At 32.8% G+C, this 72089-nt stretch overlaps 2 protein-coding genes across 9 annotated transcripts; one reads left to right on the top strand and one right to left on the bottom strand.

The window, feature by feature from the left end:
* The first annotated feature begins 14959 nt into the window (after nucleotides 1-14959).
* Nucleotides 14960-25435, top strand: LOC127245460 (uncharacterized). Of its 7 annotated transcripts, none has more exons than XM_051266356.1 (16): nucleotides 14960-15123; nucleotides 15383-15600; nucleotides 16100-16330; nucleotides 16948-17262; nucleotides 17862-17969; nucleotides 18741-18930; nucleotides 19487-19749; nucleotides 20069-20198; nucleotides 20896-20975; nucleotides 21164-21403; nucleotides 21481-21557; nucleotides 22519-22610; nucleotides 24037-24119; nucleotides 24318-24389; nucleotides 24707-24832; nucleotides 24915-25435. In XM_051266356.1, the coding sequence occupies exons 2-16, from the start codon at nucleotides 15460-15462 to the stop codon at nucleotides 24960-24962; spliced, it is 2196 nt and encodes a 731-aa protein (XP_051122313.1). In that variant the 5' UTR covers nucleotides 14960-15123; nucleotides 15383-15459; the 3' UTR covers nucleotides 24963-25435. The 7 variants fall into 7 exon arrangements, with proteins under 7 accessions (XP_051122313.1, XP_051122312.1, XP_051122308.1 ...); XM_051266355.1 differs by having other exon boundaries at nucleotides 14961-15119; nucleotides 15389-15600; nucleotides 21155-21403; XM_051266351.1 differs by having other exon boundaries at nucleotides 14961-15119; nucleotides 21155-21403.
* Nucleotides 25436-53747: 28312 nt separating this feature from the next.
* Nucleotides 53748-57185, bottom strand: LOC127245648 (uncharacterized). Of its 2 annotated transcripts, XM_051266648.1 has the most exons (13): nucleotides 56430-57185; nucleotides 56115-56252; nucleotides 55895-55976; nucleotides 55708-55784; nucleotides 55525-55631; nucleotides 55318-55432; nucleotides 55107-55223; nucleotides 54936-55027; nucleotides 54762-54828; nucleotides 54598-54676; nucleotides 54426-54517; nucleotides 54184-54327; nucleotides 53748-54083 (listed from the first exon to the last, which is right to left on the bottom strand). In XM_051266648.1, the coding sequence occupies exons 1-13, from the start codon at nucleotides 56685-56687 to the stop codon at nucleotides 54048-54050; spliced, it is 1404 nt and encodes a 467-aa protein (XP_051122605.1). In that variant the 5' UTR covers nucleotides 56688-57185; the 3' UTR covers nucleotides 53748-54047. The 2 variants fall into 2 exon arrangements, with proteins under 2 accessions (XP_051122605.1, XP_051122606.1); XM_051266649.1 differs by lacking the exon at nucleotides 56430-57185 and having other exon boundaries at nucleotides 55895-55962; nucleotides 56115-56251.
* Between the last annotated feature and the right edge of the window lie 14904 nt (nucleotides 57186-72089).

The following is a 72089-nucleotide window of genomic DNA, read 5'->3' as shown; positions in this document are numbered from 1 at the left end:
TTTCATATATTACTTTCCATAGGGACCCAGGTCGGCACCTCAGCGACCATTCGCAGCAGCCGACGAGTCGGCTGCTATTATACCAGCTGTCTGCCTTACTCGACCGACCTCATTGCTGCCCCCCTCACTGACAGCAGTCCGCCCAGAGGTAACACATGTCTGAATAAATTTGCACCTCCCTTAGAATACTTATTGACATTGTAAGACTTGCAGGGGCCTTCGGACTTAGCTGTCCTATCGACTGTTCCGGTTCCGGCGGAGGCCCAAACTATATTCACTGAGGCCATTAACCATCCCCTGTCAGAATTGAGATCCGACTTATTGAACAAACTCATTCAGACGGTTGGTGGCCTTCTCTTCTACACTCCGACGGAATCGCCAGCCGTCCCCATTCTGCATCGGCTGATGGAAAGACTTACAGAGCTCAAGACTGAAGTGTTAGTCATTGGACTCCTGTCAGCCGAAACCCCCCAGCCCGACTTCGATCAAACAACGCTGGAGAATTCTTTGGCTAAGACCCGAGAATCTCTTCAGCAGACTACTGGAAGGCTGGGTGGTCTCCTTAGCACGAAAGCTCAAGTCGATGAAGCTATTCAGAAAAAGGAGGCAGAATTGCGGGAGCTGAGGAAAGAACAGTCTACCCTGGATAAGCAAATTATCAATGAGCAGCGTCTGCTTGAGAAATATACCAAGAATGAGGCTGAATTGGATCAAGACCTGAAAACCCAAGCCCGATCCCAATTCATCATAAGATATCAAACGGCTGCCAACACCAGAAGGCTATCCAGGGATGAAATCAAGTGGACAAATATAAAAACTGCTCTAGGGGCACTTTTGTAATAGCTTCCCCTTTGTAACAATACTTGACTTAGTAATCCATTTTTTTTTTCCCTCAAAACAAGGATCATCTTTCAATTTCCAATTTTGTAGGCATCGAAACAAACTCCTTCTTTAAAAGAATATTGTTTCTCACATTTTAACAAACACATTCCAAGGCATATTTTGAAAATCAAAACACTTGAAGTGTTAACAAACATGGCGAATGACCGACCTTATGTTCCATCAAACAACTGGCAGGGTGTTCTTCAACCCTTCTTTGTGGGTAATCACCCTATTGGAGGCCATGCAGAAGACTTGTTACATATACTCAAGCAACTAGACTTCAAATTCCGATTCTCCCAACGAGGAAGAAGAACCATTCATCGCGTCATCCGCCTGATGGAAAAAGTTATTGAGGGGTATGAACCTCTTCGTGACATCCTTAGCCGCATTCCTGATCTTCATCACCACATGGAAATGATAGAAAATCACGCAGCAACTATACTTCCAGATCTTGGTTGGGATAACATCTTTTCCAATCAACGAAAAGTCTTCTCAAGATTACGGACCATTGTTGATCGTGAACATCAAGCCATAACAGACATGCAAGCACGTACCCATCAAGATTTAGATGAAATGCAAAGCCAATGGGAAAGGTACCGACCAGATTTGGAAGATCTTATTGAAGAAGAACCAGAGCTAATATCCACTCACTGGGATGAAAAGTCTGATTCAGAGGCAGAAAATTTCTCACCAATACATGATGACACTGAAATGAACCTTTAAATAGGTTCGAACCCTACAAATGGGTTCTGAATAATATTTTGTTTCAGGCAGTTTTGTTATCTGAAAAGGCAAGATAATACCTCTTCAGATATTTAGCATTAATACAATCATGTACTCTTCTACCTTCATGATTTACAATAATGAAAGCACCATTCCCAATATCTTTTTGAACAATGTATGGTCCTTCCCAATTCGGTGACCATTTTCCCAATTGATCAGTTTTCTTATATGTAGGAAGAATGGTCTTCCAGACTAGGTCTCCTTTTTGGAATGTCCTGTGAAGAACTTTCTTTCCATAACTCCTTGCTCTGATTTCACTCTGTTTCACACTTCGATCTATTGCATGGAGACGGTTGACATCCAAATCCTCCAACTGTTGCAACATAAGTTGTTGGTATTCTTCTGTAAGACCACCATCAGTAAATTCTGTTCGGCCAGATGATACTCGGATTTCGGCTGGTAAAACAGCATCTTGGCCAAACGTGAGTTGGTAAGGTGAGAACCCTGTTGCCGTATTTCTGGTATTTCTATGTGCCCATAAAGCCTGAGACAATAACAAATGCCACTTTCTTGGGTTTCCTTCAACCATCTTCTTTATAATCCCAATAATAATCTTATTTGCTGCTTCCGCTTGTCCATTGGCTTGGGGATAATAAGGTGAAGAATGATGTAATCGAACACCGAATTCTGCCAAGAAACTAGAGAACTTTTCCCCTGTGAAAACCAGGCCTTGGTCGGTCGTTATAGACTGAGGAATACCATATCTGTAAATAATTTGGTTCAAAACGAAGTCTATCACTTCCTTCTGATCCACATTTTTCAAAGCAACTGCTTCTACCCATTTGGTAAAGTAGTCAGTCGCGACCAATATGAAACAATGATGTTTCGATGAAGCAGGATATATTTTACCAATAATATCCATAGCCCATGATTTAAAAGGCCATGGCTTTGCCAGGAATTGCAATTCGGTTACCGGCAAATGGTTTAAGTTTCCATGTTTCTGACATTCCTGGCAGCTTTTGGCAAATTGTATGCAATCTTGAAAAATCTTTGGCCAGAAAAAACCCAAACGATGAATGGCCCATCTCATATTCAGACCTGCCCGATGAGCTCCACATATCCCACCATGTACTTCTGTCATTACCTCTAGAGCTTCTTTAGACCCCAAACATTTCAAAAGTAAACCTTCAAATGATCTCTTGTACAAAATTCCATTTATCAATTGAAAACGTAAAGCTTTCAATCGTGTCGCAATCGAAACACTCGCACCTGGATTCTGTAAATACATGATAAGCTCTGTTCTCCAATCGGGCACTGTTTCGCCGTCGGACTCCTGCCTGATATCAACTACGCAGTCGGGCTCCTGTCCGACAGTCTCCTGCTCGACCATAATTTCGCAGTCGGGCTCCTGTCCGACAGTCTCCTGTCCGACCATAACTTCGCAATCGGGCTCCTGTACGACTATCTCCTGCCCGACCGTAACTTCGCAGTCGGGCTCCTTTCCTTCTATGCCCGACTTGACCTCCGACCACATATCTTCCAGAATTCCTTTACAGGCCCTTTGAGCCAACCCATCAGCACGTTGGTTTTCTTTCCTCGGAATGAACTCGATTATTACTTCTGAGATTTTTGTCAGCAAACGACTCACAATATCCCTGTATCTGCGAAGATGAGGATAATTGCAAACATATTGATTGTTTACCTGGTTGATCACTAATTGAGAATCCCCCCTTATGATCACAGACTGGACCTTCCTGGCTATTAAAGCCTCCAAACCCAAAATTAAAGCTTCATACTCTGCCGAATTATGGGTCATGGCTTCCAATCGTAGTTGTAAGTTTATCTTTTGACCATCAGGTCCTTGCAAAAAGACCCCTGCTCCTGATTTGTTTCCAGAGGTAGAACCATCAAAGAACATCAACCATGTTCTGGTACTTATATAAGGCACACATCCGACCTGTAGATTATCCAGATATGATGAACAACTAAATGGTCGGACACTATCACAAAGAGAATACCCGACTTGTGAAAATTCTGCTAAGAAGTCGGCTACTGCTTGTCCCTTGACTGCCTTCAGCGGGGAATGTTGAAGATCAAAAGGAGCCAATTTGATTGCCCATTTCATGAGTCTGCCCTTCATAGTAGGTCTCTGTAAAATCAATTTGATGAGATCCACCTTTGATATGACCTCAACTCTTCTGGGCAGCAAATAATGCTCGAGTTTAGTGCAAGCGAAGACCAATGAATAACACATTTTTTCTGGCATAGTGTAATTCAGTTCTGGTCCTGTAAGGGTTTTACTGAGATAGTAAATTGCCCTTTCCTTCCCGTCATCACCATCCTGCGCCAATAAACAGCTAACCACTTCATATGTATTTGCCAAATAAAGTTTGAGTGGCCGACCTTGTTTAGGAGGCATCAAGACGGGAGGGTGAACCAATGCCTGCTTGATAGCATCCAAAGCCGTCTGTTGATCGGGACCCCATTCAAAAGCATTTTTTCCAGCTTTCAACAATTTAGTAATGGGTCTGACCTTGCCAGTAGCATTAGAAATGAAACGCCTCAAATAGTTCACCTTACCCAAAAGACTTTGGATTTCTTTGACCGTCTTGGGTGGCCGACTGTCAAGAATGGCTTTAGCCTTATTCGCATCAATTTCAATTCCTCTCTCATGGACTAAGAATCCTAAAAAGCTCCCGGCTGATATTCCAAAAGCACATTTGGTTGGATTCATCTTCAACTTGTACTTCTTCATTCTTTCGAATGCCTCTTCAAGATTTCTTAAATGTTCGTCAAAACTAGCAGATTTAACAATAACATCATCAATATAAACTTCCATAGATCTGCCAATTAAATCATGAAAGATTGAATTCATGGCTCTTTGGTAAGTTGCCCCTGCATTCTTTAACCCGAATGGCATGACTGTCCATTCATAAATACCTAAAGCCCCTGGGCATCTGAATGCTGTCTTAGGAATGTCTTCCTCTGCCAGAAATATTTGGTTATAGCCTGCATAACCATCCATCAGACTAAGGATTTTATGCCCTGCTGCTGCATCTATCAACATGTCGGCCATAGGCATCACATATTCATCCTTAGGGGTAGCTAGATTCAAATCCCTGAAATCGATGCATATCCTAATCTTACCATTTTTCTTGACCACTGGCACAATATTAGCCAGCCACTCCGCATAACGGCAAGGTTGAATGAAACCCACTTTGAGAAGTTTTTGGATTTCTTCATTGATTTGAGGCATCAGATCCGGACTCATTCGCCTTGGAGGTTGTTTGTAAGGTTTACAACCTTCTTTGATAGGCAATCGATGCTCTATTAGACTTCTTGTCAAACCAGGCATCTCTGAATAATCCCATGCTAAACAATCAATGTTGTTTCTAATAACTTCGAGCATCATTGTTTGTTGCTCTTTAGACAAATAACCACTTAACCTGATCACTTTTGGAACCAATTCGGTTCCTAAATTAAACTCCAATAATGGGTCTTGTGATGAAGCTGTTGGTTCTGTTTTTTCTAATAAGTCGGGCCAACGAAATTGTTCATCTTCTTGGAGGTGAACATCCAGAATTTCTTTACTATTTTCTGCTTTATGTAATAACTGCTTTAAATAGAACTTATTAATAAGAGAACTACATACTTCTAAGCTTGTATCTTCCATTACAAACAAATTATATGGAAATGGGTGTGGCTTTATCATGAGCCATACAATAAAGGTGTTCTTTTAATAGAACATCGAGTTCTGGCCAGTGACTTTATAACCCTTGTTTGGGTATTCCCTGGCCATATACAATTGAGACATCGGAGCCAAAGGACTGGAATAAAACACTGACTCTTCAACTGGTTCTGATACATCGAATGGGTTGTCATTCGCTTCCATTTTGAAGACCTGATTTCCTTCCCAGAACATTAATTGTTGGTGCAAGGTTGATGGCACACATTGAGAGGCATGAATCCAGTCTCTTCCCAGCAAGAGAGAGTATGTAGTATCTGCGTCCACAATGAAGAAAACAGTGGAGATCTTCTTTGGCCCGACCTCGATCGTGGCAACCATCATGCCTTCAGGCTTAGTCGGCTGCCCTGTAAAACTTGTCATTTCGAATTCCACAGGAGATAGATCATGTATTCCTTTTCCTAACTTCTTGAGAGTCTTCAATGGCATAACATTAAAAACTGCTCCATTATCCACAAAAACCTTTGTGATTGGTTTCCCACAAATGTGAGCATTAACATACAGAGGTTTCAAATGGGAAATCGCACCCTCTGGAATAGGAGGAAACACAATCGAAGGTGTTTCCGACTGAGGATCGGAATCTGTGGTCTTTGCCCACTCTGTTTCCTCTAATTCGCCATCTGCCAAGAATGCCCATAAAGGTTCGTCCATAGTATCATCTACCAGACTCGCCCACATCGGTTCATCACTCATCTGATTAATCTCTGTCATTCGACAAGGGATTCGTGGTCCCAGACGAGATTTAACAGATCTTGAACTTTCCTCTGTAATTACTACTTCTTCCTTTGTCATATCCCGAGACTGAACCGTCAAAGATTCAATACGGAATTCTTCAAGAGATGGATTGATGTTGATTCGTTCACAATGTTGGCATCTAAAACCTTTAATTATTTCATCTGCCATTCCTTTACCTTTCCCCTGTCCCGACGAACTTCTCTTGGTATAGTCAGAAGCGCCTAATCCATCGTTCGGTTGCTTTCCTGAACAGACCCGACTGGACCGACTTTTTGGAGATTGCATGACTGCTCCTTGCTCATTGGTCGTCTGTTCTGTATAGACCCGAATAGACTGATCTCCTACCAAGCAGTCGGCTGCGTTTTGCTCGTCGGTTAGTTGTTTTGTAAAAACTCTAATGGACCGACCTCCTGCCAAGTGGTCGGCTGCTTTTTGTTCGTCGGTTCGTTGTTTTGGTGAAGGAACTCGTTTCCCATACTTTGCAGCATACCTGCGTTTGGCATTGCGAATCTGTGTACGATTCATACCTGGGAAACGAGGATCTATATCAACGGGTAAAGGCTTTTTATTTCGAGCCCAATTGTGCCCGACTGATCCTGTTTTTCTGGTCGGGTGGTCTCGTACTACAACCCTTTCTTTCACCTCCACATTAAACGAACCGTCTGGTCGGTCCCATTTTTCAGCGACTGGTCTTTCAACAACTTTGAGTCGTTCTTCCGGTCGGCCACTGTTTGGCTGACTTCCCTTTTTAGTTCCAGGGTTTGCCTGAGTTCGTTCCCCTGTATGTCCATCATTGGCCGAACTTTTCCCTGTTTCCGAACTTGGTTGGATGTCAACCATTGCCGTTGTTACTTTCGGAAATGGTTGCTGGTCTACACCTAGAGTGATGTATTTGAGCCGACCTGTCTTAATGGCTTTTTGAATTTCCTTCCTGAAATGAGTACACTGACTTGTATTGTGTGTGAAAGAATTATGCCACTTACAATATGGTCTCCCTTTGATTTCTTCTTTAGTGGCCAATCTTTGCCCCTTTGGAATACGGATCTGCCCATCAGTCAGTAGGATGTCAAAGATTTCATCAGCTTTCGAACTATCAAAGGTCGGTTGCTCTTTTCCTTCAGATCCTGGTACTGGCTTCAATTTAGGACATACATACGGTTTTCCAGAAAGGATTTCGGCTGCCATCTCTTCTGACTGATTAAAATCAAAGTCACATGTTTCTGTTCCCATACTCGCCATATGTTGGCCTCTATTACGCCTGTTATGCTGATCTTCCTCTCTGAACAAAGACTCTAGACGTCCTGCCTTGGATGCAAGACTTGCCAAATCCTCAACATCCAGGGCGGTGAGTGCCTTTCTTAAACGAGTATGCATATTCCGGACCACTAAATTGGTCATTTCTTTCTCACTGATGACCGTAGGACATCGTCCCTTCATCAATCGCACCCTTTCTATAAACTGTGAAGCAGATTCTTCTGGAAACTGTCTCAATTCTAGAAGATCAGTTAAAGAAACAACTGGTAAAGGATTGAAGAATCTAGCGTGAAATGCCATCTCCAGTCCTTCCCAAGTCTGAATTTGTCCAGGGGGCAGACTTACAAACCACGAAAACGCCGTTCTAGTAAGAGATAACCCAAACAGCTGTAACTTATAAAAAGGGTTATTGCCAACTTCTCCTAATTGTGCTGTGAACCGACCAACATGTTCTATGGTGGAAGATCCGTCCTCCCCTGAGAATGCATGAAAGTCGGGTGGTCGAAAATTCCTTGGGAGAGGGTGTTCATTAATGATCCTTTCTGGGAAAGGTCTCTGATATGCAGGGCGGTTAGCCATCTGAGGAGTTAATCCATACTGATCCCTTAATATATGTGCAATCTCGTCAGGATCTACATGAAAGCGTTGATGATCAGGAACATGGAACGGATCCTGCACAGGAATATGAATAGGATCATGTATATATCCTTCAGGCCTGTCCTCCCTTGTATTGCTCGGCTGCGGATTGGTAACCCTTGGTCCCAGTGGAACATTGTTGGGAAAAGTCAAAGGAGATTTTCCCCTATCCATTCGGTTGGGATTTGTGGCACTTGGGAATGTACTATCCACGAATGATGGCCCTGCGAAATTTGCCTGTGGTCTGGACGGGGACACTCCTGGTGGCGTTTGAGTGGGTTGAAGACTAACCCTTGACAGTGCTTGATCTATCAAATTCTGCATTAGACTCTGTTGCTCACGCAACATGTTCGTTTGTTGCTCACGCAACAGATTCTGCATAACCAAAGTATGCTGGTTGTTCATTTGTTGAACATAAGACCACCAATCAGTTGGTGGTTGTGGGATTTCCCCGGCATTTGGCACAATGGGTGGTGGAACGGATTCTCCCACCGGTGCCGAAGATGATTGCGGTTGTGAACCTGCCATAACCCTTCCGATGATTCGGCCGGATCTAAGACGTATGAAATTATCGCCGGAATTGGAATGAGCAATTTTGTCTTGCTCCCACTGTGGTCGCCAATTTGTTGATGTAATTTTTCAACAAAAATAAAGTAAAATTCAAAGATATAGAAAATATCCTTAAACTTGATTAATTAGTGCCTGAGATTAGGAATCTCTAAACACTGTATGGTACAGAAAATAAACTGGAAAATAAAAGGCTGAAATTTAAAGTGGTGATCCCCAAATCTGACTTTGCTTTGTTGAAGTTGATTGAAGATATCTTGCCAAATGATGATTCAAACCTTTAAATATTCTCTGAGAAACCGTACTGAAAACCGTCACCCGAACGGTTACAACGTCTCCTTCCCAACCGTCTTCCAACCCTTTTCATGCTGACACGTGTCCTCAGCAGACCAAAATTATCCTTATATTTTACTCTTTGAGCCGACCACAGACCTTCCGCTCTTTTGGCCCGACTTCGTCCTTCGCCCGACCTGCTTCTTCGCCCGACCTCACTTGGGCCGACCTCCGCATCGGCCGCCCTCCGTCTTCGACCGAAGACCTCCGCGTCTGTCCGTACCTCTTCCTTGCCCGACCTGCGAACTTCCCGTCCTGATGACTTTCCGTCTTAAGGACCTACCGACCTGAGATCCTTCCGACCTGAGGTCTTTCCATCTTGAGGACCTACCGACTTGAAGACCTTCCGACCTGAGGTCTTTCCGCCCTGAGGACCTACCGACCTGAGATCCTTCCGACCTGAGGTCTTTCCATCTTGAGGACCTTCCGTCTTGAGGACCTTCCGTCTTGAGGACCTTCCGTCTTGAGGACCTACCGACCTGAGGACCTTCCGACCTGAGGACCTACCGACCTGAGGACCTACCGTCTTGTATTTTCCTTAGAAATAAATCTATTTTCCTTGATTTCCTCACGGTGTCCTTCAGCCAGTTCAATCAACCCTATTGCCAGGCCCATTCTTCTTTTTACCTTGGGCTTTTAACCTAATTCTAAATTTCGTACGTAACAGTACTATTTGCAAATATTCGAACTGAATCAAATTCAAACAAATATTGACAAATAAATCTACTTTTGGAATTGAAATACTCATAAACATCAGCACAATATCAGTTCAACTAAAAACAAATTAACATGAAACATAAAGTATATTTCAAGTCAAATTACAATATCCATGAAAATAAATTGCATGTGCATATTTTCACCGCCGAATTCCCGAAGAATAAGATAATAAAATAATTTTTGAGAAAAAATTAATAAAATTAAAATCAATAATAATACAATGCAATTATAGTATAATGAAATTTATTTACCAAAAAAAAAAATGCACGCCTAAATTGAATGGGGATTTAAGCTTTCTTCAAACACTAAATTCCTGAAAAATAAAATAATATAATATATTTTTTTAAAAAATCAATAAAGCTAAAAAATAAGCTACAAGCATAAATAATAAATTTATTTACCACAAAATATTGAAAGCTCGATAATCTAAATTTTCTGGAATCGGTAACAGAAGCAATTGGTAATGGAAGCAACTTGGAAATTAAAATTAAAAATGAATTTTCAAGAGTAATAATTTTTTTTTTTTTTTTTACTACATAGAAAAATTGAAGAAATACAAGACAAAAGAAACAATTTATAATAAAAAAAATATTGATACTACAAAGAAAGTTTACCTCGTATTATTCATCTAAATCCAAAATGTCTTTCCTACGCTGTAAACAAAAAATTAACAAACAATCAAAAACATATATTTTACATTTAAATTGAAAATTTAACTAAGTATTTAAAATTAAATAAACTGCCTGCTTCGATTTTTTCAAAATCTTCACGCTCATTTTCATCCACAATTTTTGGATTACCTCTTCGAATCCAATCTTGTGTATATATGAGTGCTTCAACCAACTTTGGGGTAAGAACTCCGAAAATGATCAATAACACGACCTCCCATGTGGAAAGCTGACTCTGAAGCAACCGTAGATACTGGAATGGCCAATACATCTCTTGCCATACGAGAAATGGTCAGATATTTTGACCCCGTTGTTTTCCACCAATACAAGATATCAAAGTTCGATTGAGTCATCTTTTCACATTTGTCATACAAGTACTTATCCAATTCAGATTTCAACACACCATGGACTTCAATTGCTTCAAATTCCTTCAACTCTTTCTGCAATCTTTTCTCAAAGTCATCAATTTGGGAAAAATTTGGTGTAGCATTACAGCAAGCCATGCTAGAAGGTTCCACTTCAATGTTAGATATTGAAGTGGAATTATATTAATCAAACATTATTCTCAAAACATCTTGAATTGACCGAAGCAATTCTTTTGCTTCACTCTCTGCATACATGCAATTTATCATAAAATTCACCCAACGCATTTTATAGCGCGGATCAAGAATGGTTGCAAGATAAATCATTGGATTAACATTTTTCCAATCTCACCAATATTTAAAAAATTTTCCAGACATTTTGGAAACCATTGACCTAACTAATGAATCCGGATCTTCCACCATTGATTGAATATTATATGCAACGCGAAAAATTTCATTCATATATAAATTCCCAGTTGCATATTTAGAGCCAGAGATTCTAACAGTTGTATCATGAAAACATTTAAAAAATGATAGTAATCCACGTGCATAAGACCAATCATCCTCTGTAGGTGGCACTTTGTCGTTCTTTTTCAACTCATCCTTATATTTGTCATATTTGCATTCCACCAAATCAAACGCATCTTTCACTCTTAAGGTGGAATCCAACATTTTATATGTTGAATTCCATCTTGTATCAACATCCAATGAAGCAATAGCATTCGTATTCAATCTTTTCTTTTCCATCAATTTTTTGAATGCTTGTGTATGATATGAAGAAGACCTCACATAAAGAATAGCAGACCAGATTCGCTCAATTGAACCCTTTATTTAATTCAATCCATCCTTAACAATAAGATTCAAAATATGTGCACCGCATCTCATATGTAAAATCTTTCTATCCAAAGTCACATCTCCCCATTTCTTCAACCTATCTTTTAGATATCTTCAACCAACATCATTTGTGCTCGCATTGTCAACCGTTATAATAAAAAAAAATTTTGATTTTCCAAGCCACCAAATAATCTTCAACTTTGTTTCTAATCGCATAACCCGAATGACCAAGAATTTGTGAGAAGTTTAAATTTTTTTGTGCAAATTCCAATCATCATCAATAAAATGGGCAGTTAATAACATATAACTTAGATTTTGGCAAGATGTCCAAATATCTGTGGTGAGGCAGGAAGATGTCCAAATATCTGTGGTGAGGCAAACACTACCTTTATAATTCTTGATAAAGGTCTCCAACTTTGACTTTTCATATTCAAAAATTTTAATACAATCTCTAACAAGTGTTATTCGGGATGGAATTCCTAATCGATGTTGAATGACACTCATGCAATCACGAAAGCCATCTGATTCTACAGTTCTAAATGATATCTCATCAACAATAATTCATTTAGCAAGAGCTTTACGACATTGTTGTTGATCAAATGACAAAAAAGAATTAACACCAACACATTCATTCTCTTTTTTCGGTTGATAATGCATTGTTGTTTGTTTGAACTTTTTATCCATATGCGCATCATCGTCAACCTCATTCAGAATTGTCTAGCACCTTTCCAAATGACTCAACATAGCACTAGTACTTGTGCCTAACTTAGATTTGCACATAATCAATGTAGAACAATGATTGCATTTTGTCTTATCTCCATATTCAATCTTTCTAAAATTATCCCAAACAACAGATCGAGATTTAGGTATGTTAGGAGTAAGACAATTATCTGTCGCTTGAGTTTGAAAATCCTGTGAGTCTGGTTGAAATTGTGTTTCTGGCATAGAAGATTTCATATGATACCGGTCTGTTTTTTAACCCATTAATTCCATTAAACCTGTATTTACATAATTTTTTTAGTAAGAAATAAAGGAAAAAAATATAAACAATAGATACGCTTCCATAAACACTCATTACCAATTTTGGATTCAAAATAAATAAGTTAGCATTTTAATTGTTAAAAAAAAAACATAAAACTTGCACAATTACATTTATATTTTGGAATTTTTTTTGAACAAAAAAGAAATGGTTATTGCACTAAAAACAATAAAAATGTCTGCACAATGTAAATATAATGAAAAAAATAAAATAAAATGGAAAAGATTTTTTAATCTTGAATCGACGATTTGTAGTTATTGCCCGAAAGATTGTGCAATTGTATTGTGCGCGAAGAGTTGAAAACGATGGTGTTGATAGTTGTACAGAACTGGAGAAGAGGGGGTGAAGCCGTGCTGAAAGATGGGATGAAAAATCGCAGAAACAAGATGAAGCCGTCACTGATGGACAGAAAAATCGCAAGAGGGTAAACTGGTGAAATACCGCAGATGTCTGCGAGGTAGATGAAGAAATTGGGGTTGTGAAATCGCGTTTGAGATTTGGGAGATGAAATTTGGCGGTTTGCACTGGGTCTTAACGGGGTCTTATAAAATTATTCGGTTCAGTTAACCGAACCGAAAAAAAGTTAGAAACCGAAATCGAACTGAACTGAACAAATGCCAAATATGCAATATTTGTATTTGAACCAAATTTGCTCGGTTAACCGAAATTCTATTCGATTCGATTTGGCGATTCGGTTTGGATATTTTGCCAACGCCTAATATAAATAATAATTTATTAAATTATTATTTTATAATAGACAATTAAAATAATAAACTTAATAAATAATTAATTTAAATATTAAATAAATATAAATTATTAAAAGTTTAATGTATTAGTAATAATATGATTTAAATTAAATATAATTATATAATAAAAAGTTATAAAATTTCAAATATATACATCGAAATAGTATTATATTATTATTTTTATAAATATCATTAATAATTACTTACTTCTTCCATCCACTTAATAAATACATATTTACTATTGCATCATTATCATTATACTTAACATTAAAATTATTTCTATATTTATATAATATTTTGTATAAACATCCTTTATTAATATTATAAAATACTAATAAAAATATTTTTCTCATTTTTCCTTAAATTTTGCTATAATAATTAATAAAAGATTAAGTGAATAGATTATTATTTATTGCTTATTAATATTAATAATGTTTATTGAATAGCAATACTATATACAGTAATATTTTTAATTATTAGAAGTATTATTTTTATAAAATATACGACTTTATCCAACAACTTTTACCTTAACTAGAGTGGTTAACGATTTGAGTCGAGTCAAATTTTAAGTGTTCGTTAACGTTCGCGAACAAGACTCATGTTCGTTTGTTAAGCTTTCGAGCTCGTTCGTAGTGTTCGAGCTCAATTCGTTAAAAATTTTTGTTGTTTGAGTTCGTATTCATGTTCGACTCGTTTAGACTTGATTAAGCTCGTTCGAGTTCGTTCGAATTCGTTAATTTCATTTTTTTTTAATTTACATACAAATTAAAAAAAAAAATTTTATTTTATTTATATATTTTAAATTAATATTTTATTTATATATAAGTTATAATTTTATATATATAATATTTATAATAAATATATTATTTAAATGAATCGTTCGTGAACGATCGCAAACAAAGCTCAAATTCATTTAGTAATCAAACGAGCCGCCGCCGCATGCACAGTCTTACTCTCTCTCGTCTTCTTTCATCCCCTTTCTTTCCTTCCTTCTTATTTTCTATTTTTTTTTCTTTTTTTTTTCCGCTCATCCTCCTTCAAAACTTCACCTAGGGGTGGTTACGGTTCGGATATTTGCAAATATGCAGGTATTTGATATCCGAATCAAACCGAACAAATACTCGAAATCGTGAATCGTATTCGAATCGAAATTTTCAGTTAATCGAAAATATTTGCAATATTTGCAAATAATTCGAACCGAATCGAAATTAAAAAATAATTAAAATTATATTTGCAAATATTTCAAATATCCGAACTGAAACCGAACCGTAATCGAACTGGAACCGAATCGAATATAATTATTAATATAAATTTAAAATATAATAACATAAATATATAAATATATTCTGTTCGGTTAACCGAACCGAAAAAATCGAGACTGAACCGAACCGAGCAAATATCAAATATGCAGTATTTGTATTCGAACCAAATTTGCTCGATTAACCGACAATTCGGTTCGATTCAGTTCGGTTTAACCTGTCGGCAGTTGGGTTCGATTTTTTTGCCCAACCCTAACTTCACCCACCTTTCTGCTGCTGCTCCGCCGCCGGTGATTGCTTAGTGCCCGCCGATTCAAACCGCGGTTTATGGTTAGGAGAAAAATCGAACCGATGGCGGTTCCAGTTTGAACCGAACCCACCGGTTCGAAACCGGTTCAGCAAAGTCTACACTAAACCACGTATATCTTTAGCCATGGTTTTGGGCCGAGTTCGATAAACGTAAAAGACCCGTCTGCGCTTACAAGTGACGCAGGGCCTAGCCGTCTTTCGAACCTTCCCACAGGCCTTAACATCACATGTTCAGCCGGCGATTGAAATATGAAAGAATGTGCTGTTTGATGCTGCGATTGAAGAAACCAAGTCGGTGACGATTGAAATTGTTGGTACAATTTTGCTTTCTTCTTCTTTCTGTAATTGAAAGGAATAATGCATCATGATATGACGGACGAATTGAACTTTTTATACCGAGCAGTGCTTTCTATTTGGGCTGTTATTTCTTTTTGCTTGCTTAAGTAATTTTATCGAGATTTGGTGAATTTGCTTAGGTTCAAGTTGGCCCGATTACGGCGAGCCTGGGCTAACCCTTGTGTAAAATTCATTCATGTTCATCATCTTAATCCTTATGAAGTCTTCTCCTTCTAGTCGCAGAGGGCAGTTTCTGTGAATTCTCGATACGATTATCACTGTTTAGGGAGGGGCAGGCAGAGTAGGTAAAAAGGATGGTGGCGAAGAAGGGGAACAAAGGTGCAATAGGGACAGGGGATGCAGAGGAGGAACTGACCCGCGTGCCTCTGCAGGCTATTCTATTGGCTGATAGCTTTGCCACTCTCTTCCGCCCAATTACCCTTGAACGCCCTAAAGTATGTTTTCTAACACTAATTTAGGCTAAAGTTGTTAGCTTTCATTTGGATGCTTTGCAAAACATGAAATTGAATATTGATTACGAGCTTGCATTTGGTATATCAATGTAATTTTGTAAGTTAAATCTTGCAAATGATACTGCGTTGTATGTCCTTTGAATGGTGGTGAAGTGGATGCATTCACGCAGTAAACCCTGCTCTAGCATGCTTTATATTATCAGTGAAATAAATTTGTTTAGTTATGTTTTGAAAGTTCACTTCTATTAATAATGAATATTTCGAAAACAAAGTTGAAAGCATATTCGAGTAATCCATAATTTTCATGAAATTTGCAAGTTTTCATGTGTGTTAATTATAGCTTCTTTGTTGGTGGATTTATTTGCTGATGGTATCTATACTAGTTCCTGTGATATGATTGTGAACTGTTAGCAAATCATAATTATACCTTCTTTATTTTTTGTTTTTTTTTTCCTTTTTCAATTTGCTTCGTGTGTTTAAGGTATTGTTGCCGCTGGTTAATGCGCCCATGATTAGCTACACTCTGGCGTGGCTTGAATCTGCTGGAGTTGAAGAGGTGTTTGTGTTCTGCTGTGCTCATTCTAAGCAAGTGATTGATTATTTGAAAACTTCCAAATGGTTTGACCAACCAAACTTCTCAGTAACGACCATAGAATCCTACAATGCAACCAGTGCTGGAGATGCTCTGCGAGTGATATATGAAAGGAATGTGGTATGTTGTCACTTTTTTTAGCTATTATTTATACATCTTCCTTCATCTAAATAATTAAGAAGTTGCATGAAATTTTTTCTTTTCATATCTATTACTTTATGAAAAATTAGGTTCAACTTATGATGTACTTGTCTTGATATTGATATAAAATATGCAAGAAGTGAGTGTTGTTGATAACCTGCCAAATTGGGAGCACCAAATTGGAGGACAATGGTGCAGGGACTGTCAAGTGTTACTGTTTTCTATCATGCTTTGTTGGAGACATGCTGGACTGGATGCATTTTTTTTTTTCTATTATTATTATTATTATTATTATTATTTTATTTTCAGTTGTGCATAGTAAACTAGTATGTTTTCTGTACATGAGCATTTATTTGTTATTCTGGTTTGAAAATTATATGCCAATACTAGGTGAGAGTTGAAAAAATTATGAAGATCTGATGGTTAGTTTTTCACTATTGCATACTTGTATTTTCCTGGATCGGGCCGATTAGGTGTACCTGAGATTTTATTTCTATGCTTTAGCTTATTTTAAATGACCAGTTATTGCTCTTAAGAAACTTATAATATTACTATTCTGTTTAAAACAAACTAACATTATTATGTTTGATTTACAGATACAAGGTGATTTCATCCTTGTTACTGGCGATACAGTCAGTAATATGACGCTTACACATGCACTTAAAGAACATAAAGAGAGAAAAAGAAAGGACAGCAATGCAATAATGACCATGGTCATCAAACAGTCGAAGCCATCTCCAATAACTCATCAATCACGCCTTGGCACAGAGGAGCTACTTGTGGCTATCGATCCAGATACAAAACAGCTGTTGTATTATGAAGACAAGGCTGATGCTTTGAAAGGGATGGTTTCACTGGACAAGGCATTGCTGAGTGATAATTCTTCTATATCTCTTCACAATGATAAACAGGTCCCACCCCTTTTCTGTTTGAACTTGTTATTTTACTCTCAGTGAACCACAATCCTCGCCATAAAAATGAAATGACAGAGTAGAAGAATGATAACTTCAAAGTTCTCAAACTTCGTGTCAGTACTTAGCTACAATGGTTGGAGTTTCTGAAAACATTGGATTTTGAGAGCTTAATTGTTACATATCATGTAATATGATGTATTGCATTTACTCTGCTTTACTGTTAGTGGTGATGAATCTTCTTTTCTATCAATCACTAGGACTGATGGAAATTTGGATAAGTTGGAGTTAAAAGTAAACCTTTTTGCATTTGATTCAGTAAATGCTTCTTGAAGTGCAGCAGCAAAAGTCAATATCTTTGCCTATGAAGCAAGGCTCGTGCATGTTGAAACTTTTTACATATGCAATGCACTCTGCACTTTGCATGTTATTCCCAACATCTTCTATTCGATGTTTTGTGGCTATGTATACATATATGGTACTCATATAAATTGTTTTGCATTGTTTTGAAAACAGTGTTTTTTTTTTTTTTTTTTTTCTCTCAATGTTTCACAAATAACTCTGTGTCTGATGCTCTCGGTTATTTACTTTCTCTGCAGGATTGCTATATTGACATATGTTCCCCGGAAGTTCTTAGTCTTTTTACAGATAATTTTGATTATCAGCATTTACGCCGTCACTTTGTCAAGGGACTACTTGTTGATGATGTAAGTACAAAAGGAAATCTTCTATATGAATTGGAGAAGCTAATTACTTTTGTCTTAGGACACACTCAGGATGTAGTCTTTGAATAGCATTATAATGCAACCTCTACTCTTCTTACATCTAGTTTTACCAAATTTATATCTGTATGCATTTTACTGTTATATGTGCATATGCAAAGGATCTTAAAAAATGTAGAATATCCAAACTGTTTAACATGCTGTTTCAACTCTCTTGAATATCATTGCTGGTGTACTTAAATGTCTTTTACAAGTAAATGATATATATGTGTGTAACCGTCTTCCGTAGTTGTACTGTTTATCTGTATATGGTGTGCATATGGTATGCTTTCTTTGTCTATCATTATTATTGCTCCTCTTACAATTTTTTGTTTGTTGGTTTTTTTGACAATGCACCTATTATGTCATAGTAACTTTGAAATTGGAGCAAAGATAAGATAAATTGGAAACACAGTTAAATGGGGAAACAATAAAAAGGAAAGGTAAAGAAACTGGGAGCATGGTTGTAATTGATATTGCGTTTTAATGATTGGACTCAATTGGTCCTCTTGATTTCTTGCCTAATTGTTGAGTTCTCTGTTTGTGGTGGTGGATTATTAGGTTTTCTGCAAGTTGTATGAACTTCTCGATCTATATTATCTGTTATCTCAGTTTATTGTTCCCATCATGTCCTTGTGTTGCCCTAACTTTCATGAGGAAGCATGATTTTACTTTTCAGCACATACATCATATTTATCCCTTTTATCTTTTCTTCAGATTATGGGTTATAAAATTTTTGTCCATGAAATTCATTCAAGTTATGCGGCTAGGATTGATAATTATCGGAGCTATGACACCATTAGTAAAGATATCATCCAGAGGTGGACTTATCCTTTGGTGCCTGACATTCAGTTTATTGGAAATTGTGTGGCGAAGCTTGGGAGACAAGGAACATATCGAGCATCAGGTAAAAAAGTTAATCTAATTTGAATAGATTGTAGTGACTAGTTACTATGTATATGTATATTTATACCCGCATTTGCACTAAAGGATTGGTGAAGTATTGAAAGGATTCTTCCTTCATTTTTTGTCCCTTTTTGGGTCATAATGTACACAAATGATTTGTTCATCTGGTGTTTACCATTACAATCTCCTGACAGTGCGTAGATGAATCATTACAGATTGACCAATCATCAATGTTTCAAATAAGAAATGTCTAAAACTTCAACAACTAAGCCAGTATCTCCTTTTTCTACAGATGGAATGTAAATGGACTTTCCATGCATAGTTGTTTACTACTGTCTGTTTTATGTTATCTTCTTTCATATGTGACTATCATAGCTCTTTATCATTGGGTTTGCAAGTGCCAGCTATAAACACAGGTTTGCCTGCAGTCATGTAGCCAATGTATAATGTAACTTTGTAGCTCTGTGGATTTTGTTATAGGCCCAATGCAGGTCTCCACTCCATGTGATTGGGTTACTTTTGTGCATTTTTAATAATGTTTCTAGCTTAAATTCCAGATATAGGGATATCACGGTCGGCGAAGGTGGGCCCTTTTACTGTCATTGGAAGTGGCACCACCGTTGGAAACTACACAGAAATCTCAAATTCTGTCATTGGGGAAAATTGTCAAATTGGGTCAAACGTTTCAATTGATGGTTGTTATATTTGGAATAATGTTACCATTGAGGATAACTGCAAATTGAAGCATGCAATTGTGTGCGATGGTGTAATCATGAGGTCTGGAGCAATACTAGAACCAGGTGTTGTATTGTCTTTCAAGGTATTTTTTCTTGAAGTGTTGAAGTATCTCTCACCTCTTTCTCTAGTTTCTATTCATTTATGTTTTTTTCTCCTCTCAAAAACTATGTTCACAAGTTTGATGGCTGTGTCTACGCCTTTCTCTCACCTTTTTCTCCGCTAAAAGATATTGCATGTATGTTGCGAGGCTAATTTTTGGTTAATTGAGTCTTGCTGAAATTCTTCTATTTTATCTCACAAAACATGTGCTAGGTGAAGGAGTATGTTTGCCATACTGAAGCATGTGATTGGTTTGTTTTCTTAATTTCAATTTGTATCCCTTATGCACTTAATTTATGCAGGTAATAATTGGACAACAATTTGTTGTTCCTGCTTATTCGAAGGTGTCTCTGTATCAACAGCCTGTCAAGCAAGACAGCGATGAAGAGCTAGAATATGCTGATAACACCAGTGGGAACATAGAATTTGCATGTAACTTCTTGAACCCTCTAATGTATATACAATATTTTTTAAAAATGATTCCACAATCATTCTTGACTAGTACTGAGTTTTTTTCGTTTGTTTTTTTTTAACTTTCTTCTAGATGATATAAATTTTCTATGGTTTACTAGTTTCCATTAATTATCAGAAAATGTTTGGATGTTAGATATTAAGACTATCTGTGTAATATTTCAGAGAAATCAATTGCCCGGCAGGCAAATCTTAGAAGGATGTTAGTGTTACAACATTATCTATACTGTTATTCTTTTTGCCACTATTCTGAGACAATTCACCTTTGCTTTTAGATATAATAACTGTGCTTTCCTATGTATTAATGTGTTCTCAAATGCTTTCCCAAGGGTAACATAGTTGTGGTAGAATGATTCATGTGCTTATCCAATAATTTGGCAGCATCAGGCTCTTCCATCATCAATAGAAAAGACTGCTAAGTGATTATTTGTGCTATTCCTATGTTTTGATTCAACTTCTGTTAATAAGTGAAACATCGTAGTGTCTACCTGTGTTCAGCACACATACTCACTTATATGCAACTTTCGAACTATTAACGTCATTAATTGAATGAGGCTGCAAAGACTTTGTATTTGAGTGTTTAGATAATCATAATACTCCTGCATAGTCACTCTTTTTGTTCTTTTTTTTACATTGTTTTTATTTTTTTGACTTGCAGCAATAACTAATACAAGTGAAAAGTTGGAAGAAGAATCAGACACTGAGTTAACTGATGCGCAGATGCCAGCTACGTCTGAGGTACATTTTTCCTCACTCATTGTTCTTGTTTATGTGGTGGTTGATTGATATTTGCCATACATCTCATTCTTTTATATTATGACTGAGCAGACATTATCTTCTTTCTTTTACCTGAGTCGATGAAATAACTAATACAAATGCAAGGGGTTTTGATTTGCAATCTCTCTAACCAATAACAGGCTGACCAGGTTGGTGTAGGTGGGGTTGGTTTTATTTGGTCAGTTGGTGAGGGAGGACTTGAAGAAGAATGGAGGCATTCAGTAGCACCAATTCCTGAAGATCAATTGGTTGAAATATTAAAAAATGCTATGAATGAAATGGAGATCTCACATGAAGACAACACTATACTTCCACCTTCTGGAGAGCTGGAACCTGAATCTGTTGATTCTGATGATGTCAGAGATGATTCTGTTCACTTCGAGAAAGAGGTACTTCCACAATAATGCTTCATACAGTTGAATGTGTTGTTGAGTCCTAAGTTCATTTTTCTCCACTTTGTTTGCAGGTAGAAGCAACTTTTCTAAGGGGTGTGCATGAAAATGTCAAAGAAGACCACATAATATTAGAAGTAAATTCACTTCGGTATGATACAACCATCACTACTTTTTCTTTCTGGTCTTGTCATAGTTGCATCCGTTTTCACATATTATAATTCGGCACTTTGGCTTTATTATGAGGAAACCATGTATTTTCTAGTCCTGAGGCAAGGTGATTGATTCTTGACATAAGAATTAAGACAACTACATCTTGATCAAATTGCAAAGGCTAAGCTTAAATGAAGGCTTACAGATAATAACATAAGTTCTGCAGCATGAGTCTTTTTAGGGTGTGTTTGTTTGGGGGATTGGATTTTAAATACACTATTCATCCTATTTTTTCCCCCAAAAAACATCAAATCAAACACCTATTTTTTATTTTTTATATTATACTAAAAATCAATTTTACATTCAAACATCACATCAACACATATTTATATCACTTCATACAACTATTCAAATTCAAAATTTTTACTATTCAAATCCTAACTCAAAATCCAAACCCCCAAACAAACACACCACTGTATTCTTCATCTCCTTGCCACAAGATCCTTGGATGTTATTGTTAAATACATGACACTTGTCTAGCTGAAACAAAAGTTCCCTTGACGTTCCAGTTGTCCTTTTTTGACATGATGCATATGCTAAAAACAATATTGTTTGTCCAATAGAATCGTGACATGTAACAATTATGGGTATGTTAATTAGATGTGTATTGTGAAATATTAACCAAATTATTTCTAAAATGATTGATATCTGAATATAATTCCTTGGCCCTGTGCCAAAGTCTACAGCAGCCAATTATGTTGTGCCAAGTGCTATATGATAATTATTTCTAAGATACATACATACATACCCGACTTGTGGTCTATCAACACCTTAAATGCATACTTGCTAATAGACTTCTTTAATGTGCTTCCTTGGTTCCTTGGTTATGGATATATAGCCTATAAGTTTGATTTTGTTTTGTGTCTTCTTTTTTATTTTTTGGTCTTTTTATGCCTCAGGTTGTCGTGCAATCTTACTGCCACTGATTGTGCTAGTGCATTATTTTATGCTATGATGAAATTGGCACTGGATACTGCACATAGTTCAACAGGTGTGTTTCGTATTGTTTTTTATGAAATCTTCAATTCTTGTGGAAACTATTAGCTGTAAACCATCATTTTGTATGCTGAAAGTTTTACAAAAGATTAATCAAAAAAAAAAAAAAAAAGTTATACAAAAAATTAAACCACTCTATTATCAGGAACTAAGCTATATTGTGTTACAACAGTGACATTAATTGGCCATGCGGGCCTTTGCATTTTCTGACTCAATCTACTCAAGTCTGTTACCCAATGTCACCAGTGATCTCACATAAATGTTCTGTTTTTTGTATATATTATGAATCTTTACTGGATAGTTTTTGCTATGTTATGTACTAGCTAATGATCTTTTCTTGCCTAACCACCGTCCAAATGTTAAATCTGTAAATTATGACTTTATTTTTTGACTGAAGTTCTGGGCTTGAAACACAATTGATGGAACAAACTATTCTTCGCTCACAGTTTGTTGTCTTCATGAATAAGAAAGAACCCAGAAGCTATTCTGTTTATATAGTACTGTTAAATTAACACCTACAAATATGATCAATGGGTCATTTATTTGTGGATCACCTAACGACCAAATTGCACAGTTGTTTTTATAAATTTCTTTCTACATGTTTTGTAATTAATTAAATTTTAGTAAAAGCCTATGATCATAATTCTGGTGGTACCTGCTTTCACACCATCTTTGATGTGAAACCCCAAAGAATTTGAAAGAATTCATGTCAACAAGGTGGATCTTCCCTTTTTCTTGCATGTGATTCAAGTGCTACTCAATCATTGTTAATCTAGCCTCTGCCTACTTGCACTGCATCGTAGATCTGTTATTCAACTAGGGTCATATGTTATGCTTCAGATTCAATTTCATAGTAAAAAATGACCATGTCTGAGTGGTTGAAGATTTATATGAAATCGATATTTTCTAATCTTGTTTGACATTGATTGGTATGTTGGGTTTTTCTGTATCTGTTTCTTATCTATGTGTGTTCTTTTGTGTTTTTATTTTAGTTTTGTGTTTCTTGTTTTGAAAATTTTGAGGTGAAAATAGTTGGTTGATGTGATGTTTTGTATGAAAAATGAGTGTTGGATGTAATGTTTATGTAGAGAAAATAAAAGATTTGAGTAAAAAAATGAACATGAAAACACAAAAGAACAAACCCTTATAATTTCATTCTTTGTTTAAGTGTGTTGTACTTTTCCATCTATTTATGCACTAGGAATTGGCTTTCATATCATATTCATTGGGTAAATAAGTTCTTTATATCCAAGAAATGTCTTTTGCTCAGTCAGACTAGATAAGTTTGGCATTGTAGTTTTAAGGGATTAGATTATTATAGTGGTAACAAGGTCCATCTGCAAGAACACAACCTCTCAACACAGTCACGCATGTAAATCTTGGTATGAACTCCCTCTAATCATCATTATGTATTCTTACAGGCGAACTTGTCAAAAATGTCATCACTGTTGTTACAAAATGGAAAAAGCTCTTGAAGTACTACCTATCTAGCTTGGATGAAGAGGTTGGTATATGATTGTCTTGACGTTTCCATTTACATTTGTTTCTGAAGTAATTCCGTCATTAACTAACCTTATTTTAAAATTTATTGGAGTTTTAACTGAAATCTTTTTGTAGAAATATATTAGTATATTATTTTGGACCTCAGCATATTGGTGGTTTCTTAATGGGTTATGATTTTCGTATTCCTGAACCATTGCAGATTGAGGTGATCTTGAAATTTGAAGAAATGTGTTTAGAATCCATGAAGGAGTACTCTCCAATCTTTGTGCAGGTAACTTGATTATGCCATAACATTCTAGATCAATTGTAGTTTTAATTCCTCATCAAATATATTTCAGAACTGTAACCTTTTATTTTTTGTGGATCGATTCTATAATTCTTATCATTATCCTGCTTATTTATATGCTTCTGCAATCTCCCCTTGTTCTCCAAACTTTTTGATATCAGTATTTATGTAATAAATGGAAAACACTTGTAGGTTTTCTTAAATTCCATACCTCTATTTAAGTTGTTGCAATATATGGCTTCATTAGAAAAAATTGTCATGCACCTATAAAATTCACTGATAAACCATGAGTTGGTTGTCAGATTTTGCATGTTCTCTACGACAAAGACATTTTACAAGAAGATGCAATACTCAATTGGGCAGCTGAGAAGCAAGAGGCGGACGAATCAGATAAAGTGTTCCTCAAACAAGCAGAGAAATTCATACAGGTTGGCATTGTAATTGTTTAATCGATTTTCTTAATACAAAGCACCATACATTCATACAATTGTGTTAACATTATGTGCTTAGTGGTTGAATGAGGCACCTGAAGAAGACGATGAAGATGAAGATGACTGAACCGAGTTGTTTCAGCCTGCTATCATAGTGTAGTATCTAAATGACAACACACAAGCATATGCACATGAAATGCGAGATGTTTAAGTTAAGTACAGGCAAGTTGTGTGGTTTTTAATTGGATTGCTAGCGCAAGGCAGGCGGAACAACTTGGAAGATGGGGAAATAATCCTTGTCGACCTTCTCTTTTATTTTCTAGGGTGTTTTGTGAAATCAACTTAGCTTCTCAACTAACTTATATCCATAGAGAAGGAAAAGCAGTTGCTGCTGAATTTTCGCTTCTTCTTCTGCTTGTATCTATCTATGTTGTATTTTTTTTGAACCAAATATTTGTTGCCTTCCTTTTTCGGCTGTATTTTTGGGCTGAGGAGTAGATTTGGATGGACATGGAATTATATCATATCATATGTTATGTTGTATAAACTGCAAAACATGGAACGGCTTCCCGAAATTAATTGCTCTTTTGTTCTCTTTCATTTCATAAAATATTGAATTCAGTTGTTCTTTTTTTTTTTTTTGGATGACGTGAGAACCCGAAAGTGCGCAGGTCCAACTTAATACCCTACAAATTAGATCTGACAAGACAAGTTATGCTATAGGAATCATGTGTGGCAGATGACCTGGAAGTGTTGGGGTTAAATCCATGGCCTTATGGTCATATAAGCCTACCTCCGGACAACTGATGAAATTAATTATAGATTATGTTGAAATCAAGTAATTTTATTTAATACATAGTATTTATTATTGTTGGAAGATCATTCTCTAATTTTGATTGAAAACAGAGGTTTTAGTTTGGGTATCATCTCGATCGGAATTATTAATAATAATTAATAAAGGTGATTCATTCATGTGACTTATAATAAAGAGACAGACAACCTTAAACATGAAGACTATTCATTATGTAGTACAGTACAATACAATAAATGGTACAGAATTGATGTAAAGGTAATTAATCAGTAAATTGCCATTGCCAGCTTAATTTATTTGATGCCTTAGATAAACAAGTCACACTAAAGACTAAACACCTCCATTTAAGTGTGCTTGTTTGAGGGTTTAGATTTTGAGTTAATATTTGAATAGTAAAAAATAAGTATTTGATTTGATGTTTTTTGAGAGAAAATATTATATGAATAGTGGAAATCTAACTAAATCCTTCAAACAAACACACTGGCTAAGATTATTACCACATACTTATTGACTCTTTTCAATACATGATAATAGTTCACACATCATAAGTTACAATTAATTTTAATATACAATACAAATTAATATAAAATAAATTATTATCACGTGAAATTTAGAAAAAAAAATATAATTAGAATATAATTAAAAAGTATATTAGTAAAAATAATTATTGTATAATATAAATAACTATAAATTAAAATTAAAATAATTAAATAATTTAATGAAAATTTAATAAAACTATAAATTACAAATATAATTGGAGCTAACATTCTATTTTTCCATATCCAAGTAGTTTTTGAATTTATTACCTAAACAATATATATATATATGGTCTGGTTGCTCATCGGAAAAATCAACGGCATGTTTATTTTTTGTGATGTCCATTTGAAAAAATCCATTGTCTGTTTATATTTATAAAGTGTGTTGTATAAAAACAAATTAATAGTAATATAGGTTGTGTAGACTATTATCATGTGTTATTAGTTGATGCGATATATTTATATTATATTAATATAAATTGTATATTGTTTATCTTTGTATTATATTTTGTCTATCATAATATACTATATAATATCAACATTGTGTTGAATTATGTATAAGATTGTATAATATTATTCTCATCCGATTCAAATCTAAACTCAAATAAAATAGCAGAAATTTCACCTCTACAATCAATAGGTTTAGCCAAGGTATTTAGAACACGGCCCAAATCAATCGAAATAGTAAGTAATAGAAAAGACAAATTGCTTGGGCGTCTATCTACGTTCCTCGAATGGATCTCTTAGTTGTTGATTCAATATTTTAATATTACAGAACATAACGATTTCTTATCGATATAGATTTTCATTTTTTTTCTTTTTGTCATAATTGAAATATTATGTTAACAATACCCAATTACTTATTTATTTTTTATCAACATCTCATTGAGTGCATTATACAGGAGTTGACAAATAAATACATAAACAAAATTCGATTGCATTCTTCCTTCTTCTTTTGGTTAAACTAATGCACGAACACTACTAATATATATATATATATATATATACTAGAGCTCGCAACCGCGCCATGCCACGGAAGAACAAAAATGTATGTGCGGGATTATATTATATGTGAGAAATAGATATTGTTATTGTATAACAATGATTGAAATATTTTGAGATAACACAATATATGTTGTGTTATACTTGAGAGGGCCGATGCTTGCAGGCTGTTTGTTTAGGCGGTTATCGAGTTTGAGCAGCGACGCTAGCTGATTCCTTTTCAGGCAACCACGCATTTTCATCGTACAAAAATGTAACTCAGGACTCTTGGCTAGGGATCTAACATCAATTGGAGTGGGAAAACAAACGATTATGTGTTGTTTTGAAGGAATTCACTCACATTCTTACAAGGGTATTTATATCGGATGCTGAATGACCGTCTCACCTAAAAGTTCGAACTATTAGGGAAACGCAGACATTAATCATATATCCGCAAACGAGAGTCCCCAACAATTAATTTTATAGCAAACTGCCGAAGAACAAGAGTAAGAACAACCCTTTTGTATGTGTGAATGAGACACCAAATGAATATTATGCACTTAAGCTTAGATCTGCTGTTACTGTACTCATCATCCCATGAACAAACAGCTGCAAGAACGATCGCGGTGCTAATTTAGTTATAGTACTGCAATGAAAAGACACAAACTTATTTAGCTTTCATTCACTGCGAAAGGAATCTCTAACACTATGGTTATGACTATGGCTATTTATTCTTCCCTTCATATTCAATAATTCCCACAAACTGCTTCTAGCAAAGCAAACAAAGTTTAACCCATTCTAGAATATTTACAAAATACCCACCAGGACCCAACTCTTTGCGCAATATATATATACTTTTTTTCCTAAGATAAGAAATTGACAGTACTTGTATAATTATCCCTGTTATGAGAAAACGAAAAAAAAGCAAATAAAGAAAACAGAGATTTTACGTGGATCGGTGACGGTGTGTCAACCTACATCCACGGTTAGGAACCGGAGAGATTTTATTATACTGATTCCGACATTTACAATTATGTCATCTGACTAAGAACCATAGCTATCTATTTATAAGCACCCAAAAACACCATAAACTCTAAGCCTATTTGTTATTAATTAGGATAAGCCCAAAATGAACCCTGCCAATTGAAACAATCCTTTCACTTTGGTTTCGGGTCGGGTAAACCGCTAAATCCAAGTCACATTTCAACAATACCCAATGTATCTTTCTTACCCAGTTCAATAGAACCAATGGATTAAGAATATGGATAAAAGAAAAAAGAAGAAGAAAAGATAGTGCACTGAATCTGAATTATTATAGAAGATATTCAATCACGAGAACAAGTTTCGGACTTGAAATTAATCCATAGGCTAAAACACAAACAGTAGGCTAAATCTCACCGCAAGTGATTGAAAATGAACCGATGGAATCACTCCAAAGATCCGATTTAAGACTCTAAATGCGAGGAAATCACTAGAAAATTATAAAAGTGAAATTTGATTCAAGATGTAAAAAATTCTCATTACAATGATAGGCAATGAGAGAAAAATAAAAGACAACAAATAATAAAGGAAATAAACCAAAATGTAAGTCTAACTATAAATAAATAAAAAGAAATATATATTAAGGCAATTCTAGAATATTCATAAGTGATGATTCTCTTTATAATTTTTCATAATTTGTAATTTTCTTGATAATTTTTCATAATTAGCGATTCTCTTAATCTTTCAATTCCGATTCTTGCAGGTCCCATTGAAAAAGTATCAAGTGAGAGCTAAGTGATCTCTAAGCATCATCCTTAAATTGATTCTCCATGAAAAATCGTCGGGTCAACGCAGCGACGGATTCTTGAAAGTGACGAGCTCGGCTTCGAGTAATGGGTTCCACGGGCATTTGAATCCTTGAAGATTGAACGTCCTCGTCAGAAATGAACTACGTGCTTCCGATATCTTTGCAAGAACCTCATTCCTTTGCTTTTCTTTATCCTATTTCGTGAGATTATGTTGCCCTTACTTTATTGTCAACATGCATTTTGTTTTAACTCTAGTTAGTAGTCGTCCACAAAATTTATCATCATCTACTATGGCATATCATTGTCTAAGCTGAATTATGTTCTTCAAAGCTCTTGCAAATGCCTGATGGTAATTCAGATCCCACGTGTTCATCTTTTTCTAGTTCCTGCAGTTTCTACATCACTACCAGATTGGTTTTATCTACCTGGAAATGGGGCTTCGATTATTGCTTTTTTTTTTTACAGTATTGATGGAGATGCAACAGTGGTGCTGAACTACTCATTCCTCTGCTCAAGAGCTTTCCTTGACCTTTCGGTGTCGTTTACTCCAAATTTATACCCAAACTTAACTCACAATTAAACCCCAAATCCAATAAAAAAACACATACTAAAAAAACCTACATGATCTAAGCTTAAACAGTTAAACACCATCTCAAATATATGAATCTGAAACATCAAATGTCTGAATTGATTTTTGTTTTTAATTTACCCAATAACTCAGCCGCTATGCAATTAATTTATAATATAATTAAAATAATAAATTTAGTAGGTAATTAAATTAAATTCTGAATTAAAATAAATTATGAAAATGTTGATGTATTAAGAGCATCTCCAACTCAGCGTCAGCTTATTTGGCATCGGTAACCGACGCCAAATCCAACGCCAATTTTTGGCGTTACTTTATTTTTTTTTTTTTTAATTTTTAATTTTTAAAATTATAAATTTAATTTTTATTTTTTAAAAATTTTTAAAAATTTTATTTAAATTATAAAAATAAAAAATTGTTTAAAATAATAGGAAAAATTGAATATTTGAAAAATAATATTTTCCATTTTCGTTCGTAGGTTACCATTTCCTAATTTAGTAATTGTACTACCTACTTAACATAATAAATACGCTTTCAACTTACAATATATTATACAACTGTACTAATAGGGGTATTTTTGTCTTTTTACTACAATCCAATATAATATTAATATTAAAAAATGCAAAAAACAAACGCCACCCTTCCAACGGGACGAGGGAGTAGTAAAAAATGAAGTTATGGCGGAAGTAAAATTAGTGTAGCAACTGTATATTTAGAGTTAAAATTGAATAAATGAAATTGATCGGTTGAAGATGGCCACTCGTAAAAAAATATTTAGGATCAGTTTCAATCTCAAACCCAAAATTGAGATTAGCCTATGCACCTCACCCTCACCTCACTCTCAAACCCAAAATTGAGAATCATCGACGGACACCTCACCTTTAAACTCAAAATTGGGAATCATCCTCACCCACTCACTCTCAAATTCAAAATCAAATTTGGAAATTACCGACTCACTCTCAAACTCAAAATTGGAATTCACGACTCACTCTCAAATCCAAAATTAGGAATTGTTGTTGTTTGAATATGAAAGAGGAAGAAAAAGAAGGTCATGAGTTTATCTCACATTCGAAAAACAAAAAAGGTTTTACCCTTCATAAATGTAATGTGATACATTTATAAATAAAAAAAATGATTCGGTTGGATTGGGTCCAATTATGAATGGACCTAGTATTGGCTTAAGTCTCTGGGTGTATATATATATATAAATATACATATAGAGTCAAGATTGGGCATTGGGGCTCGTGGGCCGGCCCATTTGCGAGAAAATTAATTAATTCAAAATTTGCATTTTATTCTATTAATTTATTTTGACAGTTGAAATTTAAATTGATGGAAAGTGGTTGTAGCATTAATGTGTGCCAAATAGTGGGGTGGTTGCTACTTTTGTGGGCATTTTAATTTAATCTTCTTCTTTAAATTAAAAAATAACACTCACCATAAATCCGTAACGTGAATCAAAAATTTCAGTTGGCGCTTATACTCTATGTTTTCTTTTCTTCTAATCTCCTCCAAAAACCTTCCAAAAAGTTTTCTTAGTTCGGTTTGTGGCAGGATCGTAGATCCCTAATCGATTCGTTTTATTCAGTGAAGCAATCGGTGACAGGCCGAATTTGCTTCAAGGAGATCGCGTGCAACGCGAAACTCAAATATTCTTAATCAAATATGTTATCTGATTTCGAATTGAAGCATATCGATTTTCAACATTACATATCTATTAACAAGAATCACCTAAATTTATATATGAGTAAAAATCAATATTAGTTCCAATAAAACCCATTTTTTCATTTTTGGTCACATTAAAAAATAATTATCAAAATTAGTCTCGTACAAAAAAAAGAAAAAAAAGATAGTATCATTTTTTGTCCTACCGTTAAAATTTCAACGGAATATGTTGACGTAGACTTAACGGAAGCTGAAGTGACATATAATCTGGAATAAACACAGCCATGTTAACCATAACACGAGTGTGTTCCATTTGAACACGCCTGTGTTCAATATCAAATTGTGATAGAAAAAGATAATGATGATGATGTGACATTGGATTTGATAATATATATCATGTCCTAGTCTTTGATAAGATATATATTTATTCATTGTTATTTATTTTAATTTATTTTACATAATAATATTAATATTTTTATTTTATTTTATACTATTATATATATATATATAAATTTTTATAATATGATACTTCTTCATTCCACATAATTTGTTGTTATTTTTTATTTTCGTTCGTCTCATATAATTTGTTATTTCTATTTTTAAAAATATAATTACACACTCTAATTGCATTTTTAATATTAAATTTTATAATTTTTAAATTTTAATTAAATTATTTAGTTATCTTAATGTTAATTTATCATTATTTTTACTAATATATTTATTAATTATTTAATAATTATACTTTACCTAAATTCTCATATCTAAGGTAATACACCCAAGTTACAATAAAGAATTAATTTTTAAAATACTTTTGACTTATTTTCTAATATTTAATATTCTTTTACTTATTATTTATTTATTTATTACTCTCTCCGTCCCATTTGGGCACGTAGATACAAAAATTTAGATAAAATATAATTAGTAAATAATTCAAAAATTTATTAGTAAAAATAATTTTAAATTAAAATTAAGATAATTAAATAGTTTAATTAAGATTAAGAAAATAATAAAATATAAAATATAATTAAAGTGTATAATCATATTTCCAAAAAATAAAAAATTATGTGGGACAGACAAAGATAGAAAATATGAACAAATTATGTTAGACGGAGGAAGTATATTATTTTCTATTATTTTTTTTAAAATATGTATAAAAAAAACCAGTTAAAAGTATTTTAAAAATTAGGATGTATTAGTTTTGTAGAAGTGTTTGAAAATATAATTTTTTTTAAGTGAGATATAGAGAAATATATAGGTAATATAAAAATAATTAATATATATTAATTATGTAGGACGGACGATAATAAAAAATTACAACAAATTATGTGGAACGGAGGAAATATCATTTTATAAATTTTTTTTATATATAATAGTATAAAATAAAAAAAATATTAATATTATTATGTAAAATAAATTAAAATAAATAACAATGTATAAATATATATCATATCAAATACAATGACTAAGACATGATATATATTATCAAATCCAATGTCACGTTCATTATTATCTTTTTCTATCACAATTTGATATTGAATGCTGGCTTGTTTAAATGAAATACGCCCGTGTTTGTATAAATATGACAATAATTTTTTTTTATTAAAATAACACGCCCGTGTTTGTATAAATATGACAATAATTTTTATATTAAAATAACACGCCATTGTTGTAGTTAACATGGTCATGTTTGTTCCAGATTATATATCACGTCAGCTACCGTTAAGTCCACATCAACATATTCCGTTGAAATTATAATGGTGGGACCAAAAATAATATTTTCTTTTTTTAGAGACTAATTTTGATAATTAATTTTGAATGAGACCAAAAATAAAAAAAATAGGATTGATTGAGACTAATATTAATATTTACTCTTTATATTTTTTTTTTAAAAATAATTAATTTTATCTTAATTTTATTTAAATATATCTTTGTTAATTATATATGGTGTAAAAATTATAAAAATAATAATTAATTAGATTGTTACAATATAAAAACAATAAATTTAGTAAAGAATTAAAATAAATTTTAAATTAAAATAAATTATAAAACTATTGATTTAGATTAGATAATAAAATAATTTAAATTACATAAGATCATAAAAATTAATATCATTAATAATTATTTATTTTTATTAATATTAATATTATTTTTTATATTTAAAAAAATTAATAATATATAGAAAGTTTAACTATTATTATTATTATTATTGTTATTATTATTATTATAATAAGATACACATTTTGTCCTAATAATAGTAATCGCTTTGAAGGATCGGTTCATATATATTCATTTTTTATTTTCATTTTTATGCTTTTCTAAATTAAAATTATACTGAAAAATAATTTATTATGATTTTGATTTTATTTATATAGATTTATTATAGAAAAATTTAATAAATAATAATTAATATAATTGTTACTATATATAAATAACTAAAATAATAAGTTATTAAGTAATTAAATTATATTTTAAATTAAAATTAATTATAAAAATATTAATGTATTACAGTATTAGATAGTATTATCTAATATAATTTCAATTAAAATTATATTAAAAATTTAAATATAAAAATAAAAAAAATAAAAATAGTGTTACATAATAAATATTATAATATAATATAGAGAGAGAAAGTACAAGATGGAGATAGACGGATAAGAGGGTTAGTGCAATAACGGAGATTGAGTGAATTTTTCATGTCATTTCATTTGCAATTCATACATATATATAGCCATATGACCGCATGCGAATTCAACCGTCATATGAGGTGTGTTAATTAATAAATGCATCCACGTCTAATGTATGTAGCGTCAATGTATATGTATATGTAGCTATTTGGTGTTGTTGATGTATTTTTTCAACAAATAAAAAGTAAAATTCAAAGATATGGAAATATCCTTAAATTTGATTTATTAGTGCCTGAGATTAGAAATCTCTAAACACTGTAACGGTACATACGAAAATTAACTGGAAATAAAAATGCTGGAAATTTAAAGTGGTGATCCCCGAATCTGACTTTGCTTTTGTTGAAGTTGATTGAAGATGCCTTCTCAAAAAAAATCCAAATCCTTAAATATTCCTTGAAGAAAACGCTTGGAACCGTTGCCTGGTCGGTTACAGCAACCGCCGTCAACGGCCCAAAAGAAACGTTTTGAAACGTCGCCTGGTCAGTTACAGCAACCGTCTCGCCAACTGCATAACCCAACCGACTAATCCAGCGACTAACTGGTCGCTAGGCCAAAAGACTCCTTGGCCGCCCCCACCAAGCGACCAAACTACTGTTCACTTAAGTGGGCAATTAATTACCAGACCTTACTTCGCCCGACATCCGTAGCAGCCGACTTGCAGACTTTCCGACCTATAGACCATCCGACCCGCTAACCAACCGACCTGACTATCCGACCGCAGACCTTCCGACCTGCCTATCCGACCGAGGACCAGCCGACCTGCCTATCCGACCGCAGACCTTCCGACCTGTCTATCCGACCGAGGACCAACCGACCTGCCTATCCGACTGCGGACCAACCGACCAGACCAACCGACCGAGGACCAACCGACCTGACCAACCGACTTGCGCGGAAATTTTTCTTCTTTTCCACCTGACTTCGTGTCTAACTTCCTTTAAGATCCTGCTATCTTTATTTTTATTATTATTATTATTTTTTGTGCATAACAGGTGTATAACATTCCCCATTGAATGCATTTATATAAAAAATGTGCCTCGTTAAAATTTTACTATGAAAAAACCCTGTAGGAAGAAATCATAGTGAAGGAAAAAGAGTACAACATTCATGTATGAATGCACTCCCATTGTTTTGGACTTTACTTAATGTTTTTCATCCGACACATTCTAATTCCTTACACCAATTTGTGAATGTTGCAGTCGGTAGCGCTTTCGTAAATAAATCTGCAAATCTTTTAGATAATCGAATTTGTTGCACATTAATTTCACCACTTTCCTGAAGATCGTAAGTAAAAAAGAACTTTGGAGATATGTGCTTTGTCCGATCACCTTTAATATATCCTCCTTTTAATTGAGCTATACAAGCTGCATTATCTTCAAATATTATTGTGGGAAGTAATATATCATCAGAAATCAAGCCACAATTTTTCTGAATATGGTGAGTCATAGACCTCAACCAAACGCATTCATGACTGGCTTCCTTGATTGCTAAAACCTCAGCATGGTTTGAAGAAGTAGCTGTTATTGTCTGTTTAGCAGATCTCCAAGAGATTGCGATTCCACCACAAGTAAATAAATAGTCAGTTTAAGATTTTGCTTTGTGTGGATTAGACAGATAACCAGCGTCAGCATAACCCATTAATTCATTTCGAGTTTCACTCGAATAAAATACACCGAGGTCATGAGTTCCCTGAAGATAACGAAAAATGTGTTTGATACCGTTCAAGTGGCGCTTTGTGGGGGATGCGCTAAACCTGGCCAGTAGATTTATTGAAAAAGATATATCTGGTCTGATACAATTTGCAAGGTACATTAATGCGCCAATAGTGCTGAGATATGGTACCTCAGGGCCAAGTATTTTTTTATTTTCTTCTCTTGGCTAAGTAGATCTTTATTGGGATCAATGGATCTGACCATCATTGGTGTACTCAGAGAGTGAGATTTATCCATATAAAATTGTTTTAATACTCTTTAGGTATATGTAGATTGATGAATAAATATCTCATCATTAACATGATCCACTTGTAATCTCAGGCAATATTTTGTCTTTATAAAATCTTTGATCTCAAATTCTTTCTTTAGATATTCAACTGCAATTTGGATCTCTTTTGGAGTTCCAATTAAATTGAGATCATCAACATATATTGCAATAATGACAAAATTTGAGCCATTTTTCTTTATAAAGACGCATGAGCATATTGGATCATTAGTATAACCTTCTTTTATTAAACATTCGCTGAGACGGTTATACCACATTCGCCCTGATTGTTTAAATCCATACAAAGACTTTTTCAATTTGATGGAATATGATTCCCTTGGATTTAATTTGTATATTTCAGGCATATTGAATCCCTCAAGAACTTTCATATAAATATCAGTATCGAATGAGCCATAAAGATATGCAGTAATTACGTCTAAAAGATGCATATCGAGCTTTTCTCGCACTACTAGGCTTACGAGATATCTAAATGTTATTCCATCAACAATCGGAGAGTATGTTTCATCAAAATCTACTCCAGGTCTTTGTGAGAATCCCAGAGCTACAAGACGGGCTTTATATCTCACAATTTCATTATGTTCATTTCTTTTTCGCACAAAGACCCATTTGTATTAAACTTGTTTTATATTATCTGGTGTTAGAACAATTGGTCCGAAAACCTTCCTTTTGTTTAATGAGTCAAGCTCTGATTGAATCGCATTTTTCCATTTTGGCCAGTCATTTCTTTTCCGACATTCATTAACCGATTTTGGCTCTGGATCCTCATTTTCTTTCATTATATCAAGTGCTAAATTGTATGCGAAGGCATTATAAATAATTGTCTCTTTGCGGTTCCAACATTTTCTTGAAGTAACATAGTTAATTGAGTTTTCAATAATCTCATCATGTTCTTCAAGATCGCCCTCTTCTGGAGCAATTATTTCAGGGTTGACTTCCTCATTAGATTGAGATTATTAATGTCATTCATGATATTTTCATGATTATTATCATTAATTCCTCTTTTCTTTCGAGGATGTTTGTCTTTGGAATCGAGTGGTCTACCACGCTTTAAGCATGCCGTTGATTCATTAGCAGTTGCAATTTGTCCATCAGGGACAGATATTTTAGCCGGAGCATTTGCAGCTTGAATGTATGATCGAGTGACTTTACTCGAGTCATTGAATGCATCCAGTAACTGATTTGCAATATTTTGCAAATTTAGAATACGTTGAACTTCTAGTTCACACTGCTTTGTACGAGGATCACAAAAATTCAATGGGATTTTCCAATTAATATCCCTTTTCGGTTCATTTCTGTCTCCCTAATGTCGGAAAATATAATTCGTAAAAATGACAATATGCAAATCTTGCAGTGAATAAATCAACCGTCATAAGTTCAAGATATTTTATAATTGGTGGCGATTCATATCCGACATAAATACCCAATCTACGTTGAGGACCCATTTTTGTACGTTTGGGGGGGTGGAATAGGAACATAAACAGCACACCCAAAAATACGTAGATGAGATATATTTGGTTCGTGACCAAATACTAACTGCATCGGGGCATAGCTATGATAGCTTGTCAGCCTCATTCTTATAAGTGTTCCTGCATGTAAGATTGCATGCCCCCAAGCTAAAACGGGCAACATCGACCTCATTAGTAATGGTCTAGAAATCAATTGCATTTTTTTAATAAGTGATTCTGCTAGACCATTTTGTGTATGAACATGAGAAACTGGGTGCTCTACATTAATCCCAATCGATATGCAATAATCATCAAATGCATTCAATGTATATTCACCAGCATTATCCAGACGTAGTCTTAATAATTTAATAATTTAGGCAAGTAATCTCACAAATGCCATATTGCGAGTAGATAATAAACATACATGTGACAATCTGGTAGATGCATCAATAAGCACCATAAAATATTTAAATGGCCCACATGTGGGTCTATTGGTCCACATATATCGCCGCGTATTTTTTCAATACCTACTTTAGCTGGTGATGGACTGGTTATCAATTTTTCCTGAGTGCAGGCAACACAGGTTAACTCATTTGAGTTTAAAACTTTTTGACATTTTAATGAATGGCCATGCGAATTCTCAATTATTCGCCTGATCATTATACTGATAGAATATCCAAGACAATCATGCCATATTTGAAAATCGGTAATCTTTTGATTTACCGTGAGGTGTGTTTCAACAACACCTAATCTGACATAATATAAGCTAGTAGAGAGTGAGGGTAATCTCTCAATGATGCATTTCTTTTTATCAATGATATTGGTGATCAATAAAATTCACCACCGGTATCACTCATAGTTTCAATGTGATAACTATTTTTCCGAATGTCATGAAAGCTTAGTAAATTTCTTCGAGCTTTAGTGGCCAACGGTGCATACTGTATCACAATTTTCGTCCCCGCGGGGAGAAATATAATGGCTTCTCCAGAGCCTTCAATTAATTTTGCACTGCCACTTATTGTATTGACATTCATTCTTTCCCTTTTCAAATAGGAGAAATATTTTTCGTGTTTCAATATAGTATGTGTCGTTGCACTATCAATGAAACACATATTTGCATCATTTTGACTGACATCCATTTAACCTTCAAATATAAATAAACGCAGTATTAAGAAAGACATATATAAATATTACAAAATGCATTATAGAAAGGTAATATGCGATAATTTAAATATTACAAAATATAATGTAAAATGACATAATATGTCTATCACTGGGGGTTTGCTGGATCTACGATAAAATCTGCTATATCAAGATGCGTTGTGTCGTAATCCAGAAGATCATCATCGGGGTCATCATCGTTATCAACGTGATTAGTCTCGACCCCTATTCCCCTTTTTCTGCAGTGAGGCTTGATAAAGATCGGCTAGGTCTTTGGCTGTTCTACAGGTATTGACCCAATGACCTTCAATGCCACACCAATTACAAATGTCGATTTGCCTCTTTATCTGTTTAGCCTTTTCGGCTATATCCCCATATTGAGGTTTACTCTACATCCTGTTATGTCAAAATTACGGCGATTGTAAAGGGTATATCGACCGCGTTGTCTCTCACGACTGCGACCACGTCCACGGCCTCTACCACGTCCTCGGCCTCGTTCAGAAAATGTCACGTTCGCTTCAGGGAATGGACTGGAACCAGTGGGCCAGTACTGATGATTTTTCATCAGTAACTCATTATTTTTCTCAGCTAATAAGACATGCAATGAGCTATGAGTACTTTTGAAAGTTTTTCTCACGATATTGCTATTGCAGCACAACATTAAAAGCATGGAAGGTAGAGAGAGTCTTTTCCAATTTATCATTCTCAGTAACATTTTCTCCGCAGAGTTTCAACTGAGATGTAATCTGATGGGTAGCAGAGTTGTACTATGTAACCGTTTTAAAATCCTGCAAACGCAGGTTAAGCCAATCATGTCGGGCTTTGGGGAGAGTGATATATTTCAAGTGCCCAAATCTCTCCCTCAATTCATTCCACAAATCAAGTGGATCTTTCACCGTCAAATATTCGGATTGTAAAGGAATGTCAAGATGGTGACGAATGAAAATAATAGCCTTAGCCCGATCTTGGTTTGTAGCCATATTTTCACTGGTAATTGTATGAACAAGGCCCATAGAAACCAAATGCATTTCTATATCTAAGGACCAAGTCAGAAAATTATTGCCGGTGAGAGACAGGGGTTTATAAGAAAATTTTGCATGATTTTTCATAGTGTAGAAAGTAGATAATATAGATAGTATAAAAATAAACCTTACCAAAAATAATATAGGCAAGAGCCTTCGTGCTGATAACGTGTTATATAATAAATATTATAATATTGTTAAGTATGTATATATATGTACTTATATATTAGTATATGATATTTATATATTATAATATAATATAGATAGAGAAAGTACAAGATGGAGAAAGACGGATGAGAGGGTGAGTGCACTAATGGAGATTGAGTGAATTTTTCATGTCATTTCATTTATAATTCATACATATATATAGGCATATGACCGCATGCGAATTCAACCGTCATATGAGGTGTGTTAATTAATAAATGCATCCAATGTATGTAGCGTCAACGTATATGTATACGTAGCTATTTGGTGTATAACAAATAATATTATGTTACTATAATAAAAATAATATTATTGATAACTAAAAATTGATGATGTCTTAGGTGTATAAGCATTCGCAGGGAATTTTCATTCGAAGATTAAAAATGTGGCGTATTATAGAAGATGATCAGATATGGTAAACATTTGTGGTTGTAGACCCTGAGTAGTTATCATAATTATTTATACTCTTTAACTGGTGAGTTTCCAGGTCGAACACAAGGATTTTAAGTCACGAATTTTAAATCAAGTACAGATCTTATGAAAGCATCGGAAAATTCAGTAGGGGGACCCGCTTTGTAGCGGATCAAAATTCTTATTCTATGAAAAGCTGTAAACAAAAGCGGTAAAGTGAGCGGAGGCGAACAGAGCAGAGGAAAGCGGTGGAGGTGCCAGTGATGGTCGAGCGAGCGGGACACGAGCGGATGGCACAATGTATATATATATTAAGTAGTAGAGAGAGTGAAATAGAGGTGTTGTGTTTGAATTGTGCTTTACTTAATGACTAGGTTTTCCTGGATGAGATGAGCGAGTGGTGTTGGTGTTTAAGCGGACATATATGTATAATACGAAAGTGGGGAAAGGAGATGATGTAAATATATAAAACAGATTATAGAGAATCCTTATCACTGGTATTTGACCTTAAGGGATTTACATCAAGACTTCAATGACACCCAGAATCGAAACATTATAAGAAAGAAACCCTACTGTCACTAATAATTTCTGCGACCTAATAGACCACCGCTTATGCCCCATTAATTATCTCAAATTCTGCCTCATTAGTGGTTTTACCCTTCTGTTACCTCTTTTTAATCAAAACTGAATTTGAACCAGTAGTTAAGCAGGTCGACAAGGCTCCCACGAACTCAACTACATTGAACTACCTTGAAAATGTTTGTGACAAAAGACAAGGCTTGGATAATCAATTTTTCTATGCTCTAAACCAGTGAAGTGAAATTCTTTAAAATCAGGGTTTATATAAGTGTGAAAATTTGTGAAAGAAATGAAGATGAAGAATTGAATGATATTTCATTACTTACTAGTAAAATTGAAATTTCTAACTCTACAAAATTGTAAATGATAGCGATAAACTATACTAAGTAAGTAGTAAAGTTTTGGCCAAGGAAGAAGGGGAATCCCCACTCTTTTGGCCATTTCTGTGGAGAACTCCCTTACAGGGTTAGAGCTCTTGGAGAACATGAAGACAGCTAGAATGCACAAAAAGTAATCGCTAGTATACTCCAGTCGAAGTATATCTACATACAGATATCTGGCTCTATTTATATTAGGTAGAAGTAGCGGTTACAAGTAGTTATAAGGTGGTTTCAACCGTTGGGCAGTTGATGACGGTTATTTTGTTGAAGCAGTTGCTGGCCATAACTCCTAGTGTGCTCGCTCCGCTTGCATGGGTTTGTAAGGGTTCAGATCTTCCTCGCTTGCTAGATGGCCGGAGGGCATCAGAACAGCTAGGCGGGCTTGCTTGTGCTGGCTGGTAGTAGAATGGTTGTACCGCTGCAGTTGGGACACTCTGCAGCGGTGGGTGTCTGGGGCATCGCTTGCGAGCGGGAGAGGCTTTCGCTTGTGAGCGATGGAAGCTACCGCTTGCCTCTCTTGCCTTAGTTTTCTGGGCGATGGAATCACCGCTTGCAAGCAGAGATGACTGTCGTTTGTGGCATCTGCCTTAGCTTTTCTGGCTCCAAAACACCACTTTTGGAGGACTTTGGTCTCCATGTGGGCGATTTGATCATCGCCTTTGGATTTGATATCTTCTTTAGACGATCCGAGGCTTTGATATTTGCTTTGGCTTTGCTGCCTTTTGGAGGGCTTTGGTCTCTGTGTGGGTAATTTGATAATTGGCTTTGGATTTGATGTTTTCTTTGAACGATCTGCAACTTTGATCTTTGGTTTGTTTTTGCCGCTTTTGGAGGGCTTTGGTCTCCGTGTGAGCGATTTGATCATCAGCTTTGGATTTGGTGTCTTCTTTGGACAATCCGAGGCTTTGATCTTTAATTTGCCTTTGCCGCCTTTTGGAGAGCTTTGGTCTCCATATTGGCGATTTGATAATTGGCTTTGGATTTAATGTCTTCTTTAGACGATCTGTGGCTTTGATCTTTGCTTTGGCTTTGCTGCTTTTGGAGGGGTTTGGTCTCCGTGTGGATGATTTGATCGTTGGCTTTGGATTTGATGTCTTTTTTGGACAATCCAAGGCCTTGATTTTTGCGGAGGTGGATTTGGTGCTCCATAAATCTTTTGGCGGCGTATTGCTTTGACTTTTGGATCAAAGAGGGCCTGGTTGATGCTTTGGTGAAGAACGCGATGAACACCTCGAAGCTTTGGGATGAACTTTGGATGCTCTTCCTTGGCTTTGATGGATTCTTCAACTGCTTTTGGAGCTTTGATCTTTGAAGAGGTAGATTTGGTGCTCTATAACACTTTTGGCGGCGTGTCCCTTTGACTTTTGGATCGAAGAGGGCCTAGTTGATGCTTTGTTGAAGAACGCGATGAACATCTTAAAGTTTTGAGAGGAACTTTGGAGACATTCCCTTGGCTTTGACGAATTCCTCAAAGGTTTTGAGAGCTTTGATCCTTCCTTCGACTTGGGCATACGACGAAGAACGTTAACTTCATCGATTCGTCGACCAATATTGGATCGTTTGCCCAAATCGGTGACTTTTTTACGAAGAACAATACAGAGAGAGTTTAGAGACTTACCCCTTTGCTTGAATCCTCGATGTAACTTCGGTGCCTCAAATGAACTAGCCATGACTCCTATTTATAGGGGATGGGTGGCCTCAACTTCCTTTTTTTAATGGTACCACGTGGCCCGTTCTGATTGGCCAATATGAAGATTTTATAATCTTTCATTTTCTATCAGATGTTGTTTTCCATTCTTGACGGATTTGATTGCACGTCTTCCTTTCTCGCCAAGATCTTTATGTCATTGCCTTTTTTAGAAGATATTAATTTATATCCTTCATTTATTGACAAGATTAATTTATTTTGCTATCAAATTTATTATGGTTTTATTTATGCACGTAATATTTGTACGATATCGTCCATTTTAAACAGATTTTAGAATTAATGGTTGATATTTATTGGACAAAAATTAACATATGTGCATAATTAAATACCATATATTTATTTTATTGGAATTGTATTTTCTTCTAAAGTACATGATATTTAATTTAATTTAGACATATATTTTTAGTGTCTACACGTATGATTATGGAAAAAATAAAAATAAAAATCTCTTTTTCATTGAGTATTCCCCATCGGTGATCCTAATGTTTTTTAATGGCGGTCTCAAATACTCACCTCTTTCGTGATTCTAATGTCTGTCTAAATCGGTGTGATGTTACTGTAGCCAAGAAAAAAAAAAATGTGCAGAACACATTATCAATTTTTTTTTATATATTTTTGGAAAATATCTTTTTAAATTGTAATATTTTTATTTTTTTGTATAATAAAAATATTTATTTTTTTACAGAATGATATACATATTGATATATATTTTTTTGAAATTTTCATAGGAAAAATTTTTATTTTCAATTAAAACAAAAATAATAATGTAAATTTTCAATTTTCATGTACAAAAATATATATATATATATATATATATATTCAACAAAGTTATTGCATGGAAAAGTTAATGGACCTTTATGATCTTTCTTAATCGACCCAAAACTTATATAGGTCAATTATACAGGACTATAGAAATTACTTATATTTACAAAGGATTGATTTAAACTATAAATTTAGACAAGTAAAGCAACATCCTCACACACTATTTTAGCCATATAATTGTCATTTAGACAAGTAAAGCAACATCCTCACACACTATTTTAGCCATATAATTGTCAATTCATGTAGTCATTTGTAAAACTTGTCATATATATTTATATATGAATGTCATTTTTTATTTTTTTTTGTTAAATTAATGCACAAACATTAAAAGTAACAAACGCATGAATATAGTGAATTACGGTACTAAAATATTTAGGTTGTCTTTAAATCTCACTTCACGAGTGCTAAACACTATTTTTTATATTGTATAAATATAATATTATATGCATATAAGTCGTGTGTGTGCGTTGGTGTTATATATATATATATACTAGTGCTCGTCGGAGCGTTACGTCGCACAAGTAATTTATAAGGTAAAAAACTTTAATATGTATTATCGAAAATATAATAGAACTTATTAAATTATATAAATATTTTCATAAAAATGTATATAATCTTATGACAAAAATCTTGTCTTTCATTTTTTTCAAGAAATGGAAAAAGGATGATCTCATTCATCATCTCAGTTTTGAGATTGTTGTAGATAACAATGTAATCGGTCATCTTCTCAATTTTTTATTGTTATACATAGATGAAATAAGGAAGATATTGATCCTCTCAATTTTGGGTATGTTGTACAGAGATAAAATAATTGACATCGGTCATCCTCCCACTTTTGGATCTGTTGTACAAGGATGAAATAAGGATGCCATATGTCATCCTCTCAATTTTGGATTTATTCTTAATTTTAAATTTGTTGTTCAGATATGAAATAATCAGTCACTCTCACAATTAACTCATAAATTTTATAATCGGTCATTCTCACAAATTTTTTTGAAAAGCATTCACTTTCTAACTAACTCATCAAGCATATAGTCAGGCACTAGTGTAAAAATTGATAATCAAAATCAAATTTAAATAACTTTATAAAAGAATAACATGCACAAAAGGATTAGGATCATAACTTTAACATTTAACTAAAGAGTAAATGCTTAAAAAAATTGCCTTCTAATTTATTTCTTGTTGGCAGCTAAGTCATTTGGTCCAAGAATCAAAATATAAAAGCATTTTAAGTAGTTTGAATTTCTAAATGAATACTTCTACCCTAACCTGCTGCAATAAGAAAACTCAAACAACCCAGAAACATTAATTAATAGATTCTACTAGGCTCATATTGAGAATCAAATTCTTATCCACCCTTAGCTTGCCACGACCACGGAAATTGCAACCCCCAACCACCATTCCTTTCATAGCCAAAATCCTTACACTCACCGCAAGCAAAGTCATTTCTTGAAAAATACTACACACTCACATAAATTTGTCTAAACGGTTCAAAGTGTTACAAACGGTCAGTTTCGATTTGTCAAAATATTAAATCAAAATCGAACATTTCGATCGACGGTTTCAATTCCGATTTGACAATTTCAGTTACGGCTACCAAACTGATGGTTTCGGTTTAAAAACGGCCGGTTCAGTTTGAACCGCCGATTTATATATAATTCTTTAATACTTTATTTATTTATTTATTTTTTCTAGTTTTTCTAAATTTAAATGTATTAAGGGTATCTCAATCAGTGACGGAACCAACCCTAAAATTTGGGGGAGGGACAAAATGTCAATTTAATATATTTTTTATTTAATATTATTTTTTTCGATTTCTCCCTATGCAACTGGACAAACAAGAATAAGGGAAAAATAGCTAAAAATTAAATTTTTAAAGAAATATTTAAAAATAATAATAAAATTCAATAATTTCTACTAAAAAACAAAAAATAAAACCAAAATATAAATCAACAAAACTACGAAAGTTTTTATTATTTTTTATACTAAAAAATAAAAAAAAAAATTGAATTACACTTAAAAAAAACCTATATTTCGGGGCTGGGGTTAGCTGGTCCCCTAGCCCCTATGTAGTACCGTCCTTGACCTCAAACAATTTTTTCTTGCAATTTCACATTTTTAAGTCTATATGAGATGAGATATAGTATATAAATTAGATCCTTTATAAAAATAAAATATAACTTAACAATATAAAGGAATATGCAATCCAACAAGAAGAACCTTTAGATCTCTTGAACCTTTGGGTAATAAAGTCATATAAACTGAAGGTTTATGTACCCATCCATAAAAGGTTTGTGATACATGAAATGCTTCGATGTTGTTTTTGCAAGAAGAGGTTTTAGGACAAAAGTAATTTATTAAAAACCTATGGCAAACACTCAATCGATTGTATATAATTGCACCAATATCCTAAATATGCAATATGTAAATGAGAAGCAATAAGAATGCTACTCTTACCTTTACACATAAATATTCTTCAAAATGAGAGATGTTGACAAAGCTGGAGATCTAAGTTATGTATAAGAAAGCTAATGAGACGAGAGAAATTGTAGGAGAAATAATTGTGCGTTTCTTTTCATTCCACAATTGTCTGTATTTATAGGCAGTGTAATAAATTATCTGTGTTTACAAATAGTATATCATAGTAACTACGTAATTGAATTATATATGGACTCATCAGAAGCATCCACGATACCTATGTGTAGGTTATATGTGTAACATTATTTTTTCTATTAATTTACTTTTTTCTTTTATCCAAGTAATCAATAATCCTGATGGTTGTTTTGTATCACCACCAGCTGCCTCTTTCCGCCGACCGTCGCTGTGTTGTTATCTCCGCTTGAGTCTCCCGATGGTTGTTTTGTCTCTTCCGCTCTATTTCGCCAGTCACCTTCAAAACTAGGCTTATGCCGCCATCTTCTTCCTGTCACCGGCCGCCGCTTCTTTGTTATCTCCGCTCGAGCTTCCACCGGTAGCCATTTGGTTTTTCTTGTTGGGATTTTTTATGCTTCTGTTTGGAATAATTTTGGCAACTATATATTATGTTGATTAGAAATTTAGAAATTTTCTATTTGATTTATACTTGAGTATAATCAATATGCATTTCTATGTATTTTTGTTCCTTTGGTGGACAAGATTCGATTTTGTGTTATTGTCCATCAGAAGTTTTAGTGTTTGGGATCAATGTTTATAGTTTTGATTGCTATATAACAAGTTTTGATTTGTTTTGCTAAATTTAGCAGTGTTGGATTTGAGTATATTATGTTTGATACAAGTTTAAAGATTTTTATTTGATTCATTTTAGTATAATTATTTTATTTTTCTAGCTCCAAGACAAAACATCTTTAGTTTTTCAAGGAGGAGCATTTTGATTAAGGAAAAATTGTAGGTAACTAATGAAATATTAGATCAGATTTTTCTGTATTTTTTTAAAAATATTATTGATATATTTTATTTTTAAACTTTAGATAGTAAAAAAATTATTACTCCCTCTGTCCAATTTATAGGTAAATATTTATTTTTTATGCGGAATTTAAGAAATAATACATTTTAATTGTAGTGTGTAGTTAAAAATAGTATTTAGACAATTTTATTTTTATTTTTTGGTGTAAAAATAATGATGTGACGGCAGGCCCGTTCCTGACCTGTATTAGGCCTGGGGCAAAATTAAAATATTCGACCCTTAAATATTTTTTATATTAATATAATAATAATATAATAATTTTATATATTTTTTTAATGTAAATGTATTAATAAAATATTTTTTATTTATTAAAAGAACAAAATATAAATATAAAATTAATGTGAGTATAATATAAAAATAAAAAAATATTTAATTTAATATTTTTTCAAGAATATTTTTATAAACAATAAAAAGTCTTTAAAAGAAAATTTTCAAACAAAAAAAGTTTATTAACAGTTTCTTTCTTTTGATTGGTTTAGGAAAATGTTTGGTTTGAATTTGATATTAAAATAATATTTGATGGGATATTTGTGAGAGAAAAAAAAATATTTTTTCGAAAAAGCGTATAGTCCTAATAATAAAAATTAGAAAGTTTAGATTAAATAAACAAATCCAGTGTTTATATAATACACAAATTTTTAAAAAATACTACTAAAAAATATTAAAATATACAAATTTAAACATATAGACATAAAAATAAAACTAACAAGAATACACAAAAAATATTACTTTATTGTATCTTCTTAATTTTACATAATTTACAAAAATATATAAAATCATACCATTAAATCACTAAAACATACAAATAAATAATTTAAAAATTAATATAGAAATCATTTATTTAAAAAATAATTATAAAATAAAATTTTATTTTATATATTCTATAAAAAATAATAATAATAATAATAATAATAATAATAATAATATATTAATATTTAGGAGTATATATATACATATATTATTGGAAACCTTATTGGTCCTGGAGGGAATGACCCTGCCATGTGGTCTGGCCCAGGGCCGGGTTTGTGTGATAGTAAGTAAAAGTATTTGTAAAAAAAAATTAAATATTTTTTAAATAATAATTTTGTAATTGAACAATTCAAAATAAAAATATATATACTTTGAAAATGGACAGATGAATATATATATATATATTTGTAGGTGATGTGATTTTTTTGTATTTTTTTTTTTTAAGTTTAAGGTTGTTTTTTTGTGGGTTTTTACCACAAATTTTTACTACTAAGAAATATCAAATCAAACAATTATTTTTTATTTTTTATAATTTACTACAAATTTATTTTATATTCAAAATATCACATCAACATCTTTTTATATCACATCAAACAACTATTTAAATTCAACATTTTACTATTTAAAAATCCAAACCCACAATTTTGGTTATGTTTGTTTCGTAAAATGGTTTGAAGTGATATATAAATATATATATATATTTTTTATGTGAGTTATAATAAATTGCATAGATAATATAAAAATATTGAATCTATGTAATATATTAATTTTTTGAAAAACTTTATATGGCTTTTTCACCCTTTATTCCTCGTGAATCAGAGTGGTTTAACCTTCTAATTCTTATCGATTGTGTTAAGAAAGAAATGAGAGTCAAACCGGTGAAGCCAGTAGAAGCGAACAATATTATAGCAATGAAGAGGATGGTAAATATGAAGACGACGATGAATTGAAAACTGATTCAATTTGTTATAGTTGTCTTATGTATCAATTGATAATTAATGCTCCGGTTTTCATTACTGTTGTCGTGAAAACTGCGACAATCAATTCATTAAATTTGTAACAAATACTTGTGCTACATTTTACATTTTTCTCTCTTGTAGTCTATGTTGTCCTATTCGCTAGTGATGGATGGCTTACTATAAATTAAATTATATCGAGTATTGCAAAATATGCAAAAGCACTATCAACATTTATTTTCTTTCGGTTTCAATATTTTTCACTGGTTGTATAGTTAACAGGAGTTTCAATAACTTTATTCTAACTTTCATCAGAATTTTTAGTATAAACTTTTTCAGGGGTTGTACTGATATTTTTAGGTATCTAATCATTGATCTCTTCACTAGTACTTACAATTTTTCTCTCGTGGATTTTTATCTTTGGAACCTAATAGTATTCCACATTTTACGCAGGAAGTATGTTCATTAGCACTCGGCACATTCCCCTTTGTGATATTTATTTTAGCTGGTGCATTTTCTACTACAATATATGATTTCGTAACTCTAACAGCATCATTAAAAACATCAGGTAATTGATTTGCAATTTTTTGCAAATGCACAATTCTTTGAATTTTAAGTTCACTATGTTTCGTACTAAGATCAAAATCAAGTGGTATTTTCCACGAAATTTCTTTTTTCAGTTGATTACTGTCTCCCCCTAATGTTGGGAAATGAGATTCATCGAAATGATAGTTTGCAAACCTTGCAGTAAATAAATCACCCATTGTTGGTTCAAAATATTTCGTAATCGGGAATGATTCATACCCAACATATATACTCAACCTTCTTTGAGTTCCCATTTTCGTGCGTTGGGGTGGCCCAATTAGCACATAAACAACATACCAAAAAATTCGCATGTGAAATATATTTGGTGCTTTCTCATATACCAATTGAATAGGGAAATAGCTGTGATTACGTATCGGCTTTATCTTCACGAGGGTTGTTGCATGCAATATGACATGTCCCCAAACTGATACAGAAAGTTTAGGCCTCATTAACAATGGTTTAGCAATTAATTGCAATCTTTTAATAAGGGACTTAACCAGGCCATGTACATGGGGAACAAGATGTTCCACAGTAATCCCAATTGACATGCAGTAATAACAAATGTATGTGATAAATACTCTCCAACATGATCTAAACTTATTTTCTTTATTGGGTGATCTGAAAGTTGTACTTGCAATTTAATTATTTGTGCAAGTAGTCTAAAAAAAGTTAGATTGCGATAAGATAACAAATATACGTGTGACCATCGCATTGACATGTCCCTAAAATACTTGAAGGATCCACACAGTGGATCGATTGGTCCACAAATATCACTCTGAATTTTTTCCAGAAAAGCTAGGAATTCAATTCCAACTTTTTTTAGATGACTTGATTATTAACTTCCCTTGGAAACAGGCAGCACAAGAAAATCCATTCGGACTTAATATATTATTTGTTTTCATTGAGTAGCCATTTGAATTTTCAACAATTCGCCTCAGTATTACATTTTCAGAATGCTCGAGTCGATTGTGCCAAGTTTTAAAATTGTTTGTAGCCATGGTCTACTAGGTAATTTGTTTCAGCAGCACTGACTTTTGAGTATTACAAGCCGGAAGAAAGTGATGATGATTTTTCTTTCACAATTCTTTTGTCATTCACAACATGAGTAATCAAGAGATAATCATTTTCTGCCACATTCAATGTTTCAATATGATACCCATTTTTTCGAATATAATTGAAGCTCAGTAAATTCCTTCGAACTTTGCTCGAGAACAAGACATATTCAATTGTTATTTTTGTCCCTTTAGGGATAAATACAGTAGTTTTTCCTGAGCCTTCAATCATTTTCTATCACAACTGATAGTAACATTAGTGGTCTTTCTCATATTCAAATGGGAAAAATAACTTTATTTTTCAAAATGTTGTGAGTCGTAGCACTGTCGATAAGGCAAATATTGTCATCGGCTTTAAAATATTTGGAATCCATATCTTTGCAAAAAGGTAAAAATAATAGAAGATATGTATTAGTAACATAATCAAAATAGACTTATATTATATGGAGTATTAAAAAATGGGGGGTAGACAATATCAAAATAACAAGAAGATGTACAATAATATCTCATCATTTAGCATCATAAGCTATATCAAGAAGATCATCGACATCCAGGTGTGTAATATTTTCATTAAGTACATCATCAAATGTGTCATCGTGGGCAGCGTGATTTGTTTCGGCGGAAACTCTTCCTTGCCTTTATTTTGAGGCTCGATACAATTCAGCCAAGTGACTGGTTGTGCGACAAACACGGGCCCAATGGTCTTTGATTCTACACTAGGTGCATTCCTCATTATTGTCTTTGTTTCTCTCAATGTTAAACCTCTATTGAGGTTTATACGGTCTTCTATCATTGTAACACCGATTTGGCATATATCGGGTCCTATTTTGATAATTTTTGTAATTGTATGTGTTAGTCCGGCCTCGCCGGCGATTCTAATTTCGATCGAGATCAATTCTTTGATTTCTAGCATGCCCACAACCACGCACCGGATTTACCGGTTGTATTGCATTTGCCTCTGAAAATAGATTTGCACATGTCAATCGGGATTCGTGATTTTTAATAGCAATTCATTGTTCTGTTCGGCCAGCAAAAGACAAGTGATTAGCTCATAATATTTCTGGAAGACTCTTTCACGATACTGTTGTTGCAAAATCATGTTAGAGGCATGAAAAGTGGAGAAATTTTTCTCCATCATATCAGATTCAGATATATTTTTGCCACAGTGGCGCAGCTGTGATGTTATTTTAAACATGACAATTATATTCTTCGATTGTTATATAGTCTTGAAGTTGAAGTCTTTTCCATTCGATTCTTGCCCTTGTTAACAAAGTCAGTCTCATGTGATCATATCATTCTTTCAGTCTATCCGACAATTCAAATGGGGATTTCAACGTCACATATTGCATTTTCAGTGTCTCATCAATGTGATGGCACAAAAAGATCATAGCCTTTACACGATCTTGGCTCGCAGAATTTTTACTTCAGAGAATGGTATTTTCCAAGCTCATTGATGCTATATGCATTTTAATATTGCGAACTCAGACCATATAATTTTGGCAAAAAATGAGAAGACGACGAAATTTCTATTTGTTCAAGGTTAGTCATAATAAGCAAATAAAGTATAAACTATTATCTTGCGAAAATTAAAATATACAATCCTATTGATTAACGTGTTGTGATGTTATTGTAGGATTAACCAATAGAAATATTGATTATTTCCACTGCTAACTACTAATTTGTATATTGTATAAATATAATATTACATGGATATAAGATATATGTATTCGTTTGTGCGTTGGTGTTATATATATATATTATACTACCTCCGTCTGCCTCTAAAGATTTCATTTACTTTTTGCGTGTTGATCTTTAAATATTAAATATTATATCAAAATATAGTACAAATTAAGAAAAAATTACAAAAATACTTTCATTGGTGTATTATAATACTAATAGAATAACATTTGTAAAAACATTATACAAATATAAGAATATTTTTATTATTAAGTACAATGTCGCAAAAGATATATGTGACCATTAGAGGCGGAAGAAGGGAGTATTATATTATATGTATGTATGTATGGTGATGGGATTGTATGGTGACGTGCTTAAGTGTGTGTGATGATTGTGTGCACATTAAATGTTAGTATGTATGTATATGTATATTGCATGCATAGAGAGGTGAAGGAGAAATTGTAGTAGAAATAATTGTGTGTTTCTTTTTATTCTACAATCGTCTGTATTTATGGGCAGTGTAATAAATTATCTAAGGTTACAAATAGTACATCATAATAACTATGTAGCTAAATTGTGGACTCATGGGAAGCATCCACAATACTTATATGTAGATATATATAGGTGTAAAATCATTTAATTTATTAATTTACTTTTATTTTTTGTTTTATTCAAGTAATTAATAACACTAATTGAAATACCAATTTTTTATATTAAGTATAATGACACAAAAAAAAACAAATGATGCATTTTTTATAGGACAGAGGTAATATATATTTTTTATATGAATTATAACGAATTGTGTAAATAACATAAAAATTATGAAAATATATAATATATTACTTCCTTCAAAGACTTTATATGACCTTTTCACCCTTTATTCCTCGTGAAACAAAATGGTTTGCCTTTGAATTCTTATCGAATGTGTGAAGAGAAACACCAATAGAAGCGAACACGATGGACACGGGACCTGGGGGCAATTGCCCCCAAACTCCATTATTTTTATTTTTATTATCTTTTTACATGAAAAATTTATAAATTTTTTTGAATATATAGTTAATTGCACCCCAAATTTATTTTATTATCAAATTCTAAAATTTAGCTACAGAACCCGGATGTTGGGAAGGGAACAACATTATGGCAATGAACAGGATGGTAAATATGAAGAATGAATTGAAAATTGTTACAATTTGTTGCAGTCGTCTTCTTTTGTTCAATCCGGTGGTGATGGATGGCGTACAGTAAATAAAATTAAATTGTAATAAGAAGTGGCACGGTGGAGGGAGGGGAGGGGAGGGGAGGGCCTACTGCTGCTGCGAGTGCCACATTTACTTCACTATCACTAATCCCGGAGTTTGATCTCTCTCGTTCTTGATTCTTGATTCTTGAGACTGTCTGGGATTATCTAATTAAGTTGACACCATACTCATTGTTTATTTATTATATATTATAAAATTTAATTCCATATAGAATTTTACTACTATTTATGTAGGTAATAAGTGTTTCAAATATATTTGAAATAAAAAAAAAAAAAAATGTAAATTTTATAGCACGATGATGCGTTTTTTAATCCAAGGAGATAAATTTTGGCTAAAGAAGCATGAGTAAACGAAATGCAGGTAGTTCCTTCCTTCCTAGATGCAGGAAGATTGATTGGGGAATGAAAAATATTAATCAATAAGGCAAGGCAGCCAGCCTCCTTCCTTACATTAATTATATAATGCAAGTTCTGCTGTCTGGACAACAATGGCAGTATTATCTTCTTGTACTAGTACTACTACTACTCCTAGACTAGACTAGACTGCTACACTAGAAGAACAACATATTACATACAGGTATCTCCTCAGATGTAACAATCTAATCTAACCGCCATCAAAACAATGGCTGCCTGCCTGCCTGCCTGCCTCTCTTATACTTCCAACCATGAGCGTAACAAAACCCAGTTCGGCTCAACCGCCGTGTTTTCTGATTCCAATCAGACTTAGCTGCAACAGAAAAGTTTGGTCGAAACTTGAGAAACTGGCGGGCAGATAAAACTCACTTAAACGTGTTTGTTAGTCGAAGACAAAAAAAAAAAACGCTTACAATGTTGTTGTGAGGATGGCGCCAATAGAACCCCTGCAGCATCAGAGGTAATACGTTGCACGCGATGAATATGTATATCATCAGCGCATTCATTCCCATCCATTTCAGCACTGCCGTGCACCGGCTCCATCCGTACACATCCACCTGCATTGTTACCAACAATATTGGGCCAATCAATGCAAAAATCGGATTGGTTTGGTTTAACAGGCGTAAATCGTCATAAATTGCCTGGAAAGACTAACCAAGAGATAAATTGTAGCCAGTACGATCCCGGCGACGCCAACAGTTACGAAAGTGTAGCTAAACGAATATAGGGCCTTGTTTATGTGCATCCCTACCCAAAGAAACATCATCAATCGATGCTGATAGAGCGATTTGGGATACAAGAGAAGAGTCAAACAACGAAAGCTTTACCGAAAATGTCACATAACGTGCCAAAGAATATAAGACAGGACGACGGTGCCAGCCACAACAGAAGTCGGTTTTTGTGGTCCTGATTAAGAAAATCAAATAGGTATCACGCCTGAATCATCGTATGAAGTTTTTATAGCGGTAGTTTCTCATAGAAGCAGAATTACCTTAAAGTGGACAATAATGTGCCCGTATTGTAGACCGATCAAGCAAGTGACGATCGCCATTAGTGTGCTATGTATTCACAGAAACAAACCAACAGCACGTACGCAATAAGGGCGGAGATTCCTTAAACATGTAATAGACAGGGAATCAAGTAAGAGGAGAAAATAAAAAAGAACCTTAAGATTCCTTCAGGGTCAAATGGAGCTTGACACCACGACGGAGCATTAACAGGACGCGGACCGTAGTCTGGCGAGTTGATGCTGCATTGCTGTCAAAATACGAGCAACAATGTAAAGGGATCTAAGGACATTTATAATCACAAAAAGTAAAGACTTAGGAGAATTTACAGTTGTCCGTGCATAGATTGGCTTGCGATACAAGTGCTGAATCCCTAAAACAGCACGGTCGATCATTCCGGCAGCATTACAGGCAGGTCCAGTGTCGCCCCGCACACTACATTGCACCTTTACATATCACGCATGCAAATAAATTAATCGAGTTGACAATACATGACAGGGTGTATGTGTCGAGTAATGTGTTCAACATCCAAGAACTGACCTTGAAGGTTGTCGCTCCAACAGAATCTCCGAACGGAAGCTGATACTCCCAATCCGGGACGTACAAACCATACAACAACATAAGATAAACCGAAGTAATCATGAAGACGGCTGTCCTGAAAATTCGGGAAAAGCACAATTCTAACTTGAAAAACAGAACGGCAGAAACCACGCACGACACGGATATTACTCAAAACTCAAAATGTACCATTGTCGTTGATATTTCTTAAACAACGACAAACCACAAGAAACTTTCTCGTCGTTCCTGAGCCAAATCTCACAGGCTGCAGCCACCGAATAAGCAGCCGCAATTCGCTGCAACACAAACGAAGTTAATCACTATTGATTCCCCGACTCGATTCAAAATGACAAATCGAATACCACACCACACCTGCAATATCCCCATCCACCTGATTTGTTCCATGTCCACGCCGAACGTTAGATCATTAAGACCATGGAAATATCCACCTAACAAACCAAAATACAGTTAACTAAACTTGCATCGAACTAATCTCGATCACATCACATCACATCAATGGCAATTCAACATGAATAAGCTGTACAAGTAGAGAACAGACCTTGGAGAAAAAGACCTAGAACGAAAAGCTTCACCGTTCGCCACACGGCTTTTCTAGTTGCCGTAGCTCTGCAAGACAAATTCTAGCCGCGAATAACTTGGTAATTAGAACACCGAACCGAGGACTTCGATCGAATTGAGATCAGAGGTATGGTGTGAATTGAACATTGATGAATGCAGGCAGCAATATCGAATCGAATAGAATAGAATAGAATACCTACCTTGTACACGAGTGCGAGAGAAACGCCGACCATGAAGAGGAAAAACGGCATGACGAAATCCGCGAGGGTTAAGCCATTCCATGGCGAGTGATTGATCATCGGCAGGATTCCGCCAGCATCGTCGACCAGAATCATCAACTACAAGATCAAAATTGTGAAAGGAGAAACTTCAAATCTTGGAAAAATCGCTGAATCGGAACCTCGATCATTCCCCAATTGGAATTCCACAAGTAAAGAAAGGCAAGATTACAATCAATCGAAAAAAAAAAGGGTTAAGTAAAGTAAAGTAAAAATCCAGGTGAAAGGAAAAGTTACCGCAACAGTTAGGCCACGGAAAACATCGAGCGAGGCAAGGCGCGGAGACGGAGAACACTTGGCAATGCTGGCGGCAGCGCCGCCGCCGGTAGAATCAAAGAGCTTTTTGGCGCGAGGAGAGGGCGATGGATTGAATTTCTGGAATGCGGTCTCGATGTCACCGTCGGTACCATCTTCAATGCGCAGAGTACAATCCCTACCCCTTTTCTGCAATGTTCCTTCATCGCTAGCTTCCTTAATCAGCTGATAAGTCGCCATTGATGGACCTTAACAGAAACCCCAAATTCTTCAGCCCTAAATAATATCTCTATCCTCTTGAATAATCAGCAACAATATATGAATCCAAGAGAAAAGATGGAAAGAATGCAGGTGCAGGAAGGAAGCAAAGGGGGAGAAGGAATATCGGCGGCGTTGAGGAAAAAAGGAAACGAAAATGGCGGAACAGAATTTATGGGTGTTATATAAGTTACCGAAAGGCAAGAAAAGGAAAGGGTGTGGCTTTTGGGAAGGCCATTGGGCAATCGCCACAGCCCACAGCTCACATTTTCTCTCTCTCTACCTTTCTCTCTCTCTCTCCTCATTTATCTGCCATGACAAAGATGCGTTACCATTTTGCAAATTGCCTTTGGATGAACAGTCGAATCTGGGCATCATCGTCGTTCGATTTTCTGGGAAAATTTCGTTTCTACAAAAAAAATCGTAAGGACGAGGAGGTAAGAGGTGTGAGGTTGGATCCATTAATGGGGATGGGGATGGGGATGGGGATGGGTCCATTCATCAATCTCCACGAGATGCAGGTGGATTGGATTGAAGATGCTGCGAATATTTAGGGATATTTGTGAAACTAGGGATCAAATTTTTCAGGAATTAAAATCGGGAGGGGTTTGTTGTGAATTGTGATTGATTGATCCATCGGTGGCGGTCGTGATGGTGAAATGGTAATTATCTTTCCGAATGTGAATTCTTTTTGTTTCTTTTTTCGACGTGCAGATGGGTTTTTTTTGTTGGGGGTGTGCTGTCGGAATCTTGTTGATTAATGATTATTGATCAAGATCAGGTTGTTTTTTTTAACTGATTATGGAGTAATAAGCGGAATTAGGTAGAATACTAATCTGCATTGATAAAATCGAATATTCTGTTGCGCACAAAAGGGAAATAGTTTAACTACTGTGTTATTAATTAATTATTTACTGGACTTACTAGTGGAAGATATGCTCTGAATAACACGTGTTTTTATTAGTTGTGTTATGGACATTTTTGGGTTTAATGCATTTGTTTTGTTTCTTACTCAAATTTAAGTAATTCCATAATATATATATATATATTTTTTATTTTTAGTAAATTTATTTATAGCTTAAAAATACGAATTAATTAAATTCAATTTACTTCTCACCTTTTAGACAAGACCTCATTAAAAAAATTTTATCCTTATATCTTTTCTCAACAAATATTTTTATTTATATTTAAAAGTTTCTAATTTTTTTATAAAACTAATTTAAGTTAATTATACTCTCTATGTCCCATTGAAAGGTTGTTATTTTTTATTTTCATCCATCTCAAAATAAGGTTATCGTTTTCTATTGAGTAATTGTACTACCTACCTAACATAATAAATATCCTTCCAACTTACAATATATTATACAAATGTCATTAATTTTATATTAAAAAACAATACTAATAGGGGTATTTTCGTCTTTTTCACTACAACCCATTATAATACTAATATTCAAAAATCTAAGTGCAAAAAGTAAACTGCAACCTTGCACTGGGACGGAAGGAATAAATATATTTGGTTGTCTTGTATAAAATTTTATTATCTAAAAAAAATATCTATATTATATAAAATTTGATTTCAACACATATACTAAATTTTTGTAATTATATATATTAATTCATATTTTTAAAATATCAACAATAATATTCATTAAAAAAAATAATAAAATAATATAATAATTTATTGTTACCGTATTAGAAACAAAGAGATCATCTGTTTGAAAACGGAATCATACTATTCTATAATAGGAAAATTAGTATTCAAATAATTTTTTTCGATTCAATATTTGATTCGAAATTTTATAATTCGAATTTGAATAAAAATATTTTATTCAATACAAGTATGAATGAAATACAAATAAAAATTTTAATAGTCGATTCTATATTTGTAAATATTTAATTCAATAATTAAAAAAATACATACATAGTATAAAATGTAGCATACATATATGTATCTCTCAAAATAAAATAAAAACTGAATTTATTAAATATAATACTTTTTAAAATCTATATAAATAAATATATTACATAATTATAATGATGTTTTTATTTATGCTAAGCACAAAAATCTTTTGGGTTAATATAAAAACAATAATTAACAGTAAATATTTGTATTTTATTATCAAGTTGCCTTAATATTATTGTTAAAATTTTAATTTAAATATTTAAATTGAATAGCTTTGAATCAAATCGAATAAGACAAAAACAAATCACATATTGAATTAAATACTTTAATAATATTGAAATCAAATTAAATACTCGAATCAAATTGAATAATTTAAAAATTATTTAGAATCGAATACAAATATTATTTTAAGATTTGAAATGAATCGAATATCGAATCATATAGTTGAATATTTTTCATGAATCAAATAGAATCCTATAATATGTATGTGTGTTCATAGTTCTGTGTTTATTTCCACTTTGGTAATGTATGCTTATATTATTAAAGTTGGATATTATATTTTGGCATGGTTTAAGATAAATGATACAACAATATATATATATATATTGTATGTGAAATTGATGATCTCGGTAACTTTATTTGGAATTGTCTAAGTTGTTGGGATTAAATTGGAGAAAATAAATAGAATACATGTTGTTCATTTCTGTATGTAGGTGACAGTAGTTCTCCAATGCTATTTCTTAATAATTCTGTGAATAGTTAGAGTTATGCATGGAGTTTTTATAAATTCACCGAAAGGATATAGCCCAAAGCTATTGGAGGAACAAAAAAGAAGGTTACGAAGTAGTTCGAATCTTTTTTGGAAATTGGATGCATAACAACCACCAAAGTCTGTATATCTCCCCCTGGCCGTTCAGCTTCAGCCAGCTCACCCCAGAAGCGGAGTTGGAATGGAATTAGGGACGCTTGCTTGTGCTAGCCTTTTCCAACCTGATGGACTAGGTCACAACGATCTCAAAAAAAGTTAAGCGAAAGAAGCCCGCATGGCACCAGTCCTACATTTTGTCTCTGTGGGCCGAGGAGAAAAGGCCTGGGGAGCAGTCTAACGCCCTGTACGACGGTTAGGGTATTTGCGGCTTTCTTTACTTCATTTTTGTATTACCCCGCCCGGCTGGATATTGCAAGTATAACTGGCTGCCAACGATATACTCCCAATAACAGTATATATACTGGAATAATATTCATGAAAATACCCCCAATTAAAATATATACGCTCATACGTATTGTCAATATACTCATGAAATGTATGTTCATTTATGTTGTTCTTATATTTCTGTTGGGCTACGTAGATGACCTTACATGTACCTGAGCGCAGCTCATCTCTGGCCCATGGTGAGAGATGTTCCCGAATCCACAAGATGTTGCCATCAAACTAATACGCTAGACTGCGGTCCTTTGGTCGAAATGTTTGCCGAGTGTTACGTTCATGCAAACTTGACGGTTCATCCTTAAAGGGGCTTAGTTAGCGACTATAATGATATGAAAATCTATCGCGGTAAAATTGTTGCCCGAATTTTAAAAGGTCCACCATATGAAGTGTAGACTTCATTTCGGAATTTGTATTTGTATGTAACATTTGTATGAGGAACTGATAATCCCAGTTACTTTTTTTGGAATTGTCTCGATTGTTGGGATTAAATTGGAGGATTGTAGTTCATGTTTGTCTATAGGTTATGGTGGTTCTCCTATTTTATTTGCTAATGTTCATGTGAATAGTTAGAATTGTGCGTGGAGTTTCTATAAATTCGATTAAATATGATTGAATGTTCATGATGTACTTCTAATAACAACATATATACCGTCATAATATATATAAAATTACCCCCAAATACAAGATATATGCTCATACATATTGTCAATGTACTCATTAAACGTGCGTTCGTTTATGGTTGTTTCGCAACCCAAACTTCAATAATGTACAGTGCTTTGAAGTGGTAAATTAATTATCATTATTGTTTAACTTTATCCATACATAAAGCTAAGTTAGATGATACATTGGACTTAAATGATAAGTATTAATAGTCTTACAATTTCGACCGCAATGTTATTGAAAGTGTGGCATGATTTGTTGAATATATACATACAACAATTAAACTTTTCATCAAGGTATAACAAAAAAAATACAAAGGGTTTGCCTTCACCGAGTTCTTTTATACCCTCCATTTTTAGAAGATTGAATGCCTCTGTAAGCTACACTCAAAGATACCTAGTGCTTTACACATAATACTTTAGAAACAATTATATATACCTCTATTGTCAGTGTTTATACTCAGTACACACATTTACGTAACTGCATACACTATCAAACATGTTGTTTATTTATTGCGTACTTATATTAGGATATCAAATACTCCGGGAACACGTGTTTATGCCTGAGTAACCTCTACTCAGAAAACCGATCATTTTGGATATCATATACTCACTTGTTAACAACATGGTTCGCCGTCGCGGATCGGCCTTTACCGTTCCAGATACGTCGCGGTGCATCGTCGCGGCGTATTGTCGCTGCGTATCGGTCAATATAATTTTTTTTATATTTATTTTTATTTTAAAAAATTATGATAAGTCATTAAAATATATCAAATCATATAATTAATTTTAAAGTATATAATATTAACAAATATATTATAATTGATAGTAAATTAAAATTAAAATCTTGTCTAAAAAATAATTTTAAATAATATATTTACACTTAATTATAAATTATTCTAAAATATTAATTCTAATAAAAATTAATTTTTACAAATTAAATAAAAATTAAATACAATTCAAAATAAAATAGTTAAAATCTATCAATTAAATAAACAAATTAATTAAAATAACTAAATTTCTTCCCCAGACACACGCGTTCTTCCTCCCATCTTCTTCCCCAACCTTCTTCCTCTTTCCAAACCTCCTCAACCACAGAAGACACACGCGTTCTTCCTCTCATCTTCTTCCCCAACCTTCTTCCCCAACCTTCTTCCTCTTTCCAAACCTTCTCAACCACAGACACTCCTTATCCACCCAAACAAATGCAAGTTCTTCCCATTTCCCAAGTTCCCACACAAACAAACGGGCTTGAGGCCCGTTCCGGTTCCCGATCGGCCGGAAAGTAAGCAAAGGGGCTTGATTATTGTTCATCCAGCATTCATGTTAGGTACACCCAACATGGTGTAGAGGGATAATTCCAATCCTTAAGAAAGTAAGCAAAGGGGCTTGATTATTGTTCACCTGATCTATCATTTCTTCCGTAATACTTTCTTCCACGGTTAAATCTAACGATCGTAATGTGTTTTCTGAGTTGATTTTCAACTTCAGCCCTAAATACTTTAAATATGTCCATTGCCTCATATTTTTCTGAAATAAGGTACATATAACCATATAGAGAATAATCATATATTAATGATCGAAATATTATTGACCATTCCATGAATGTGTGGAAAAGGTCCCACAAATACCTGTGTTGATTTAGATTTTCAACAATAAAAAAGTAAAATTTGAAAATATGTTCCGAACTTGAAAGACAAGAGTGTCAGAGATCACAGATTCCTAAAAAAAAGTACATAAGAGATCTAGAAAATGCACTAAAACTAAGAAATTTAAAATGAGTGATCCCCAATAAGACTTTTCGTGAGATGATTGAAGATCCCCTTTCCATCATCTATCAGTTTGTTTAAATAAAACCCCATTTGAACCTTCCGAAACCGTTTCTGATTCGGTTACCAAAGATCGTGTATTAAACCGTCGTCCGTCATCTTGTCCACACGATCATTGGTTACCTTCTAGAAACCTTCTGCCGACACGTGGTATATTGTAACCACAAACGTTTGATTTTGCAATTTCAGTTGGTTCTTTCAAAACCTCCCAACCCAGCACTCGAAGTTGGATAGGTCCTTCATTTAATGCACTAACCAAACAAACCTGATAGTCTGTTGGGTTCTACCAATCAGCCCGACTGAAATTCACTCCTGGCCCATCACTGGGCCCACACCCTTTCCCTTTCTTGGGCTATAACCCTAATTTTAAATTTCCGTGCTCAACAATCTGTATATATCAATTCCAAGGCATTTGAAGCTCGATAAATATGTATCTGCTTAACTTTGGTTTGTTCACTTTTAATGCAATCAACACAAAGATCAAAGTTTAAAAATTTTATAAAATCAAGAATTTCATCTTTAATGAGTTTTTCAACTTATTTCTTGAAATATAACCTAAATATTTGTGTCATAATAAACTTGAATCATTTAATTTTCATTTACTAATTTTTTATTCCACATTAAGGATCTTATTATAGGAAATTAGAATAACAAACATATATAAATTGTCATTCATCATAAAAGTACTAAAGTCAATCAAACTTGAAATTAAAAACAACTTAACCTTATTGTTTTTTTTAAAAAAAAAAACAATGATAACCAGATTAGTCTATGTAAGAAACATAAACTAAATTTCGTCTAAAAGAATGGTAGAGAAGTGTCTCACATTCAAAAAAAAAAAAAAAATCAGTATTCAATAAAATTTTGAAAATGCCCATGGTTTCCACATCTACCGATTTCTCATTTCCAAAGTAAATGAGTCTTTCATCTTCAGTTCTGTATTGAAATATTGATGTTAGTAGTTGATTTAGAGTTTAACCAATATATGTTTCAAAGTATTGAAACTAAATTAATTTAAGAAGAAACCAAAGAATGAAAAATACATCCCTTTGATATTTATATACAAATATAGACATGTTTAAAATTGAACATACTTTTGTTCAAAATTAAGATTCGACAAAGTTGGATGTATGGTAGAGCAGTGCAGGTCCTACACAAAATGAAAGGGACATTAAGGATGAGAATAGACCAGGCCATCTGTCGGGGCCTACAGCCTGGCTTACATATGATCTGGCTTGGCCTAATCTATTTATTAAAAAGAACATGTCAAAAAAAATTTAAAACCTTTTTATTTAAATAGAGTAAGCTTAGGCTTAAAAAACCATTTTTAATTAATATGTCAGCCTATTTATTATTATTTTTATTTTATAAAACTATTTTTTTTCATTATTATTTATTAAGAATATTTGTATCTAATAATATTATTATTAAATAATTTAAATTATAAATTTGTGATAAAATAGAATGTTTATCTTTATATACTCCCTCCGTCCTAAAAATAAGTATTCATTTGCTTTTTGCACGTAATTTTAAAAATAGTAGTATTATATTGTGATATAGTAGAAATAAAATAAAAATGACTAAAATAATCTTATTAGAGCACCCGCATCGGCGCATCTCCTCACGAAGAGATGCGCCACGTCACAATTTAAAAAAAAAAAAATAACACAGATTCGTTGCTTCCGAGCAGCTTTTATTCCATTGCCATGTGTCTCAATTTAAATGGGACACATGGCACTTATTATATATATATGTATATATATGATATATATTTTTTGTTTTTTTAATTTATATATTTAAATTTTGTAATATTTTTATAGTTCATAATATTTTGTATTCTACAAAATGATACCAATATTGAATATATTTTATCAATTTAAAAATTTAAAATATATAAATAAAAATACTATATAATTATATTGAAGAAATCAGTATTAGTAAATTTAATTTAATTTATTAAATAAAATATAATTATAAATTTTAAAGCAATTAAATAATATAAAATTATATTAAACAATAAATATATTTAGTTTATAATTGATTATACATACATAATTAATAATAAGATATTAATATAAAATAAAAGACAATATAATTTGAATAACATAGAACAAAATACATATAATTTAAACAATATTTAAAAAATCTCTTCGAACAATTTAACCTTAACAAGTAGATCATACTCCGTCAAATTATCTTTCTCCACTAGTGTTCGATAAAGTTTCATTTTGGCAATACCCTCAGTGCTTTTGATTTTTTCTTCCTTCAGTTGTGTCATGCGAGCAAATTGTGATGCAACTTCTTTACTTTGAGCTCGCAGTTCTTCAAAATCATTGGAGGAAAGTGAATTTGAAGATTTCTTCAGTGTCCGCTTGCCTTTATTTTTACACACTTTCACATCCGGATGACGAATTGATGGAGATTCTTCTACTCCATCACTACGTGGTGTTGTTGGATTTGAATTAGACGAGTATCGACCATCTTCATTAATTTTAGTTCTCTTCGGGCCAACTCCATTGACAACATTTGTACCACGATGACTGGTACTCCATTTTGGTTCAAGTTTTAATTCACGCCAAGCGTGTTCATAAATAAATATTTTCTTACAATCTGTAGAATATATTTGATGTGCCTTATTCAAGACATCGTCAAAAGATTTTCCGCTCATATTTTGTTGGTTAGCTTGTTGAAAACATCCAACAAATTTTGAAACGGCTTTATTTATTTTTTGCCAACAATTCTTGCATTGGTTTACACTTCTTGACACCCCTGCTTCAGATTTGTTATCATTAAAATATTGAGAAATTTTTTTCCAGAAAGTAGTACCTTTTTTATCAGTGCCTATTAGTGCATCTTTGCTTGTGTTAAGTCATCCACTAATAAGAAGCAAATCTTCTTCACGAGTCCACTTTCTTTTGGTCTCTGTCGTTGGAGCAATGATTTGTATGTCATCTTCATCTTGTTGATTGGCTTGTGTGCAAAATTCAAGAATACTTTCTATTTGTATATTTTGCGTAAAACCCATCGATGGGGGATGAAATAGACCTTGAAATGATTGAAAATTTTGAGGATTAAAAGAACCTCCAGATGATTGAAAATTTTAAGGATATGATGAACCTACAAAAGGTTGAAAATTTTGAGGATAATAGTAGTGTGGAGGAATAGAAGAATACGATGAAGCGTAGAAATTTGGGACAGATGTTTGAAAATTTTGAGTAACATTAGGATTGAAAGAGTTTTGCGAACAATCTTCATTTCCAAGCATGTTCGTAAAACTTTGAAATGAAAAAGGCTTTTGAGAATTGGAAGATTTTTGAGAGTTTTGCTCAATTGTTAAAACTTGAATGTAGAGTAGTGGGAGAAAATATAAAGATCTTTGATGAAAGTTTGTGTGTTTTATTTTGTAAAATGCAAGCATATTTATAGGAAAACTTAGACACTCTATAACTTATATATTATTTATATATATATTATGTCTTGTTAAATCAAATCAATTTATTTTTGGCTTGTTTACTTTTTTTTTTAAAATGCATTATTATATCACATCACAATATTTATTATTATAGTAGTGATCAATCATTTCAAGTTTTGTCTTGTTGAGCTTTCTTTATTAATTGTATTGTTAGATCACATCATAATTTATTATTATACTAGATAGGTTTGAACACACATGCATTGTTAAATCACATCATAGTTATTATTGTACTATGTTGATTTAAACACACTTGGATTGTTAGATCACATCACTATTACTATGTGTCATCAAATTTATTTTCAATTATTTAATTATTTCACTAGATAGGTTTGAACACACATGCATTGTTAAATCACATCATAGTTATTATTGTAGTATGTAGATTTAAAAACACTTGCATTGTTAGATCACATTACTATTATTATGTGTCATCAAATTTATTTTTAATTATTTTATTATTGTACTATTTATTTACATATTTTCAAATATATTATTATTATTATTATTATTATTATCATTTCACATAATTATTTGTACTATATAATTTTAAACACACTAGTATTGTTATATCACATCACTATTGTTATATGTCATCAAATTTATTATTGTACTATTTATTTACATACTTTTAAATAATATTATTATATTGATTAGTATTATTTATTTCATATAATGTAAACTATAAATACCCTATGTTGGCAAAAACTCTACACTACACTACACTTCACTTCAAAAAATATTTGTAACAAACAACTTTGTTACAAAAAAATGTCAAATTCATTTCAAACAATTTTGAGTTCAGACTCCGATGAGGATGATGTGATTTCTTTCAATTTGTGGATGCAATTTCAGCGTATTCAAGATGTTATCACTAACCACGAAGAGGAAAATCAATCACGCCGAAGAATATACATTGAGAGAAATCGTGAAGAAGGTCACAATCGTTTGTTCAACGATTATTTTCTGAAAATCCTGTCTATATAGATTTTCAATTTCGTCGTAAATTTCGAATGAGGAGGCATGTCTTTATGCGCATTGTAGATCGTCTAACAACAGATAATGAGTTCTTCTAACAATGTCGAGATGCAACAGGAAGACTTGGTTTATCGCCATTATAAAAATGCACGGCTGCTTTGCGTGTGTTGGCTTTTAGTGTAGCTGCTGATGTTGTAGATGACTATAGCCGTATTGGAGAGAGTACAATAAGAACGTGTGTAAAAAAGTTTGTTGAATGAGCCATTTCAATATTTGGTGAGGAATATTTAAGAAGGCCAAATGCAACAGTCCTACAACGATTGTTGTATGTTGCAGAAGAACATGGTTTTCCAGGAATGATGGGAAGTATTGATTATATGCACTGGGAATGAAAAAAATGTCCAGCTGCTTGAAAAGACCAATTTTCACGTGGAGATCATGGCAAACCAACTATCGTATTAGAAGCCGTGGCATCGTATAATCTATGGATTTGACATTCTTTTTTCGGAGAACCAGGTACATTCAATGAAATTAATGTACTTGATCAATCTCCAATTTTTAATGACTTGTTGAATTGTGGAAGTCCAGAAGTAAGTTTTATTGTCAATAATCACCAATATAATATGAGGTAGTATCTTACGGATGGAATATATCCTCAATGGGCGACATTTATCCAATCTATTCGTCTGCCTCAAGGACCTAAGATGCAATTATTTGCACAACGTCAAGAAACTGCTCAAAAGGATGTAGAACGTGCTTTCGGTGTTTTGCAAGCTCGATTCGCTATTATTTGACGTCCGTCACTCATTTGGGATATTGATTTGATTGGTAAGCTAATGAAGACATGTATCATATTGCATAATATGATAGTTGAAGATGAAAGAGATACATATCTACATTATTATGATATATCCCAATTCGAACAAGTGGAGACCGAGAATTTAAGCAGTTCAAGTCAGACATATTCTGCAGATAGGCATGCCGGAATGATTGAGTTTCTAAGAAATAGAATGCGACTTCAAGACAGAGGAGCACATCAACAATTCAAAGTAGATTTGATTGAAAATATATTGCAAAATTTGGTTAGATGAATAATTAAGTTATTTGTTCTTATTTTAATTTTAAATATTTCTATTGTAATTGCAATGTAATGTAATATAATGTAATTTTTTCTTCAAAAATTAATTGTTATTTTTTATATTTTATTTTTTTAATTAACCAATAATAATTATAACAATAAAAATACAAATTTGATATTAAAATTAAAATTTAAAAATAAATTAAAACTAAAATTAAATAATAAATAATATAACTTTTTTCCCATAATTTTTTAATAAATCAAAATATTGACAAATAATAATATAATATAATATAGTATAATAATTAAATAATTAATTAATACTACAAATTAAAACTATAATTAAAAAATAATATATATATAATATGAAAATAGAAATTTATTAAAAAATTAGAATGAGTATCTTTGTTGTGAATATAAAATAGAAGAGAGTATCTCTGGTGACGTAGCAGAGAGAGAAAGTGACGTGGACAAGAAAAAGTAGTGGAGATACCCAAAAGCGGGTGTCTCCATTGCGGATGGTCTTAGTATGTGTGATATAAAGGTAATGACATTTGTGTAATATATTGTAAGTTGTAAGGGTATTTGTAATGTTAGGTAGATAGTACAGTTAATAAAAAGGGAAATGAATACTTTGTTATGGGACAGACTAAAATGAAAAAATAAATACTTTGTTATGGGACGGAGGGAGTATATTAAATAATTTTATTTTTATTTTTTTATTTCTAGTATTAAATTTGTATTAAAAAATATATATTATTATGTAATCTTTTAAACAGGTTAGTAGGTAATGACTTAGACTTTTTTTAAAAAAAAAAAACTTCAAATTTGTAGATCAGGCTTAGGCTACATGTTTTTAAAATATATTTATACCTTAAATATAGTCTGATTAGCCAAAATCTGGCCTGACCTAGTATATTTATACTTTAAATATAGCTTGTCTGCCATTACATTGACCTACCACATCCAACTTCATTAAATACTCTCCCGTCTTAAAAATATGTGTTTATGCTTTTGGGTTCGAATTTTAATAAACATGTGTAGTTTTGCTTACTTTTTATGGTAAAAAATATAAAAATTAGTACAATTTTTTACTAAATACGAAAATAAAAATATTTTAAAAGACAAACAAAAAAGAAAAATGAACACATTTTTAAGAGATGGATGAAGTGTTGTATGTGTTTGTATACAAATATCAACACAGTGTGTTCAAATAATACAATCATATTTATTACAAATCACTTTTCGGTATGTTCACGTCAACCATTTTTGTTAGAAATTAAACTCTTAGACGAAAAATCATTAAAAAAATTCATTGGGATGAATTTGATGAAAAATTTACAGTAAAACTAAAAATGATTAAATTGTAATAAAATAGAACCAAAAATAAATTTTGTTCATTATTTAAATGTAAAACATAAACATAAATCAAACTAGCTCATGAACTACTAGGATTTAGACTTTGTTTAGATAAGAGTTTTAAGTTTTAAAAATTTGAAGAATTTTCATAATAATAAAAAATTAATTATTTAAGTTGATATTTTATATATATTTTTATATAAAATAGACTAAATTGCACAAAAGCTATATGTAGTTTCATGAAATTGCGTTAAATCCCCTATATTTTTAAAACTGCGTCAAACTCCCTCGTGGTTTATAAACTCTGCGTTTAACGTCTTCGGCGGTCTTTATTTAATGGTATTTGATCTAAATGCGTCCAAACTAAGAATAAATTTTAAAATCTGAATTTCTAAATCCCTACTCTTAAAAATATATTCATTTTTCTTATATTTAGCCTAAAAAAATAGTAAATATACTAAAAAAAAATTATTTTTCTCATGTTTTAAGAGTATATTTTTACTGTTTTAGGCTAAATATAAGAAAAATAAATATATTTATAATTTTAGGGGTTTAGAAATTGAGATTATAAAATTTAACCTCGGTTTGGGCGCATTTAGGTTAAATACCGTTAAATAAGGGTTGCCGAGGGGGTTAGACGCAGAGTTTATGAAACTACGAGGGAGTTTAACGCAGTTTTAGAAGTATAGGAGATTTAGCGCAATTTCGTGAAATCACAGGTGAATTTTGCACAATTTAGTCTTTTTAAAAAAATAAAAAGTGTTTTGAGAATAAGCTTATTCAACCGTTTTTAACTTACTGAATAATTTTTAATTGTTTAACGAATAAAATAAGTAATTTGAGTATTTAAAAATTTAACTATTTGAAAGAACTTATTTAATCTAAAAGCTAATTTCTAAAATGTTCTATACCCAATATTTTGAAATAATTTTTTTTTTCCTAATTTTGTCAAAATGTGTTTGTTTTCTGAGATAATCTGAATGAATATTTTTTGATGCGAGATATGGGAAAATGTGTAGGTAAGAGCATCCGTTACAATCATCTTCTTCATTACCTTTATTATTGTCTTTTCAATTTTTACTATAACAAAACTCATTACCTTTAAGAAGAAATATAATTATCTAAATTTATTAGGGTGCGTTTGTTTGGGGGATTTTCCCCAAATATACTATTCATCAAATTTTTTCCCCCTAAAAATATCAAATCAAACACATATTTTTTATTTTTTATATTATACTAAAAATCAATTTTACATTCGAAAAATCATATCAACACCTATTTATATCACATCATACAACTATTCAAATTCAAAATTTTTTACTATTCAAATTTCAACTCAAAATCTAAACCCCCAAACAAACACACCCAATTAAATTAAAAATATATATATATCAATTAAATTAAATACTATCCAAAATTTTTTGAAATTTATAAATTTTAAATTATAAATTTAACATAAATTATATATATATTTAAAATTCATTAATCAATTCTCACACTTTATCTATCATATTTTAAATTTATTTGTTGTTCTCTACCTTATTGTATATATTATTTGGATACGATTTAGAAATAAAAATAATAATTCTTAAGTTATATTGTTAATTATTATGATTATTTTGATGTTATTTTTAGTTAATATATATGTTAATTTATTCCGTATATATTCAATTATTAAAAGGTTAATATTTAAAAGTTAAAATATTATTATATAAAAGTATCATTAGATAATAAAAAAATATGTAGAAATATGTATAGATAAATAATTTATTTATATACTAATTATATGTATTATTACATAATAAAAGTATATAAAAATAAATAACTTATTGTCTATTTATAAAATAGTAAAGGTAATGAGTTGAAGGTGATTTACTAGAATGAGGATAAATGAAATAATTTGAATATTGAGGTCGATATGATGTGAATGAGAGAAATATTAGAGATAATGAGGTAGAGATAATAACTATAAGAGAGTCTCTAATATATAAATAATAAATGTGTATGATATAATAATATTTTTTATTCAATTATTTATTATTTATTTTTAATATATTTTATTCTAATAGTATCAATTTATTTTTATAATTTTAAAAGTAATTAAAATTATTATATTTTATATGCAAATTATTTTATTTGTAAAATATTAAAATTTATTAAAATAAATGTAAAATATGAAATATTAATATTATTAATTTATTTATATATTTTTATCACATAATTTTTTTTATTAAAATGAATATATTAGAATAAACTTACTTAAAAGGCTAAATTGCACAAAATCCACATGTGGTTTCATGAAATTGCACCAAATCCTCCATACTTTTATAACTGCGTCAAACTCCCTTGTTGTTTTATAAACTTTGCGTCTAACCCCCTCAGCGGTCCTTATTTAACAGTATTTGACCTAAATGCGCTCAAACTGCGACTAAATTTTAGAATCTCAATTTCTAAACTCCTAAAATTACAAATATATTTATTTATTTTTTTATATATTTAGCCTAAAAAAATAGTAAAAACAAACTTTTAAAACTTTAGAAAAATAACTACTTTTGAATATATTTACTATTTTTTATGGTAAATATAAAAAAATAAATATATTTGTAATTTTAGGGGTTTAGAAATTGAGATTCTAAAATTTATTCGCAGTTTGAGCGCATTTAGGTCAAATACCGTTAAATAAGGACCGCTGAAGGGGTTAGACGCAAAGTTTATGAAACCACGAGGGAGTTTGACGCAGTTTCAAAAGTACGGAGGATTTGGTGCAATTTCATGAAACCACACAGGTAGATTTTGTGCAATTTAGCCTACTTAAAATTATAAATTTAGTAAAAAAAATTAATTAATTAAAAATGAACATAATAAAAATACATATAAAAATTATTTTTTATTTTAG

The sequence above is a fragment of the Andrographis paniculata genome, unplaced genomic scaffold (genome assembly GCF_009805555.1).
Source record: "Andrographis paniculata isolate CXL003 unplaced genomic scaffold, ASM980555v1 Contig22END, whole genome shotgun sequence".
In the NCBI taxonomy this organism is placed as follows: domain Eukaryota; kingdom Viridiplantae; phylum Streptophyta; class Magnoliopsida; order Lamiales; family Acanthaceae; genus Andrographis; species Andrographis paniculata.
The sequence above is the reverse complement of the archived record's forward strand: the minus strand, read 5'-3'. Positions and strand labels throughout refer to the sequence as shown.

Bases quoted from the DNA above. Each gene is read 5' to 3' on its own strand.
- LOC127245460 (XM_051266355.1), top strand. From the start codon at position 15,460: ATGGTGGCGAAGAAGGGGAACAAAGGTGCAATAGGGACAGGGGATGCA. The intron at 15,601-16,099 runs GTATGTTTTCTA...CGTGTGTTTAAG, and splicing joins TTACCCTTGAACGCCCTAAA to GTATTGTTGCCGCTGGTTAA. The intron at 19,750-20,068 runs GTATTTTTTCTT...TAATTTATGCAG, and splicing joins GTGTTGTATTGTCTTTCAAG to GTAATAATTGGACAACAATT.
- LOC127245648 (XM_051266648.1), bottom strand. From the start codon at position 56,687: ATGGCGACTTATCAGCTGATTAAGGAAGCTAGCGATGAAGGAACATTG. The intron at 55,785-55,894 runs GTCTGTTCTCTA...TTGGTTTGTTAG, and splicing joins TCTAGGTCTTTTTCTCCAAG to GTGGATATTTCCATGGTCTT. The intron at 54,829-54,935 runs GTTCTTTTTTAT...GTGAATACATAG, and splicing joins GACCCTGAAGGAATCTTAAG to CACACTAATGGCGATCGTCA.